General features: G+C 41.8%; 1 protein-coding gene and 2 long non-coding RNA genes across 4 annotated transcripts; 1 reads left to right on the forward strand and 2 right to left on the reverse strand.

Annotated features, from left to right (window-relative positions):
* Positions 1-490: 490 nt before the first annotated feature.
* On the reverse strand, positions 491-9,822 carry LOC118992395 (uncharacterized). Of its 2 annotated transcripts, none has more exons than XR_005067622.1 (3): positions 9,211-9,822; positions 3,929-3,956; positions 491-2,651 (listed from the first exon to the last, which is right to left on the reverse strand). It is a non-coding gene; the product is annotated as an uncharacterized LOC118992395 (long non-coding RNA). The 2 variants fall into 2 exon arrangements; XR_005067623.1 differs by lacking the exon at positions 9,211-9,822 and adding an exon at positions 6,705-7,811.
* Positions 9,823-29,862: 20,040 nt separating this feature from the next.
* Positions 29,863-47,299, reverse strand: LOC118992397 (uncharacterized). Its single transcript, XR_005067624.1, has 3 exons — positions 47,211-47,299; positions 44,978-46,680; positions 29,863-29,875 (listed from the first exon to the last, which is right to left on the reverse strand). It is a non-coding gene; the product is annotated as an uncharacterized LOC118992397 (long non-coding RNA).
* PTGDR (prostaglandin D2 receptor) lies at positions 47,061-54,975 on the forward strand. The gene is made up of 2 exons (XM_037054309.1): positions 47,061-48,057; positions 54,395-54,975. The coding sequence occupies exons 1-2, from the start codon at positions 47,212-47,214 to the stop codon at positions 54,632-54,634; spliced, it is 1,086 nt and encodes a 361-aa protein (XP_036910204.1). The 5' UTR covers positions 47,061-47,211; the 3' UTR covers positions 54,635-54,975.
* The last annotated feature ends 17,114 nt before the right edge of the window (positions 54,976-72,089 follow it).

A 72,089-nucleotide genomic window follows, 5' to 3' on the forward strand; every position in this document is an offset into this window, starting at 1 on the left:
AATCCAAGAGGACTTCAGAGACCTGGCTATTGGAACAGTTCCAGGTCTTTAACACATGATCCTGGATGGCATGAAGGAACAACTTTTCATAGTTTAAAGCTGAATTTATCTATCTTGATGAGCTTTTATAATGAGTGATTTATATATGTAATCATGTTTAACATGTTATAGCTAATTTGTTTCACTGACATTTAGACAGGAGAATGAAAGAGTTGGTCAATGACTCTCAACCTTCTTAAATAAATAGAATTTAACTAAAATCCAAACTCCTCCTGGCTGGAGTGGCTCAGTGGATGGAGCACAGGCCTGCGAACCAGAGGATCGAGGTGCAACTCCCAGTCAGGGTACATGCCTGGGTTGCAGGCCAGTTCCCATTGCAGGCCAGTTACCAGCCGGGGACGCACAAGAGGCAACCATACATTGATATTTCTCTCCCTCTCTCTTTCCCTTCCCTTCTAAAGATAAATAAATAAACTCTTGAAAAAAAACCCCCAAACTCCTGACATTGTTTATCCTTTTTCTCAACATCTCTGTAAGCATATTCAATTTTTCTCTGTCCCGTGGATTCCTGGGCTAGTCTGGGGAGAAAGGTTTTTTAACTCTACTATTGCAACAGGTGTCTAGGCTTGAAAAGAAGCTGGGAGCCAGAACCACTAGGGTCTGGGGACGGATCACACCTCTCAGTGCACCTGGCCTGGGCAGGGAGAGGCTCACAAAGCTCCTCTCTTCTCCTAGTTCCCTCCTGTTTTTCTTTCACGCAGGAAGAATGGATCATGATCTGGTTCCATCAGTTGTCGGGTACTATTTCAACCAAGTTTTCTAGTAAGTATAGTCACGGGGTTTAGAAGCCATAAGGGTAAGGCTCTCTTTCAACTCCTCTCTCCTCTGGGCTGGAGCACTACTCCAGGGTCTGTTTCCATATGGGAGGAAGTCTACTCACCCGCTCCTGTCACATGGTTGGGCAGGACTAGGCCCTCTCTGTGGCCTTGGCCAGCTCCATGCTGCCAGAAAGCACATTCATGCCATTTCTTTCTCTCTGGTGTTATCTGGCCAGGTGCTGGCAGGTACATGTCTGCCAGTCTCCAATCGGAGTGGAGACTGAAGTTAAAAGCTAACATCCAAGATGCCCAAGGGTGTTATGGGGAGTGGTGGAGGAGGAAGTTGTGGATAAAGAAAAAGAAAGAGATCCAGATTCACAGTTTCCTTGGTTTGAGGCCATATTGCCTAATAGCTTATGTAAAAGGAAAGCTCCACAAAACAGCCCAAACACTGGAAGAATGCATCAAAGGTACTGTTGTCCAACACACACCAATGCGAGTCCACTCCTCAGCCAACACTAGAAGGGGAAAAAATTCTGACTAGGCAATGACCCTCAGTTCACTGGAGTCTGAGTCAAGGTGTAGACCTGAGCATTTGGTTCTCAAGCCTGCATTCGAGTATACTAGAGAATTCTGACAAGATAAGCAATGAGCTCAACCAACTGGCAACCCCTGCATACATTTAAGCAACACACTAATTTTGGATGCATCTTATCCTTTATCTTAGAATACACACAAAAAGATTAGAATTATAGTTTATTATTTCTTTTGCTCTAGAAATTGCTGTTTTGTTGCTAAAGAATAAACAGGCATTAAGATGTTCTTTAGCATTGCCTATAATGGTGAAAAGTTGGAAAACATATCATGAAGGGAACGCCTACATAGAGCATGGTACGCTACATGACGGGATACCACACAATAGTTAAAAGGAGCAAACTTGATCAATGTATTGAACATCGTTAGAGCAAAGAAATATGTTCATTGACCAAAGCAAGTTGCCCATCAATATGCATGGTATGACATATTTACTCCACTTAAAAACACAATATATTGTATTGTTTGTGGATAAACACATGTATAGCAAAAAAAAATTTAAGTGTGGACTAGAAGAATCTACACCAAATTCATGATAGTAGACATGTGCAGGCAGGGAAGGAGATGAATGGGACTGAGGGGAGGGACATCTTTATCTGTAATACTGGAGTTTTGATTAAAAATATTGGAAGCCAATATGATGAAATATCGACATCTGTCTACTCTGAGTAGCAGAACATATATAAAGTTTTCTCCAAATAACAAAAGATACAGGTAGGAAGGATAGAAAGGGGGAAAGGGAGAAGGATGGAAAGGGGGAGAAGGGATGGCTCTCCATTTCCAGGCGGACAGGTAACTCCTTTCAGCTTTCACACGGAGCTTGGCCACGCAATTCCTCCCTGGTTCAAACTCCAGCCCAAACTCATCTGCAACAGCCTTGATTTTGAACAATTTAATTTCTTTCTGCTTTGGAGCTGCCAACTCTGTTCATCCTTGCCAATGGCTCTGCTGTTTGCTATAGAGCCTGTCATTTTCCTGGCTTCCGCCCGGATCTTCTGGACGAAATGCTGTTTTCCCCCCTGGCAGCTCTCTTTGCCACTCCTGCCCAATTCCTTCCCCACCTCCCCAGCTTACCAGGCGCCCACCCTTTTCCCACGAGACATGCTTAGCCCTGGGAGGGAGTGGGCTGCGGTCAGTCGCCCAGGAGGTGGGACTTGGGCAGGGGTTTTCTGACACTCCTCTTTGGAGCCCCCACAAACCAGTTGAGAGATGCTGGCTTTGAATTGAAAATTCCCATCGCTAAAGAAAATCCATTAAAAATGTAATTATAACATATTTGGATATGGAATGAGTTGTATCCTATTACATGCAAACAGATGAAGTTATTAAATACTCTGAAAGAGAAATTTAGAACACCAACTAATTTAGTATTTCCCTTTTTAATGAAAGTAGACCTATACTGAGGCTGATGTTAAGAGTACTGAGCAAACGAACAAGCAAACACCCCACGTAAGTTTTCCTTATATTCGTTATAATTATCTTCAGTTGAAGCGGCAACACAGGTTAAAGAGGATTTGGTGGGCTAGGTTGGGGAGTTAATCACTGTCTAAAATATTTCACCGGAATTTTATTTTTACATTTCAGAGAAGTGAATAACCAAGTAATCGTTAAACATAATGTTTAATTCCCATCCAGTGCTAGATGGGAAAATAATGAAGAAGAAAATAATGATGAAGAAAATAATACAGCATAGTTTCACTTCTCAAGAAACTTATTTCTGTAACAAAAAGGACAAAATGGAATTTTTCCCAAAATATTTTTGAAATGAGATTCTTTTCTTGCCTTGGGCGGTTTAAATGAAGACTTCCTGGATTTAAATGAATCATGTTTCTGAACAGCCAATTTGTCATGGGGGTATGAACAACAGGTCAATGAAAAACATTAAGTAAAATCCCAGCCAGAGTAACCTTTTAAAAAAGTTGTGGTTTTGCCCTGGCTGGCATAGCTCAGTGGATTGAGTGCGGGCCTGTGAACCAGAGTATCGCGGTTCAATTCCCAGCCAGGGCACATGCCTGGGTTGCAGGCCAGTTCCCAGCAGGGGACTCATGAGAGGCAACTATACATTGATATTTCTCTCCTTCTCTCCTTCCCTTCCCCTCTAAAGATAAATAAATAAAATCTTTAAAAAAAGTTGTGGTTTTCAGGCATACAAAATATAGATGGCAAATAAAATTAAAATCTAACTTAAAAGATAAAATGGATACTACTGAAGCACCTGCCACTGGTCTTTGAAACCCATTTCCTTCTTTTCATCTTTGAAAGTAAAGTGATCACCATCTAGAATTTGGTGTTCATCATCCCCATGTGCCTGTGTGCAGACATACGGTCCATATTGGCCTGCAACTTTTTTCCTCCTGCACAATCCTGTGCAATTTAGCCATGTGAATACACCCATTATACCGCTATGTACGACCATTACTGATCATGCTGGCACTGCTCCTGTTGCTGCTGCTCTTAATAGATTTTATTTTGTGCTCGATACAGACTCACTTATCCTTACAAAAATCTTTTCTTACCAGATAGGTACTATTGTGATCCTCATCACTAGGTAAAAAAACGAAGACGCAGAGGGTTAAGCTTCAGATCACATGGCCAAAAATTAGTAGGGAGACACCACCGCCATTCTGTAATCCATTCTCCTGTGAGTAGACAGCAGTAATGGGGTTGCCAGTTATTTGCCATTATAAATTATGTTGCACCAAGCATCCTGTATAGGCCTTTTTGTGCACCTGTGCAAGAGTTTCTGGGGAATATGCCTTGAAGTGGACTTCCAGCCTTATTAGGGGACACGCATTCTCAAACTTAGTGTATTTTGCCAATGGCTCTAAGTGGTAATTCTAATTCACTCTCCCCTCTCCCGCCCTGGTACTGTTGTCTTCACTCATGGAGGTGCTCGGACTTTTAAATTTTCACCAATAAGGTAGGTATGAAATGGTACCTCACTGTGATTCTTATTTCCGTTTCCTTTATTTCTCTATGAATTGGATGCCTATATCCTTTGTTATTTTTATGTTGTATAATCCAATCCTTTTTTTCTTTTTAGGAATCTTTCACATATTAAATACTAATTCATTGTCTATCACCTGAACTGTAAATAAATACTTTCTCCCAGCCTGTGGCTTATCATTTCCTCCATGATATCTTTTGTAATAGAGATTTTTAAAGAATCTAGTCAATTTACCAGTCTTTTTAATGGATTAGGCTTATTTTCTCTTTTTAAAAAAATATGTTTTCATGCCCTGACGTAAAGAAATTCTCTTAAATTTTCCTCTAATTCTGACAGAGTTAACTTTTGTGTAGGATGAGATGTGGAGCTATAGTTTTATTTTTTTCCTCCATATGGTTAACTATTTTCCTGAGGACCATCTATCACATAAGCCATCCTTTTGCTGATCCGAATTGCCATCTCTTTTATTTATTTACCAAGTTGTCTTACGTGGATGGGCCCATTCCTGAATTCTCTAATCAGTTCCATTATTCCATTTGTCCATTTCTGCACTTACATTACACTGTTATAATTTATTTATAACTTCATTATAAATTTTGATATCTGATCAGGCATATCTCCCTGCTTCTTTATCTTTAAAATTTCTCATGGTCGTTCTTGGTCTTTTGCTCTTTTATGTAAATTTTAGAATCAGCTTATTAAGTTCTCCAAAATGGTGTTTTATATTGTATTAATATTTATTAATTCAAAATTTATTGTGTTAGTATTATGGATTCATTTGGTAAAAATCAATTAACATTTTGTATTGGGTCTACCTATCCACAAAATAGGTAGTAAATTCCTATAGTAAATAGGAATCTTCCCATTTACTTAGGTTTTTTTCTAATGTCTTTTGATAAATTTTTTTTAAAGTTTCAAAGACCTCATACATATTTGGTTGGATTTATTTCTCAGTGATTTATGTTCCTTATTGCTCTTAAAAATTATGTTTTAAAAAAATACACTGACCTGACTGGGGTAAAGGACTGTGACTAAAGGACTGTTTGTAAGGACCTTTTAACAAGTAATTTTGATGAATTCCACTATTAATTCCAATAATGTGTCTGTTAATTCTCTTGGATTCTCTGTACAGAATTGTTTGATCTGCCAGTAATGCCAATAATGAAAGTTTTTTTCTATCTTTATTTCCAATTCTTATAGATTTTATTTGATCAATTGATTGATTGATTGAGTTACTGCAATGGCCAAACCTATTAGATGACAACAAATACTGATAATGTGATAATTCCTGGGTTATTTTGTTTGTTTCTTGATCCAAAAACAAAATGTGTCTAACTTTTCTCCATTTGGAAAGATGGTTACCATTAGTTTTTGGCTTAGAGACTTCATGAAATTAAGGAAGCTCTCATCTACTTCTAGTTTCCAGAGTTTATTTGTTTGTTTATTTTTTTAGGTGTTGAAATTTATCAAATACTGTTCCTACATTGATTAAAATAGTCATGTGATTTTCTTTTATTCCATTGAAGTGATGAATTACATTAATAGATTTTTCAGATATTAGACCATCCTTGCATTCTTAGCAGAACTACTTATTATTTGATCATAATATACTTTAATACATTGTTGCTTTGACTTAACAATTTTTGTGTCTATTTTAATAAACAAAAATGGGCCTGTAACTTTCTTTGCATCTCATTTTCTAATTTAATTTTGAAAACAAGGTTAGATTAGGCTCATGAGAAGAGTGGGGCATCTTGTTCTCTTTTTTCTCTTTTCTTCTGAAACAACTTACATTAAATAAGTATCATCTATTCCCTGAAAGGCTAGTGGAATTCACTATAACACTGTGTGAGCCTGGAACTTTAAGGGTGATCGGGGGAGATCACTGATGACTGCTATTTTAATTGCATTAATGATTATCAGCCTGTTCAAATTATCTTTTTGTGATAATATTAGTGTCATGTTTTCTCAGAACTTTATTTTTAGAGATTTCAAATGCATTAGTATACAGTTGTTAAGAATACTTTTGCCGTATGGATGCATTTGGCTGCAAATGAGGCTGGGTATTATGGTTTTTATTCTGGGCAGTCATGTGTCTAATTAAAAACTGGACATTTTTTTTCAGCTTAGAAAAAAAGTAAGAGTGTGGATATTAGTATACAATAAACTGTCATTTCCAGAACTGCTTTTGTTCACCACAGGCTCCAGGAGCTGAGACGTGTGCCCTCCGGGCATGTTGAAGAGACAAGTGAAGGCAGACCTCAGAGCACAGGAAGCCGCAGATGGGAACTACCGCTCCCATTATTCCTCTGCACCAGGCAGTTGGGCCCCTCAAGAAGCCCCACTTACCTCTTCTATCCCAAAGCTGTCCTATTTAAAGATATCTCCTTTCTTATACTCTCCGGGGCCTCCAGGAATGGAGGGAGAAGGGAGAGGGATATTCAGGGGTTAGATGTCTGCCTGCAGCTGAGAGGGCTTTCTGTCCTTGCCCCCAGCATGCCAGGCTCAAATTACTTTACTCAAATTTTCCCTTTATTTACTTTAGTCAACTCCATACATTTCTGTCTCCCTCTGAGGTCCCTACAGAAAAGGGTTTGGAAAGGAGGTCAACAGCCCAAGCCAGTACTTGCCCAGTTGCAGAAGTACTTTGTTTATACTTTAGTGGAGGGGGCCTAGCAGCCCCAGAGAAAGCTGTTTATGTCCCTCAGGCAAAGAGGTGCATAATAATATCAGAGCTGGTTTCCCTCCCAAAAGGAGATGAGAATTCAGCCAGTGGCTGCTGAAAAGGAAGGTAGATGTAAAAGGGCCATGAACTGAGATGCACAGTTTCTGAGAAGAGCCCGAAGCCAGGTTGCTTCCCCTTCAGGATGACCCCCACGTTGCAAGGTTAATGAGAATGTGTGATGAGTTTGGGAGACCTCCAGAGCAGAGGAGGATTGTACTTCCCTTCCACCTATGGCCTAAGGAAACTGTGAGAAGGGTCCCTGGAGAAGCTTGGCACATGGTCAAGCACAGAGGAAAGAAGCCAGTGAAGGCCAAGGCCAAGGCCAGCTGTCCAAAAGGTCAGGACACTATGTCTGCTCTTGTAGTCTCAGGCCCCATGCAGGGGAAAAGAAAAATAAAAAAGGGAGAGGGAGAACACCAGAAGAACAGAGCTATTAGACAGCAGTGATTATGTTTTAACCCAGAAGTTACTGAATTAAATTGCATTGGCAAGTTTGTTTTCTGTCATTAGCAAAGCCTGCAAATGAGCCTAGTTGTAAAGCTATTTTCTATATAGAGCTATAAAGAAAAGCCCTTCGCCCTACCTTTTTTTTTTGCACACCCGAACTGAGATAGAGAATTTCATGCCTGTGACAACCTTCACTTTCATTTTTATCTTTTTGGTTTGAATGTTTTTTTTACCATTAAACTTTCTCATCTATCTGTTTGGTTCAGGTTATCGGTCACTAAATTAGCCCCTTTGTGAGCTTTCTGCCTCATCCACTATGTCCTCTATTTTATTATTGACCCATCTTTATCTTTTTGTTAAGTGTTTATTAAAATATTATCTACTTATGTTACTTTTGAGTTATGTATACTTGCAGTGAGTTGTAAATCCTATACAGATCTGTAAGGTAATATCTTCAACCCATCAATTCAACACTTTTAAATAGAAAATAGTATAAAAATACTTAAAATAGTGTAAGATGAGCAGATGGTTCAAGCTAGAATCTTTCTAGTTTAGCTAGAAAATAAAATAGTTCTACAATTTCTTTCTTTATAACCAAACTTCAATATCCAATACAAAATTTAATGTACAAAAGTAGCACTTGATATTCAAAATTAATATATATGCAGATATGTATTGCATTTTATACACAAGAGATATTTGTTATGATTTAAAATTTATGTGAGTCATTTAAAAATTTTATTTGCAAGCTACCAGATCAGTGAGGTCACAGTCAACCAGTTAATCAACCTCCTACGGCAAACATACTTTACAACTTCAGTGATTAAATCCAGTTTTCTACAGCACACCTCCTAACAGGTATGTTTGCAAGCAACAGCAACCATCTCTCAAGAGTCCTTGAAACTATAAACACCAACTTCCAATATTAAAGGATGCTCCTTGCCCTTTTACTAAACAGACTTTAGATGAAACTAAAAATCCATGGTAAGAATCAGTAATTATAGACTTAACTTACCTTTTATGGCAAATTAAATTGTCAATATTCACTCACCATCTTTTCTCTCTATCTAAACAAAGATGAAGTGTTAATCCAGTGCTTTCAATGCTTTCAATTTACAAAAGCACTTAAATCAATGCCTTCCTAATGTTTTCCTACAATGTGCTGCTTCAAAACAACTGGCCCTCTGATATTTACTTTAAAGCAAGGCTGAATCAAAAAACATTGAGGTAGATAATAATTTCCATCCATAAATACAGTCTTCAGTTTACCAAGACTATGAATTTCACTAATTGTGTCTCTAATTCAAAGAGTAGATCACACATGATTGTGCACATTTCCCCCACTCTTGTTATTATATGTGCACAGCGCTGTGGTTAAGAGTGTTCAAACATTGATGTTGTAATTCTATCGCCTCACGTCCTTGAGAACCAGGAGTTTGGGTGTAGACAACAGGGGATACAGATGCAACAAAATGAAGGAATTAAGTAAAAAGCCTAGAGTCCTGACTCTGCATCAGAAACATCATGATGAACACATAAGGTATTTTTTTCTTCACAGTATGTACAGGATGTCCCAAAAGTCTAAGAGCAATTTTAAGGCTTAAAATTTCAAAAGTAGAAGTGTCACAGATTTACAAGCATATCATTTAAAACTCTCATGATTTCAATGTGTTTTATACTTATTCAGTTTTTTGAAGTTTTGAACAAATTGCCATGTTCCCTGAAGGGGCTCCTGATGAAAAGGCAGTACCACCTTGTCCAGGGTGGGTGGTTGGACCTGAGACAGATCGAGTCTCTGGATCCAGCTGCCAGTTTGCAAGAAACACAGAAGACAAAGGGACATGTCAGGTTCGCCGTGAGCCAACAGTCAACAAAGTCCAGACTGTGGAAAACCATGTCAAACAAGCCAGAGTCTTCGACAGGTACATGGCCAGGAATAAAACAGAGACGCTAGAGATTGTGAGACTTAAATGAACTTCATAAACAAACAAGTCCACCTTATAGTGACTAGGGATGTGCATGAGTGATGAGACTACAAGGAAAGACATGGAAAGGGCAACTGCAGAAGTCTGGATGGCAGAGACCAGTGGTGGAGGAAGAACTTGTGACTGGATGGGGCTCACGAAGGGCTTCTTGGCTGGCTTGAAAGTTCCGTCTTGACCTGCTTGTTGGTTACAAAAATACTCATCTTGTAACACTTAATTAAGTCATGTGTTTGCTTTGTGTGGCTTTATGTATCTGCAGCTTATTTTATAGTAAGATAATACAGTAAGTATTAAAATAACTTAAAAATATACTAAAAAAGAAAAGACGACCACTGTATAGCATCTGTCCTTGTATTCTTACAGGATTTTAATTGAGTTTTGCTTATTTTTTCAGCTGGCATTTGGATTTACATACAGTGAAACCTATTCTTTTCAGTTTAGAGTTCCATGAGTTTTGACAAACGCATAGAGTTTTATAACCACGGCCAGAACCAACATTCAGAACACTCTGTTACACGTCCCACCCCCAACTTCCCTTGTGTTGCACTTAATAGTAAATCCTCCCTTCCCTCGATCCCATGCAACCACTGATTTTTCTATTCCTATAGTTTTGCCTTTTCCAAAATGAAGTACTCTCTTTGGGAATAAATAGGAAAACATAGTGGATAGCTTTTAGCCTCTGGCTTCCTAGCTAGCATAATACATTTGAGATTCACCCCTGAGGTTGTATGTGTCAGTAGTCATTCCTCTTTATTTCTGAGTAGTTGTTTATTCTACTTTTATTTTATTTTAAAAAACATTTTATTTAGACTTCTGACCAAGATGGAGGCATAGGTGGAAATACTGTGCCTCCTTGCACAACCAAATTTAAGGACAACAAAGATTTAGAAACAAAAACACAACCAAAACAGACAGAAAGTTGAACTGTACAGAAGTCCAACAACAATGAACCATTCATCCAGACTGGTAAGAGGGGCGGAGTCAGCAGCTAGCAGAGAGGGGTCCCGGCAGGAAAAGGTTTTGGTTAGTGGACCTGGGCGGGTGTGGGATGAAAACCCAGTAAGGCTCGCAAGGCGGCTGGCTGACTGTGAACACACATTTGTGCACCGAGAAACCAGGCAGGTTTAAAAATGGTCAGTGAGACAAACCACACAACCCAGGGCCTCAGTGATGGGAAATTTTTTAAAAAGCCTAAAAGCACCAATTGGAAAAACTTTCAAGGGCTGAGATGCCAGGAGAGGCTCCTAGCACCACAGAAGAGTTCATTGGGGAGATCCACAGGGTCCTAGAATGAACAGAAGCCCACCCACCCACGGACCAAAAGGGTCCAATTTGCTTGTGGGAAGCAGCAGAGGGGACTGAAATCCAAGAGAGAGCAGAAAAAATGCCATTTCTCCCTCTCTGACCCTGCCCCAGTCACAACCCAGCAACTGGGCTGACCTGCCCCAGTGAACACCTAAGCTTTTGTCCCTCATACATAACAGGTGCAAACAGACCAAAACATTATGGCTCAAGAAGAAGAACAGCTCAAAGCCCCAGAGCCAATACTTCCAAGCGACCAAGAGATAGTCAACCTATTGGATGCACAGTTCAAAATACTGGTGATCAGGATGCTCACTGAACTGGTTGATTTTAGTCGCAAATTAGATGGAAGGCTACACTAAGTGAAATGAAGCAAATTGCATAGGGAACCAATAGTGATGGAAACAAATCTGGGACTAAAATCAATGGAGTGAACCAAAAGTAAGAAAGGATGACCAAACAGAAAAGAATGAAGAAGTAAGAATTTAAAAAAATGAGGAGAGGCTCAGGAACATCCAGGACATCTTTAAACATTCCAACATCCGAATTATAGGGGTACCAGAAGGGGAAGAGGAACAGCAACAAGTGGAAAACTTATTCGACCAAATAATAAAGGAGAACTTCCCCAGTCTGGCAAAGGAAATAGACTTCCAGGAAATCCAGGAAACTCAGAGAGTCCCAAAGAAGGTGGACCCAAGGAGGAACACACCAAGGCACATCATAATTATATTAGCCAAGAATAAAATGAAGGAGAGAATTCTAGAAGCAGCAAGAGATAAGGGGACAGTCACCTACAAAGGAGTTCCCATCAGACTGTCAGCAGATTTCTCAAAAGAGACCTTCCAGGCAAGAAGGGGCTGGAAAGAAGTATTCAAACTCATGAAATCCAAAGACCTACATCCAAGATTACTCTATCCAGCAAAACTTTCATTTAGAATGGAAGGGCAGATAAATTGCCTCCCAGATAAGGTCAAGTTAAAGGAGTTCATCATCACCAAGCCCTTATTATATGAACTGTTAAAGGGACTTATCTAAGAAAAAGATAAAAAACTATGTACAGTAAAATGATAACAAACTCACAACTATCAACAACTGAACCTAAAAAACAAAACCAAAAACAAACTAAGCAAACAACTAGAACAAGACAGAATCACAGAAATGGAGATCACAAGGAGGGTTATCAGCAGGGAGGGGGAGAATGGGGGAAAATGTACGGGAAGTAAGAAGCATAAATGGTAGGCACAAAATAGACAAGGGAAGGTTAAAAATAGTATAGGAAATGGAGAAGCCAAAGAACTTATATGTATGATCCATGGACATGAACTAAGGGTAAGGGGGAATGCTGGTGGGAGGGGTTGTGCAGGGCAGAGGGGAAAACGTTGCTGTGACAAACATCCACTGGTTGCCTCCCATAAGCGCCCTGATGGAGGATCAAATCCTCAGCCTAGGTATGTGCACTGACTAGGGATCACACAACCTTTTGGTGTATGGGACAATGCTCCAACAAACTAAGCCACACAGCCAGGGCTAAAGTTTATAACTCAAGTGAGGAAACACAGTTCTCTCTGGCAAACAGAATTTTCCACAGTATACATAGTACCATGATTACAAATTACAACTATTGTAATTAGAAGTTAAATATCATGGAGACTCTGCCCTTAGTAAGCAAGTAAGTAAGAGGAAATATAATTATATTCTAAAGAGACAAAGTGTATGTAGACTAAAACATAAACTTAATAATAACTTAGCCCCATCAAATTTTCATCCATTGTGCTCTTGATCCAATTTAATACAAAAATCCCTGATTAGTTATATCTTATTCACATGAGGCAAGTAACTCTGAATCTGAACTGCTTGTTTCAGCCAAATTTTTCTTTCTCCATGTTTCTTACTACATATATTTACAGTTGTGACCTATTTTTCTACTTTAATTTTAAGATGGGCTAAACTGAAATATTTTCAAGTTAATATATTTTCACAACCAGTCATTTTCTCCAGAAGATTCACAATCTCCTGTCTGGTGAGGGTGGGGATATGAGAAAGAGAAGACTATGGTAATGAGTCTGACAGAGAACCTTTGCACAGCTGAGAGAAGAAAGAGAATAAAAGAGATTTTATCACTCAGTATTTGATCTTTCACTCAATCCTCTTGATTTCACTTGTTTTTTAATTTTTCCTTAATGCCATCCTGGTGGAGTTTTGGGAGAGAGCAGAAATAAGTCTGTGTTCGATCTGACATATTTAATTGATAATCCTGATAGACCCTTTTTAAAAAATAGGAAGTACTTTTCTAATTATCCATGGAAATAAAAAACAGATTTCTGCCCTGACCGGAGTGGCTCAGTGGGTTGGACATCATCCCAGGAACCAAAAGGTTGCTAGTTCAATTCCCGGTCAGGCACATGCCTGGATTGTGGGCCAAGTCCCTAGTTGCGGGAGGCAACCAATAGTTTCTCTCTTGCACGTCAATGTTTCTCTCCCTCTCTTTCTCCCTTCCTTCCCTTCTCTTTAAAAATAGATAAATAAAATCTTTTTAAAAAAGATTTCTTGCCCAACCATTCATGCAGTCAAGAAAACTGGAACACCACAACTTGATCTAATAATCCCAAGTACAGTTCAGTCATATTGTTCTCAGGTCGATGAGTTTGTCCCATTAGTGCTATCATTCAAACATGGACTCCAGACCCATCAACCCATAAGCTGCACCTACTGGGTTTTTCTTTAGACAGTACTCACTAGCCTGTGCCTTTCAGTGACTCAATTCTTCTCCTGGAGTGTGGTTACCCACCCACACCTGCTCCCTCTTCATGTCTGATAACAGAATCTCAATTTGGTTTGAGAGGCATACTAGCTTCCTATTGCTACTGTAACGCATTATCACAAACTTAGTGACTTAAAACAACATAAAGTTATTTTCTTACAGTTCTGGAGACCAGAAGCCTAAAATGAGCCACCAGGGCTGCATTCCTTCTGGAGGATGGAGGGAGAAATCCATTTTCTTGTCTTCTCCAGCTTCTGGAAGCTGTCCGTTTATTTTATTTTTGTTTTTGTTTTTGTTGTTGTTGTTTGGTTTGTGGCCCTGGATCAGTTCAACCTCTACTTCCTTCATCTTCTTCTCTGACTTCAACCCCCTGTCTCACTCTTTTAAAGACCCTTGTGATTACATTGGGCCCACCTGATAATCCAGGATAATTTCCCCATCTCAAGATATCTAACATAATCACATTTACAGAGTAAGGTAACACATCCACAGGTTCCGGGGACCAGGTCACAGACAGATCTGGGGAGGCAGGATTGTTCTGCCTCCTACAGGAGGCAACAAACCCAGCCCCAGAGGAGGAATCACAGTCGGTTCAAAAGGAGAGAGCTCCACTTTTCTGGCCACCCCTCCCTTATCTTCTGAATGTTACTATGTGAGGATATGATACATAAAGCTGTTTCAACCACCTTGTGACCTTAAAGAAAAGGCTAAGACAATTACCGAGATGTTGACTTAACAGCCTGATGCTGTCAGGCCACCAATCTAACTCTTGCATAACGAGCCCTCAGAATTCTTATTAAATGGAATAGTGTGATGTCTTTAGTTTAAGCAACTGTTAATATATTTTATTACAGCTGAAGGCATTCCCACTCACTTGTACTTCTAAATAGAAAACTCTCCATTGAATATCACTTGTGTTCTGTTACTTGTCTGCAAGAATCCTGGCTCTTAGAAAATAACTGAATTTCCAGCAGACAGGGAAATATCCACACCAACAAAGATGGGCGTAATGGGGATTTAATCTCAGAGGAACCATGCTTGAGCTTCCAGACTCATGTAATAACAAACTATCATTTTTTAAAAGTCTTTTTTTATATTCTTCCCACCAAAGTACACACAGGTGGTTTCAGTTACACAATCTATTGGATGGTAAATTAAACAAGATAAGGGCCAGAAAGTACCTAGCACAGAGCTATATATAGTAAGACTTACTATAATAAGTGTAATAGCTTCAATAAATTGTAGCTATTATTATCGTATGTTTTGTGTGCATTTTATTTGGAGAAATCAAGTCCCATGATTAATAATAGTGTCACCAAAGCCCCACCTTGAGACAAACTGGATTAAGAAGATGCCTTCTACACACTCTGGTTCCTTCTTGAAGAATTAATAATCATACCCAATATTGAGGCATTAATTTCTGACAAAATCGCATTTATTTTTCAATTAGGGCTCAATGTTACAGATTAGTAGTGGATATTTTGCTTTATACTAATTTAGAGATGGCTATGTTCCCTAATGTTGAAGCCAGACATCTCTCCCTGGTTCTCAGATGGATCTGGGTGAGCGCTGCCCACACCCTTAGTCAAACCCTCCCTAGACTGAGGGGAGACAAGAGGGCTCTCAATTCCATAAAAATCTGTGTATCTAGTGATGTAATGCTCTTCTAAAAATAAGTCTTGACAGAGACCTTCCCAGTCTTTCACACCCACAGACTATTGACAGACTGAAATCAATATGGTCTGTCTCTCCTTAGGCAAATATGGACCTTGTCCTTGTAATTCTAGGTTGAAGAAAGCCTGGTGAGAAGAACTCATCAACCCATAATGCAACTTGGCAAGGATGTAAAACAGCACCCAGAGAAAACGCTGGTCTGTGCCAGGCATAGAAGTCTCGTTGGGTCCTGGTTTTACAGAACAGTGTGGAATACTTGGTCATTGCTCCATGAGCAGTGACAAGAAAAGAGACATCAGCCCATTGTACTGGGTGAGAGCTACATCCAAGTCACTTATGCTAAAATACTGAGTAGCTCTCACACTGCCTTGTTAGGGCCTTCAATAAAGGTAGGTCTATAAATAATATTTTAAATAAATTTCTTAAAACTTAGAGCAATGATTTGCAACTTTTCCTTTAGATGGTCAAATAAGAAAATGGCAACAAGAAACGCAATAGCCACCTGGTGTGAATGATCAAAATTATATCTATTTTTAATTTCTTATTTTTTAAACTAATTGTTGCTCAGTTACAGTTGTCTTCATTTCCCCCATTACTCCCCTCTGCCCTCTCCTCCCCCATCTTCCACATTCTCCTCCCCACCCTGTTGTCTTCGCCCACGTGTCCTTTATACATGTTCCCCGACTCTTCTCCTTCTTTCCCTGACTGTCTCCTTACCCTGTCCCCTCTGGTCACTGTCCGTTTGTTCTTTAGTTCCATGTCTCTGTTTCTACTTTGCTCGCATGTTTGTTTTGTTGATTAGGTTTCCACTTATAGGCGAGATCATATGGTGTTTGTCTTTTACCGCCTAGCTTATTTCACTTAGCATTATACTCTCCAGTTCCATCCATGCTGTTGCAAAGGGTAGGAATTCCTTCTTTCTTTCTGGAGTGTAGTATTCCACTGTGTAAATGTACCACAGTTTTTTGATCCATTCACTTACTGATGGGCATTTAGGCTGTTTCCAGCACTTGGTTATGTATATAAGACTGCTATGAACATTGGTCCGCATAATTTGCGGTCTGCATTGCTCCAAATCGCTAGAAAGCAGATGATAAAATGAGATGAAGACAGGCAAGAGGTTCCTCTTAAGAGATGAAGACAGAAATCACCAGGGGGGGAATGAAAAAAGAGGTAGGGAAGGCAGGGAAGCCTACGGAGGGCAGTGGGTTTTGACTCTTCTGAAAGAGAAAGGGAAGAGAAGGAGAGAGGAAGGGAGGGAGGGAGGGAGGTATGAAACCTCTCTGAAGTTTCTAGGAAAATTTCTGCAAGACTAATGAGGAGTCCTCAACCCAAATCACCCTTCAGAGGATCCTGTGTTTTCCATGGTTTAGAACCCCCTGTCTCACAGAGCCATGGTCAGGGAACAGTTCCTGGAAGGCATGGCCCGATACTGACCCTGTGCTGACTGACCCTCCGAGCCCAGCAGATGGGACTTTCAGTAAATTCTGCTCCCACAGGATATGTGGGAGGAGCATCTTCACATCCGCCACACAGCTGCCACCCCGTCTTTTACACAGCTTATAAAAGGCTGATGGGGAAGAAAATCAACAGTTACTCATAACACGTGGAATATTATTTCTTAGTGGCACCAGTACTGTCTCATATTTGTTTCAAGGTTTACAGCTTTCCAAGCGCTCTTAGGTGTCTCCCCTCATTTTAAACAGGGTGACTTTATCCCATTATAAGAATAGGAAGCCTGAAGCTCACTAGGACTCCCGGCCACGCGGCAGGGAGCTGAGCCTGGCTCTCACCCCCCTCACTCTTAGTCCAGGGCTCGGTCCACTAGACAAGGAAAACTGTTGAAACCCACTGCCCCAGAAATTTTTATAAGGTCCTTAAATACGAAGTAATCTTAGGCCCTGGCTGGTGTAGCTCAGTGGATTGAACGCGGGCCTGCGAACCACACGATCGGCGGTTCGATTCCCAGTCAGGGCACATGCCTGGGTTGCAGGCCAGTTCCCAGCAGGGGCCTCACTAGAGGCAACCATACAGTGATATTTCTCTCCTTCCCTTCCTCTCTAAAGATAAATAAATAAAAGATTTTTTAAAAAGTAACCTTAGGCCACTTGCTTAAAGACTGCTCCAGAATGAACTTTCCCTCTGAAGAAGGCTCATCCTGTGTTTATTCTTTCACTAGAGGCAGCATTCATAGGATGAGAACAGATTCGTCTCCAGCAGAGAAACCCAGGGAGATGGGCCACGAGATGTTGTGTTTACCAGGAAACGCCTTCTGGAGGCATCCCTGGGCTGCAGTCTCCGGTTGCCAGAGCAGCCCCCTGTGGCCTCAGGGCAGGTAGGAAAGGCCCCCTTGGAAGGGGGTGTCTCCCTACAGGTGGAGAGGACACTGCTTGGCTTTCAGACGCAGATACTGCAGAAGGTACTCCAAAAAGGTGTACCTTCCCCAACCAGTTTATATGGGATGAGATCAACAGATACTTTTCTTTAACACTAGTGGGAGATTTTGTTTTTTCCCAAAAAGAGAAAACCCAGAATGGTGAAGCAGGAATTACTCCAACTGCAGGAAAAATCCAAAGCCCTGCTCCATTCCCTGCGCTGGCACCACTCGGGAAGAAGAGAGAAAGGGCAGAATTTGTGCTGCGAGTCTCAGTATTTCACCTAAAATCAAAGGGACCAGGTAGAGGCTGCCCCGGGCTGGAGCTAGGGCATGTAAGGTGAAAGTACACATGAAAGCTTCATTGGGCATCAGAAAAACAGCAAGGAATAAAAGTCCTTTTAAACAATGAAATTGCCTCCCAGGGGACTATAATGGGAAGCATTGCCATTTCCATGGTGCACTTCTCCAAGCAACTTCCTCTCAGAGTAAGGTAGAAGCGAATTCACATGAGACCTCTTTGGACTTGCTTTTAGCAGGAGGAAATGTTCTGGGTGGAATGGCACCCCATTAAACAGCACTGGACCTGACTTCTATTTTATACCTATGAATTGCTTATTCAGAGATGGGAAATCACTTTGTTTTCTTGGGGGAAACAAAATGCCCAGGCAGCCACAGAGTAAATAGCAGGGTGGTGGGCTGAAACAGGGTCTCTGAATCCCAGCTCTGATGCCACTCTTAGCTAGGTCTTATTGGGCAGGTCACAAAACCACTCACAACCTATTAACTTGTTTATTCAATGAGTTGATTGTTTATACTGCAAAGCCTTTTTCCTCCTCCCATTGACCTAAGGGGCTTTGAAAGAATATACAGGGCCTGGCAGAAGTAAGGCCTGCTTGAGTGTGGTTGCTAGGATAATAATATGGGTGTAATAATTTATGGTTTTAAGTTGAACATTCACCTAAAATATACGGTGTGCTGGAGAGTTGTGGGGGCGACTTTGCCCTCAAGTCCTCCTGTTTGCCACAGATGAAAGTAAACACTACCAAGACATGATCTGCTTGGGGAGGAGAGGTAGCCAATTTCTCAGAGGAAAAAGGCCAGGAGCCCCTTCCTCCAGGGGCTTTTATTGGGTTGTAATACACAGGAATACAGGTGGCAAGGATCAAACAGTAGATAACATTTCAGAGAAATCTGAGGGCTTAGTCTGAGTCAGAGTCTCTCAGGAAACGGGCTTTGCAGAAACTTTGGGAAACATACTCATTTCCTGCTCGGACCCTTAACATATGAATGAAAACACTCTTAGCAAAGCAGGTTTCACAGGACTTTTAGGAATTCTTTCTTATGCCAGATTTACCCCAGATACCGCCCTAGCAAGGCAGGGAGCTGCACGGCCTCCCCATCACAGGATTTCAGGCTTAAGTGGATTAGAGCCAAGAAGTGCTTCTCCCAGAGGACACGGGGACTTGGGCTATGTCAGAACAGCTGGGGGGCAAGGGTCCATTGCTCCCTCTTTGTCCCAGCCCCCCGAGTCCTTCCATGATGGCCTCCCAAGTGATCGTGTCTGGCTCAGGTTGCCCCTGGCTATGAGGAGTCTTATCCGTCAGGGACATCGACCGTGCTTTGGGGGCAGGGGAGTAAGCTGAGGCAGCGTTTGCTACCAGAGACACAAGCTTTGTCTCTTGTGGCTCACATTCCAGAGGTCACTCACTCATCCTTGGCCTTGGGAGGTAGTTATAATTCCCAAAACCAGGCAGAGCAGTTCCCAACAGGGAGCGATATTGTTATGTTACAGAATTACATGTTTATGATTTTATAATAAAAAAGGGGCACTATTTGTGTCAGATCCTGTAGATACCTGGGACTTCCCACAGACCCACTGAATAAGAACCTCTGGGAATCTAGGGTTTTAATGCTCCCCCTATGATTCAGATGCAGTCACTCACCCGATAGACCAATATTTTAGGGATAACTAAATGTTCAAGCTCTATTCCAGTTCTAAAATGCTATGGCCATCAGGAAGCAGGAAGAGAATGTCAGGGAGAGATGGTTCTTCTATGCACCAAAGTATCAGGATCTGCATGACCTGGGAGTTTGTCAGAAATGCAGAATCTTGGTTCCTATTCCAGAAGCCTACTGAATTAGAAGCTATATTTCAACAAGATCCCCAGTGGTTCATAAGGACATGAAAGTTAGAAGGCCTGCTCTATTGCACATAATCAGGAGTGAACCTGCCTACCTATATGCCAGTGGGTCATTTTCCTACCCAGTCTCTGTGGCTTGGCCAACCAAGGTACACACTACAAGGAAAATATTCAGCTTCCACTGCTGTCTCTCACTGGCTGCCATCCTCACAGCATGGGGATTTGAGACTTTGCTACCTTTCTCTAAGTCTTCTTTCAAACTTGTCTTAAGGGTCTCTGAAAGCAAAAGGCTGAAGGGAGAGAGAACTAGGCTGTGCGTGTGTACATGTGTGGTGTTATTCTTCCAATTATTAATTGGACAACATTTCCCAGATGAATTTCCAGATGCAAGACTGATAGTCTTGAGGAGAAGGCAATTCTAACTATTTCACTGCTAGTCTTTGATGATGATAGAGAGAAATAAAATATATCGCAGTTCCCTTTCTCAGGTGTTTGCTATTCTTACTCACATCCTGTCTTGAAAGCTGGTTCCCAGAGAAACAGAAAAACACTTCTATGCAGAAAAGACTGATTTCTGCTCTTGGAGGAGCGAGCAGAGTCCAATTTACAAAATTCAGATAGAGCATGTGAAAGCCAGAATTTAAAAACCAGGGGTGGGAAATTAAGAAAAAAATCTTCCCAGACAGAAAACAATCTATTGCTATTTTTTTTTTCTTAAGAAAAAAAGTACACAGCTTCATTCTTTTATAAGCTTCCACTGAAATAAAATTCTTAAGAAACCCCAAGGCCTCTGGGTGTTTTGCTGGTGAAAGTTTCTTCCTCTGAACACAAATATTCCTTCTCCTACTTTGAAGATGTGCCATTTTTACTTTCCCTTCCAAGTTAAATGAACTTTAAAAAGGAATTTTAAAAACACATTTTGGCTTATTATTCATAGGAACTATTCCTGACATAAAGGCTATCAGAACTCCCACTTTCAGAGCACGTGGAAAAGCCATGGTACAGAGGTTTACACTTCTGCCTACCCAGGGCCAGCTCAGAGCCTCACCTGCTGGGAGGATGTCTCTCTCTGCCTTTCTGCTGACATCTCCACCTGCCAGCTTGGGGCGGCTTCCCCAGTCACTCTCGCTGCCCCTCCTTGAAATGGCAGTCCGTGTGACAGGTGGTTCTAATGGTGGCAGGCAGTAGGAAGATGGGAGGTAAATTTCTGACACTGTCTCCCTGGTCATCTTTGGCTCATCATGCACCAGAGAGGCAACTGAGTCAGAAAGCCCCTGCATTTTAGGGGGCACTGCAGTCCTCACACAAGCACCCCCGCTGAGTTACCTCCCAGTTTATGTAACATCAATGCTTTGCACAAAGCAGGAGGGGGCTGAGAAATGTATGTTGAATAAATAAATGGACGCCTCTTTTTTTCATAGTACACATAACGCCTCTGTCTGCCAAACCCTGCCAGACTGAAAATTTCATGTCTAGTCCCTTTTCAGTATATTCCCAGAACCTAACAGGTGGTTCTCAGTAAATATTTGCTGAATGATGAATGAATAATTACACATCACCTCACATGCAACATCTACTATGACACTATCTCTAGATGATATTGGGTTAATTACTGTTAATCCAAATAAAGGAAGTCACTGAGAACAGAGACATTTCTAGGAACTGCAATGCCACGAGTCTACACCTTTTCTTTGTTTCTAGCTCACTGGCCATGTTTTGCCATTGCCTCAAATGTAAAGTAGTGTCCATAATGTGCATTAGTCTGGCAGGAGATTTAATAAGATTAGTGTGAGTGTGAATTTAAAAAGTGCAGGAAAAGAAACTCAGAGTGCTGAATCATAGTGGTCAGCGAAGGATCATTTCCTGCTGCTCCCTGCCCCATGATACATTTGCAGAAAATAAACAAGGGAAAAGCCATATTTTAAGAGAGAACGTGAAAAATAAGGACTCAGTAGTATGCTTAAAATACTAGTGACAAAGAAAGAAAAATTGATTAAGACAGAGGAAATAAGTGTTTGCAAAGATGGACCTTGTATATTACTGTGCAAAACTAAGTGCTTAAATGAGACATGAGGATGGCGGTCCTTGGGCTCCTGACACGCAAGAAAACTCCGAAAAATGCAAGTGAGTGGGCACTGAAGGTTCAAGGTCATGTAATCCAAAATTAGAAAGCCCCTCAAGCAATCAGCTGTGTTATGTTTCCTTCCCCTCAGCAGGATTAGAGAAAGAAGGGGCGGGGGGAGGGAGAGAGAGTCCAGACTTTTTTTACAAAAAATACAGAGTAGTGTTTAACACATTTTTCTACATATGCTTTACTCCCTGGTCAGACTTACCCTTTCCTTTTGCTTAACTGAAACCCATGTTGCAATTTAAACCTGTTTCCTAGTTTGATTCTCAATAGCAATGAAATATAATAAGTTAATTTCCTTATCACGATATATCAGGCCAACCCAAATTACTCTAAACCACTCAAGTTTTTTCTGTGAAGTCCTTTGCCTGTAATCTTTTTATTTATTTTTAAAATATTGTATTTATCTTATTTTTAGACAGAAGGGAAGGGAGGAGAAAGAAGGAGAAAAACAATGTGTGGTTGTCTCTCACGCACCCTGCACTGGTGGCCTGGCCCACAACCCACGCATGTGCCCTGACTGGGAATCAAACCAGTGACCCTTTGGTTTGCAGGCTGGCTCTCACTCCCCTGAGCCACACCAGCCAGGGCTCTTTTTATTTTTAATTCTGGATTATGATTATGTTCTAAATACTAAATGCTAAAATACCAAAAAACATTCAAATATTTTTATAACTGATGACTTGAGAAATAGGAACAATGAAAACATTGTTATATGTGCAATTAAAAGATGTTTAAAATTATTTATAAAAAGTTAAAATCCTCTCAAGGCATTTTTTCCTATTTGATATTAAAACATTCTAACCTTCGTATACCCATGGTGGGAATGCAGATTGGTACAGCCACTGCAGAAAGCAGTGCCAAGGTTACCTCAAAAAATTAAAAATGGAACTGTCTGATGCTCTAGCAATTCCACCTCTTGGAATATACTCAAAGAAACCTGAAACACCAATTTGAAGGAATATATGCAGCTCTACATTCACTGCAGCATTATTTACAATAGCCAAGATTTGGAAACAGCTCAAGTGCCCATCAGTAGATGAGCGGGTAAAAAAAAAAAAGCTATGGTGCATTTTCACAATGGAATACTACTCAGCTGTAAGGAAAAGAAAGAAATCTTACCTTTTGCAACAGCACAGATGGACCTAGAGAGTAATGCTAAGTGAAATGAGCCACTCAGAGAAAGATAAATACCATATGATTTCACTCGTATGCAGAATCTAATGAACCAAATAAACTAACATGCGAAATAGAAACGCACTCATAGAAACAGAGAACAGACTGAGAGTTGTTGGGGCTGGAGCGGTGGTGAAAAAGGTAAAGGGATTAGACAAAGAAAACAACCTTATAGACACAGACAGTATGGTGATTACCGGAGGGAAAGGGGAATGGGAGGAGGTAGAGGAGGGTAAAGACGGGGTTAATGATGATGGAAGGAGACTTGACTTCGGGTGGTGAACACACAATACAATACAGAGATGATGTATTTATAGAACTGTACTCCTGAAACCTATATAATTCTGTTAATCAATGTCGCCCCAATAAATTCAATAATTTTTTAAATAAATAAATAAAAATAAAACATTCTATCAAACCTCAAGCAATTAAAGCAATATGGTCCTGGGATGGGTATAGATGAACAGCTCAACAGAATAGAACACAGTCCCCCCAAATCCATGAATTCTGTTACTCCTACTAAGTCATAATCATACCCAGCACAATGATATTAGTAAATGCTGCTTCAGTGCCCATGCCACACGTAAGCTGCCTCCAAGAATCCTGACAACAGCAGGGAAGAGGCAGGGCTGGCATTCATCACACACACCAAGACCACTCTGACTCCCCTGACGGAAGCATGCCAGGGCCTTTGTTTCAAATCAATAATACTTAAAGTTGGAAGAGGGCCATTAGAGCAATTGGCTAAAAATGGGATAAAAATTAATTACTTACATCATTAAAAAAACGTATAAGTGAAATAAAATGTGAAAAATACAGTAAAACATACTGTATTAAATATAGAACTGCCTTATGATCTTAGAGTGAAGAAAGCCATCCTTGGAATGGCACCAAGGTCAGAAGCTGAAAAGGCAGAGTTGACGACTGAATATTGGTGTTTGCCGGGTCTGCAGGGATGGACAGCTAGGAGCCTGGAGAGGAGAGAAGCAGATTTCATATGCTGTCATGAGAAGCCTGGATTTTATTCTTAAGGTAACTGTAAACCACTAAAGAGTTAAAGGGTAGGGAAGAAACCTACTTAGATCTGCCCTTGAGAAAAATCGCTGTAGGAGACTCTTAATTTGCAGTAAGATAGGAGCCTGGGGTAGCCAGAAAACAATCCAGGCACAAAAATGAGAAACAGGTAAAAGTTATGAAATTAGTTTAAATCACAGAAAGTGAGGCAAAATCCCTAGATACCAAATACAAAGAGGGGACTGAAAATCAGTGGTGAGTGTCTGAGCTGATGCAGCACCCTGTGTGGAGGGTGGGAGTTTGTGCCATTTCAGGCACTTGCATTTAACTGACCGCAGGTGAGCTCGGGCCTGGGAGTAGCAGAGAGTTGGAGCAGGGACTCTTCAAAGAGCTTCTCACCCAGTAACCTCATCCTTTATCACCTCCTCAACAACATCATTCCAGTGGTGCCTCACTCTGCTCACATCATCCATTCCTTACCTTTACTGGATCATTCCTTTCAGCACAGCAATATGCTGTTACCTCTCCCATCTTAACAATCCTTTCTTTGATCTCAGTTTCCCTGCCAGCTCCTGCCCCATTTCTCAGCTCTACTTTGCAACAAATCTCCCCCCCAAAGTTGCCTGCACTCAGCATCTCCAGTTCCTGTTCTCCCATTGTCTCTTAAACATGCCAGTCAGGTGTCATCTGCATCTGTTACTGAAACTGCTCTTGTGAGGTCACCAATGAGCTTCAGCTTGTTAAATCCTGTGATCCTCAGCTCACATGGCCTGGCAGCATCGGTGACATGGTCAAGCATTCCTTTTCTTGGGTACACCTTTTTTCCTTGGTTTCAAGGACACCAAATTCTCTTGGTTTTCCTCCTACTTCACCAGCCAGCCCTGGTCAGTCTCTTGTTAATTCTGTCTCTCTCTTTCACTCTGAATGTTGGAGAATTCTGGAGCTCAGTTTGCTTCTAATTTCCATCTGCACTCACAACCTTGACAATGCCACTCTGTCTTATGGCTTTAAATATCAGATGTTGGTTACAGTCCTCCAAGAAGTAGATGCCAAGATAGGACTGGATAGGCCAGAGCTTTATACATTATGAAGCAAAAGGAAGAAGGAGCAGGCTGAGAGATCACAAGGACACCTATGAAGAGAGAGGATGAAGGAAGGAGGTTTGGGTGAGAAGAGGCTCAAATGGCAGCACAGTTCTATGAAAGTTTGGCCAAGTTAATGGGGAGCCCTGGAGCCAAAGTTTCCCATTAGAGTTATTCCATGGGACCTGCAGGAATGGTTTACACTAGTACCCCAGCTGCACTCAGCTACAGCTGAAACAGCCCAGGGGAATCGAGGTTTCCGCGTGAACATGGCGGTGGAGCTAGAGGGGTTGTCAGTCAATTACACTCCCCTCAGCAGGAGACTTGAGCAGTTCATTTCCATGGCAGCCAGGGGCCACCCCTTAAGGAACATAGATGCCTGTCTCCATGTAGGTTTGGGGAACAGCCCTTCCATGGTTCTCATGGCCTCTAGACTTAAGGGGAAAGTTGGAGAAGGGAGCATTGTTGGATTTGCTACCACGACATAGCTGGTACTCCCCATCTCCCTCCCATTATCCATTCTGAATTTTTCTCACCTTCAGCTATCACCTCAACAGGTCTTGGTGGCTTCCCTGGTGGTATGACACAAAGCCTCATTTCTCAGGCAACTTCTCAGGTTGCAGTTGCTACTCATGTCCACTTACAGTTAGAAGGGACCAGGCAGCACCAAGAGGCTCCCAAGTAGGTTATCTGTTTCCTGCCCTTTTTGTGTAAGAGCAGCTCTGCCTCCCACCACCATAGTGACACCTTTGGTTGCCTGCATGGCCCAGGGTACAAGGTATCCAAAGGACTTTCACAGTGGCTATAGTTTGCAGTTCAATAAGCACCCAGATGAGGATGCTGTCCGGGTTCCACACTGTGAGCAGGAAAGGTAAGGCACGCCCAGAATAACCACCTATCACTATGAAAACCACATGCTGCTCCTTCCAGGAAGTAAGAAGCCTTGCCATATTCCGAGGCTTGGAGTTGGTCTCTATTGCTCACAAGTCAGACATTAAAGGCAATAGTCGCTAGATCTTATCAGGAAACTCCATCCTGATCACTTTGGCCACTCCTGTCATGCGCCCATCATGCCAGTGCTGGGTGGCTGATGATCAAGGCCAGCTAATGTCAACTGGCTGAATCAGCTTGTCAGCGTGTACACGTAGTTGTCCAGAGCCTCTTTTATGGTGAATGCTTTCTGGTCAGCCTCACGTGTGACATAAAGATCATCCCGCTCATGCTCACCCCCAGAGATCCATCCCTACACCAGTCTTCATTGCCTCTGATATTCCAGTACATTTCCTGTCCAGACAACCAGGCCATTGGCCACTGCCCAGAAATCATATGCATCCTCACCTAAGGCCACTTCTTCAACACAACGTAGATGACCAGTGCACCTCTCACAGTTCTACCCATTGGGAAGACTTTTATTTTCCTCTCTCAAGGTCACTCCTGAATGCAGTCATTGTTCATTTTCAGCTTATGTAACATACTAAGCCAACTCATCTGTAAACCAAGCTTGGGCTTATTATGCCTCTTCCTTCAGCTGGTCACAGGGTTCTCTCCGTAGGGCTGTAAGTGTGAGCTGGGGCAGAGGCACTGATGTAATTGTGGAAGAGACCTGGGGTGTGGTTACCTGTCCAAATAGCTTAAGTGTGCCCTCTGGTGCTACTTGGGCTTGATCCCAGATGTGCCATTTCCCTCTTCCCATGGACTGCTGCTGGACTGATCTGGCTTTAAACTTGGTGGATTTGATGACAAGAATCTTGATCGGTTTTGTTCACTGATTTATTTCAAGTGCCTAGAATAGTGCCGGAAATATAATAAGAGATCAGCAAATATTTATTGAGAAAATAAAGATAGAAGTGAATGTAATAGAAAACAAAAAAAAAGGAAAAGAATTTTTAAAAAGCTAGTTTGCTAAAAGGACTAATACAATTAATAAAACTTCAGCAATATTTTTCAATTTAAAAAAGAAGATTATAGAACTAAACAATATCAGGAGTCAAAAAACGAGACATACCCTGGCTGGGTGCTTCAGCTGGTTGAAGCGTTGTCCCATTCAGCAAAAGGCTGCGGGTCCAGTTCCCAGTCAGGGAGCATTCATAGACTGTGCGTTCAGGTCCCCAGTTGGGGCAGATACAGAAGGCAGCCGATCAGTGTTTCTCTCTCATATTGACGATTTTCTCTCTCTCTCTCTCAAATCAATAAATATATCCTTGGGTGATGAAAAGTAGAGAGACAGAGATACAACAAATTAATAAACTACCGTTCATCTTTATGGCCACCATCTTCACTCTCCCCACCCACTTTTTGTGAACTTGTACTTGCTCTCCTTGTGTACGGTCTGCCCCCCGCCCCCGCATCTGCTTTCTGCACAGCCCCCAGAACGGTCTCTTTCTTAAACTTTGCACTCTAAACTAATTTTAGACTTCCAGAAAAGTTGCAAAAATAATAGAACCATTCCTGTATACCCTTCACACAGCTTCTCCTCATATTCCATAACCATCATATGATGATCAAAACTGAGAAATTAACCCTGGTACAACGTTCTTTAACTGAACAGGAGACCTCATTCAAATCTCAACTGATTTTCCACTAATGTTCTTCTTCTGTTCCGGGATCCTATCCAGAGCCCCACAATGCATTTAGTTGTTTTCCTTGGTCCTTGGATCCTCTCCTGTCTGTCACAGTTCCTTAGTCCTCACTTGCCTTTTAATCTTTTCCTAAATTTTATTTTTAATCACCGCTTGCATTCAAAGTCCAGAGGACTAACCATTACATGATGGGTCCAAAAAATTACAGCTTGCATTCAATATTATTTTGTATCAGTTTCAGGTGGACTTATTTTTGTGTGTGTGACCTAGCACTAAGCAGTTAAAGAAGTAAATTATGTACACACAGAGAAAGAGAGAGACAGAGAGAGAGAAAGACTGAGGGGAGAACTTGGATTCAGGAACAATTCAAATAAAATAAACACTTAGGTCTAGTCAGTTTTATAGGTGAGTTCTAGCAAACGTTGAAAACCATGTAATTTTAATCTTTTACAAACTGTCCCAGTGAGGAATGAAAAGAGGGGGTACGTTCCTCCCCTCATGGTATAAAGCAAGCAAATACTTGACACTGAACCTAGACAAGTGCAAGATGAGAAAAGAAAGACATAGAACACTTTCCCAAGTGACTAGGGAAGAGGGTATATCTTTCTGATTTATGTGGGTCAAGAAGTATAATCATCTCAAGAAAAACACTTGATAAAAGAGGACACAGATGTATGACATTTAAAAAAATGTCTCAGCAGGGTAGAAATACATGAGAACTTAACTTGATAAAGAATATCTGCCAAAAACAAAAAAACAAAAAAAAACCCTAAAACTAGAGTAAACATTCTACTTAATGATGAATGATCAATTAAAAAACATTTCCTTCCAAGAAGGAAACAAGACAGAGATGCCTGTGGTCACTATTTCCACTCAGCATTTTCCTGGAGGTCTAAGGAAAATATAAAAAGGTGTAGGGATTACAAGAAAAGAAGCAAAACTGTGATTATGCCCAGGTGACCCCATTCTCTGCAGAACAGTTCGAGAGAATCTATGGATGAATTATTTGAAATATGAAAGTTCACTAATTTTAGAAATTAAGAAGCAGGTTGGAGCAGATAATATCCGGTGTTCTGGCTTGGGAAAATATATGATGAGGCACCATGTCCTCAGATAGCTAATTCTGCAGGAAAGCGAGGCTAGAGTTAGTGCAGAGCTATAGTGGGTGGGTAGCTCCCTGGAGAACGTATCTATCTGGAGCCTTAAACATCCCTGGAAATATAAGAAGACGGACAAAACCATCCTCAGAATTTCTGTGGAAGAGATTACTCCATGAGTTGTAAGGAACTCTTGACAGGCCACCTCAGAGGGGGTAAAACTCCTCTCCCACCAAAGCAAACTTTGAGTAAAGGTGGCCGCTCCCTTGACTGAATCCTGAGGAAGGGGGTTCTGAGCCATGTGAGTTTTATTTTTCTGAATAAAATATCCAAGTATAAGGCCACGCTGATTTGGTCAGGAAAACAAAAGAGAAGTGAAGTTTTGGAAACAGCACCAATTCATTCTCTCCCGCTCCTCTCAAAATCTCTTTGCCCCTATTCTAAATGGAGGTGGAAAAGGCGGAGTGGCGCAGCAGATTAGTAGCTAGCTCAGGGGTCCGTGCTGGGTTGTAGAAGTCGGTACATGCTCAGTGCAACATAAAGATTTCAAGTAGTTGGCTGGATATGGGTGTCTGGAGCCTGGAAATGCATATCTGAGAGTTACCAGCATGTGAAGGGGAGTTGAAACTATGGGCAAGGTGCATAGATGAAGTAGAAAGAGTATAGGGAGCAAAATGAGGAAAGACTTGCTCCAAGCATAGGATGCTGAGGAAGAGAACCTGAGAATGGGTGACAAGAGAACGAGGGAGAAAACTAGGGCAGTATCTTTAAAAAAAACAGGAAGAGATAATATAGTGGGAAAAATGTGCATCAATGACAAATATTAGCTGAGTGAAAAGTGCACATTGTCAAATGTGCAAATTATTTGCACACAGGCAAATTATTCATGTTCCGTCTACTCTTGTTGAATATGAGAATCTCAAAGCACTAAGATTCTACCCTGACAAAGGCACTTAATTTATTGTTCATTCATATATACTGAAGACCCACTGTGTACAAGATCTGTCCCAATCTCTCTCTCTCTCTCTCTTCTCTTCTCTTGAGCCAAATTCAAACTCTCTTGGTTATTTCCTGAGCTTCTGAGAACAGGCATGGACTCAACATACAAGTTTTTTCTATTTACTTGATTAGTTCCTAAACACTTTCAACTCAGCATTTCATTCCTGTGTATGTTCAAATCAAATATGTTTTCTTTGGTTACAGCCTTCAGTTTCTTGTATATTCCCCCCACTGTTTCCCATTCATTAAAAAGAAATGAAGACTTCGGGTGTTCGTCCATTTTTTGATGGTGGTAAAATTGGTCTGCAAAATCATATACATTTCAGACATACAGCATTGTAATTTGGTATTTGTATACACTACATACTGATCAGTAAGTCTAGTTACCGTCCAGCACTGTACAATTGATCCCAGTCACCCATTTCACCCGCCCCGACCCCTTTTCCCTCGGGTAACCACCAATCTGTTCTCTGTAGATATCTAAGTATTTGTTTTTGTTTTGTTTGTTTCTTTGGCTTTCGGGGCAGTTTTTTTAATATTCCACATAAAGTGAGGTCATGTCACATTTCTATTTTCTCTCTCTGGCTTATTTTACCTTATGCCACTCTTTTTCCCATGGAATCTCATTTTAGAATCCTTTATGTGAATTCTGTCCAAGTTTCCTCTTGAGATCATTCATGTTCTTTGTAAGACATTTCCACTGAACGTAATGCAATGATTTCCTCCCTGGATTAGCACGCGTAGTGCCATAGGAATTCATTCAAGACCATGGAGTATTCACATTTAGTAAATGTGTTTTGCCTTCAAAGAGCCGAAAATCTCAGAAGGAAGAGAAGTCGTAGAATTCAATAATTATAATACAAGGCAAACTAGGTCAGAAAGATGAGCAAAAGACTTCCCTGGAGGAGAAATCAGCTTTGGCTTCAGTGAGCTGGGAGGGCTTCACAGAAAGGTGAGGCGAGGCGCAGTCTTCAGGAAGCAGAAGGATTTCAGTAAGTGAAGGTAGCAGGGGTGCCTTCCAGAGAGAGCCAAGGGTGTGAGTAAAATCAACAGGGCAGGAAGCACAGAGGTAGTCCAACAAATTATGGATAGGTACGCTTTGTTGAATAAAGTGTCGGATAAGAGGAGAGAGAGAGAAAAATGCTGACAACTAACTCTGAACACTTAGGATAAGCTATGTAGCCTGCAAACTGCTTTACGTTCATCCTGCCACTGAACCCTTACACAGCCCAAAGGGACAGGTACATTTCCTATTTCCATTTAACAGATGAGGAAACCAAGGTACAGCAGGATCCAGTGACTCACCTGGCACTGCACAGAAAAGAAGTAGCTGAGCCAGGATTGGAGCTCAGTAAGTGAGCAGCGGGGCAGAGCTCCAGAGAGCACTGGGTCAAGGATATGAACAGAAGAAAGAGGGTCAAGAAGAGAAGAGTCATTAAAGTCATAAATCTCTCGGAGAAGCCATAGCCCCAGACTAGACAAAGCCCTTATGAGGGTGACTAGTTGGCCCCAGGAGATTTCAGGAACACATGTTTCATACAGCAGCATCCAAGAAGCCAAACACAGAAGATTAAATAGGAATAGGGTGGTGGGGCTGGGAGGCAGTGGCCATCAACCACTTTCTCTATGATTTTGGTGCCTACGGTGCAGAGAAAGAGAACAGTACTTGAAAAGGGGTAATCAGTTTGTGATTTTGTTTCGTAAGCTAACTATATTTGCGCTTATTCATGGTGGAAAGTGTCAGAGAAGACGAGAAGTACAAAATAGTTTGGGGTGCATGGAGGCAGAAAACACATGAGGGACACAAGGGAAGACTTAGAGAACTGGAGAAGAGGAAAAATAACTTTTTTCTGAGACAGGAGGAAGGAAAGACAGGAAGTGTGAGGATGTATTCTGAGCTGCTGGGGGAGAGACTGAGCGAGTATATGCCTGGCAACCTCACCCCCCTGGGGAGGCAGGAGGCCAGGTCCAAGGCTGAAAGGCATAGTCGGGCTGAGCGGAGAGACGTTAAGTATTGCAGTAATGATTTGCAACAGCGTGTTGCAGCTAGTCTGCCGTAATTAACCTAGCAGGCCAGCACCTCTCTTTAGCCTGCCCTGACGCCAACCTCTGGAAGAGCTCGCCTGTAACAATCTCACTCCCTTTGTGCCCTCCTTTCTGAACCAGCCACCTCCACCACTCCAGCCCTCCACTCTTCTTACTCTAACTCCTTTACTGATTCCTCTAACAGCCTTAGATGCAGCCCCTACTCCACCTCCCCCCTTGAGTTCCTTGCTTTGTAGCTAATCACCTTGCTCAGTCCAACCTGAGCCCTGGAACCTTTGATAGCACATTCTCAAGAGACATGCTCCATGAAAGGACTAGCATTAAAGGGCTGCAAAGCATCGTGAGGGCCCTCTTCCGAGAGCCTCTCCGCTGGCTAGTCTGCCTGGCCCCCATAGTCACTATGCGTGGTTTTTGACCAGCTCCATGCCCAGAAGGCTGAACACTATGAATAGTATCAAACAGTTTCCCTCGCCCACTGATTCCCACTTGGATGAGGCCAGTGGAAAGGCCTGGGAAGGGTTTAGGGGTAGGTAGAAAAGAGAGGGCAGGGAATTTATTCCTGCAGCTCCCTCCCGAGTGGCCGCAGGCTGGCAGTGGCCGCGTCCCTCCACCAAAGACACAACTCCCCCAGCAGCTTCTCCTACAGCTATTGCCACAACCACAGCTCCCCTCGTGAATTCCAGTAACCACCCCTTTTGCCCGCTCAGGGCTAAGAAAAGTACTGCTAGTCCCAGAGCGCTTTGACCTCCTCGTTATTTTCCCTTAACCTCTTTGTGAATAGTCCATTCACCCCTCTTCCATTTCCCCACTTAAATGAAGTATCTCTTTCCTGCCACAACCTAACTGATACTGTTCCAACCTTGAATGGGTCCAATTCATGTCATGACAAGACATGTGCAGCAAGACTGGGAATCCAGGAGTATCAGGGATAACTTGGGACACGTGATGAAGCATCTTCACTGATTGTCCCACTGATGTTGTCAAATTTGATGTATCTAAAATTGCAGTCATTATTGCCTTTCCCCTATCCAAATCTGCTCCTCCCCCAGACTCCCCTACTTTTTCCATTCATTCCTTGATTTATTTAAGCGTTCACTATTTACAGATTGCTTCCTACTATGCTAGGGTTAGGGATTCAAAGTTGCTCAGAACAATGTTCCATCTCTCTATAGTCTCACTCTAGTAGGGGGGAGGTCCATAGTTGACCATAAAATGACATAATGCATGCCTTTTTTTTCTTTTTACAATAGGAACTAAATGCTGGGCAAGCCAATAGAGAGGACTCAGGAAGTAACAGCAAGGCCAGAAGGCCTCCCAAGGAAGCAATGTAGGAACCGAGCCTTAAAGAATGAGTTTTCAGCAGCAAAGAGAGCTTGAGGGTGGGAGAACATTCCGGGCAGAGACAGCATGAGCAGAGAATGCAGACGTGAAAGTGCATGGCCTGTTCAGGAGATGAAAAGCTGTCCCCTAATTGGGATGATCACTTCATAAGTTATATGATTAGACACTACGAAGCGTCTAACCACTATGTTGTACACCTGAAACTAATAAAACATTGTATGTCAACTGTAATTAAAAATTAAAAAATTAATTTAATTATAAAAGAAAGAAAAGAGGTCTTATCCAGCTGGACTGCAGGATAAACAATGCGTGGGCAGGCAGGCTGCAGTGGGCATATAGGGTGAGGGAAGGAAGGGAATAAGTGATAAGCCTTAAAAAAGAAAATGTCGGCTTGGCCAGATTATGAAGGGTGGTAGTTATAAAAATGCGTGCCATTGTTATGATACCTAGTGCGCTGAGGCAGTCTCCTGGAGTCTTGTACCTCGTGGCCATTCCCCAGAACAAACAAAAAGGGGCTTTTACCCGTTCCTGAGGGAAGGCATGCAACAGTATGCGTCAGAAAGAGTAAGAAAGTAAGGCCTGGCTTTTGAGATTCTAACAGGATTTTGAAACTCATGTTAGAGTCTGTAGTTCTGAGGAAAAAAAGCAGGAGGGGGTGCGCTTCTGAATTTCTAGAACCTGGGGGCCTAAAGGATTAAGGGTGCAGTTTATGCCATAACTCCCATTTGGATGCAACAGTTGGAGAGTCACACTGGCCAGCCTTGGAGCTCTGCCTTTTTCATTTTGGAGGTCAGGTGCACAGGCCACGGCTGGGAACCGGGAAGAAGAGCAGAAGAGGCCTCATGTGAAGGAACATACTCTTCCCGGCTGGCAGTGACTTTACACAGCAGGGGACTATCCCGATGAATGGGGCAGGGCGAGAGCAAGGCTTCTGGATGGGATATAGACCATGCACTACGGAAGAACGGGAAATCATGAGAGAGACTTTTTCACGGGCTCCTTTCTTTCATATTTAGGTATATCTAACTGGAAAGTTACTTTAAGTTGACGTGAACTTTAATAAATGTGCATCTTAGATACTAACAATAAATGGCTCCTAAAAAATAAATAGTGGGAAAATACAGTATAGAGTTTAGCACCTTTCTCTTTTTGTTTCATAGCATTTACACTAACTTCCTAATTCACAGAAAATATTACAGGATAGCAACATTGTTTCGTTCAAATCATGTTGTGCTTCTTTTAGTCAAAACTTACTGAAGGCATTACTTTTCAATAATGTTTTCACTGTTTTGGCGCCCAAATGCCTAAAAATAAAGTGATTTGAATAAACAAAAAAAGTATTTTAAACAAATCTATGTCCACTGTGGGTCAGGATTTACTACATCAGATGAGGCAGATGATTTCTGGCTTTAGCAGGGGATTACTTTTCAATAATGTTTTCACTGTTTTGGAGCCCAAATGCCTAAAAATAAAGTGATTTGAATAAACAAAAAAAGTATTTTAAACAAGTCTATGTCCACTGTGGGTCAGGATTTACTACATCAGATGAGGCAGATGATTTCTGGCTTTAGCAGGGGTTCTAATTATTTGCCAGGTCTTCTACTCAGTTTGCTCCCATCATCTTGAAACCAACAAGGTTTATAAACGTTCACTGAATATGGTGCGTGGGATTTGGAGGAAGCCTGCGTGAGTCACTCTTAGATAGCATCTATTCTCTATCTGGCCGTTTTCTCTTGATACTTACCACTCAGACCTGCTCATTAATTAGACACCTAAACATCTTATATTTTATTTTGGGTTTTTATTTTTACACAGTGATTATTGCCCTGGCTGGTATGGCTCAGTGGATTGAATGCTTGCCTGTGAACCAAAAGGTCGCCGGTTTGATTCCCAGTCGGGGCACATGCCTGGGTTGTGGGTTGGTTGCCCAGTGTGGGGTGGTTGAGAGGGGTGTGTTCAAGAGGTAACCAATCTATGTGCCTCTCTCACATGGATGTTTCTCTCCTTCTCTTTCTCCCTCCCTTCCCCTCTCTCTAAAAATAAATAAATAAAATCTTTTTTGTAAGTACTATTAAATATAGAAAATTCATCATTATGCCACTTTGTCATGTTTTTGTTAATGGATTGGTCCTGCTCTCCTCAGTTACATTGCCTTATAGGCTTCCTGAAATTTCAGAAATACACATTCCGGAAGGCCATAGCCATAACTGAGGTTTCCATAAGAGACCTACCCATTTTCATTCCCATTTTCTCTGAAAACAACAGTAATGGGGAGAGTTGAAATCAGGCAACTTTTAGCCCACATTTATACCTTTGTGCAAATTGAAAAGAACATCTTTCAAAAGCCACAGCAATGATCATAGCTTAGGGAGCAGAGTTATAGTCTGGATTTTAGCCCCCACTCACTCCCTCAGCCAAGGTAGCTTGCAAAAGACCACAACCCAGCTTCTAGTCAGCTCAGTCTATGAATGGATTAAGGTCATTATCCCTCACTCTAGTTATCCGCTAAGATAAGTTAACTCTCTCGAGACAGATAATTCCATCAAAGTCTCTGCAGTATCTTTATACAATGTCCAGCATTTAATAAAAAATTGTAAGTCAAGACACATAAAAAAACCAGATAATAAAAACATGTCTACAGATGACTCAGCTATTAGAACAATCTGCTATAGACTTTAAAGTAACTGCGATTAAAATGTTCAATAAATACACAAAATAGGCCCTGGCTGGTGTGGTTCAGTGGATTGAGTACTGGCCTTCAAACCAAAGTGTTGTCGGTTCAATTCCCAGTCAGGGCACATGCCTGGGTTGGAGGCTAGGTGCCCAGTAGGGGGTGTGCAAGAGGCAACCACACACTGATGTTTCCCCTCTCTTTCTCCCTTCCTTCTCCTCTCTCTAAAAATAAATAAAATCTTTAAAAGAGATTTTTTAAAAAAATACATGCTAGGATAGAGAATTTCACAAAAGGACTGGAATATATAAAAGACCCAAACATAAATTCTAGAACTCTAAAATTTTAGACCACATACTTGTAGGTTGCTAGTTAGTGAGGACTAACAGAGACGCTGTTGAGAGAAAAGGGAGGTAAAGCATATGACAGGCTATAGGAAGAGGCCTTTGGCATATAGCCATGAGAAAGGAAAAGGATCAGAAGCAAAGTCTTTCCCGGTTCTGGCATCTGCATTCCTGACACCACAGTGTGGGGACTGGTGAGATGCTTGAGCAGCTGATGTACCCTGGAGGAAAGTTTTCAGGGGAGTGCCAACTTTTTAAAATCCTATGTACAAGGAAAGAAGTTTGAAGCTATACCTGGGTACAGAAAGAGAACCATTAAATAAAGCATCCCAAACCAAATCCCTCAGGCCATGGTGGGACCCAGGAATAAGGTGTGAACAATTCCAGCCATAACATCCAAATGAAACTGAACTTTTGAGTAAATGGCCAGACACAGACAGAGAAAGCATCTCTACCTCAAAAGCAATCAACTTCTACTTCAATTCATCTACTAAATTGTGTTTGTTTGAAACTCACGCTTTTAATTTTAGAAAATCTTTTTTGAGCTTTATTTAAATCTCCTTAAGTACTTTTATTATTATTATTTTTGTTCAAGTTCTCACCATTCCCTTTATGTGCCCTGGCCTGTTCCTCTCCACTAATGTTTAGATATTCTGCTTAGTTGTTATTTCTCTTGGAGCTTCTCTTAGGGACTCAGTTTTATTTGCTAGCCCCAAGCAATCTGCTGCTATGTTATAGAAGGCAGCTTCCAAGGGGTAACCTTTTTGTTCCTTGGTTTCCTCTTATCTCTCAGGGTTGGTGAGGTCTCACACTTCTCCACCTCCTGAAGATCCAAAATGTGTAGGATGCTCCCACCAGCTGATGTTGGTGTTCCCTTCAGCATCAAGATACCCTAGGCATGAGTCAAGATGGTCCAGTCACGAATACTTGTAGTTGATTGGTTGGGAATTCTCCTTCAGTTGTCCCCAAGCTCTCATTTCAGCCATAGAGAAGGGAGCCCGGTCACAGTTCTCTAAAACTTGGTTTTGAAGGTGATGAATCATTATCATCCTTATGTGTCATTATTTTTCCTTTTTATAATGCACTTATTTTAAACCATAGATCTATTGTTTTAATGGCTCAATTTTTGTGTACCCCAAAGTACAAATGTAACAAATAAGTCTCTATGGAGTTTTTACTACATTTACTGCTAATAAACTTTGCAAAGACGGTATGCAAGACCTACAAAAGGCATCTACTCAAAATATGGATATGGAATTAACCATTGCCTTGAAGTTTCTGTGGGGCCCTCAGGGCTTACATCACCGTGTGCCATGTGGTAAAGCAATTCTTCCACAAGTTTTCTTTGTTAGAAAAAGTGTGATTCATTTCTTCTCACACCGTGCCATGAAATCGTAAGGCCTTGGCACCGCTGTGGTGATGAACAGGAACATGTGGGAACAGCACTGGGTCACACTGACCATATAAGCCAGAATAGATTTATGTAAATTCTTAAAAGTCCTTAAATAAGAGCATAAAACTAAAAGTTTTTATGGAACTTGTTACTCCTTGGAAGTCCAAGCCTGAGAAACTTCAGGGAAAGATTGCCTGTAAGTGGTCTCTGTCTAGCCACATGTCTGAGAGGCTGTACTCCAGTCCCTCGCTAATGTTCACGAAATTGATGGGCTACTATCGAGTTTCACTTCTCTTTTCAATATCCTTTAAATATCAATTACCCATCCCTATTCAAATATTTGCACCAGCTTTCAAAAGACCTCCAGAAGTAAATTTTTTTAAAGAGTTGCCAGTCCTGTCCCTTTTTTGGTTTGGTTCCCTCCCATTCACTTTATCGCCTCACCGCTTGTTGATGTTTCAAAACTCGGGAGACCTCTTTGGAAAGACAGGGGGCAGAAGAGATGTCTGATTTATCTGCTGTTTCCAAAAAGTATGTTACTATTAACTTCATTGTAAATGACACATGAAATAAATTCCTACTTTTCTTCGTTTCACAGTGCCTACTGGGTGCCGTGTGCTTTTACTCAGTGAGAAGCAGCTCGATTTTTTTCCAATTAAAAATGAGTCATTATTTTTGTCCTTTTCCATTTAATATTACTGACAATATATTTGGATTTACATCCACCATTTCACTATTTGTTTTTTTATTGGTCCTACCTGTTTTGTATTTTTCTTCTTTTTTCCTTCTTTTGAATTAATTGAATATTTTATGGTATTGTACTTTTTCTTTACTAACTAAATATACTTTACTATTATTTAGTAGTTACTCTAGAGATTATAAGATGCACTCTTGGCTTATTATTTTGTTGTATTTATTAATACTTTTACTACACCCTATATAATGTTAACCCTTTAAAAGTTTAACTCCATTCTCCCCCACCCCTCCATACCGTGCATCGGGGCTATGGTTGTCATGCGTTTAGTTCTATAAATATTTAAACTACCCAAGGTTTTATTATTATTGTTTTGTATAATGCATGTTTATTTGGATTTACTCACGTGCTTAGTCTTTCTTTCCTGCATTTCTGTTTTTCTTTTCTTTTTTTTATTTTTATTTAACTCTTGTTCAAGTACAGTTTTCTTTCTTGTATTCCCAGCCCTGCCCCCCACAGTGCTCCCCACCTCCCTTCCATGCATTTCTGTTTTTCTGCATGAAATCATTTTCCTTATGCCTGAAGAATTCTCATTATTTCTTCTAGGGTGAATCTTCTGGTAACAAATTCTCTTAGCTCTCCTTTGTTGAGAAATGTCTTTGTTTTGCCTATGATTTGAAGAATATTTTCAGTAGGTATAGAATTCCAGGTTGGCACCCAGTTACATTTTTCAAACTCCTTTCCCTGTTCCTAGGATTTCAAAACCTTGGCACTGACCTGAAAACTCCCCTCCAGCATGTATCAGCGCCCCACTGCTCAGGCAGCTGGGCTGTGTCCCGTCGGGTGTCGGGAATTCAGGCAAGAGACTCTGGGAGACCGCGCTTCAGGTCCTATTCCTTTCTGGTGGCTGCATCCCAGAGGCCTCTCTTCCCAATGAGCTGTCCTATACTTCACCCCCTTTTTCTTTTAGCAATGTCTCTATTAACCTTCAATGGTGGTGACTTGAAACCCACAAACACAGTATTTGAATTTTCATCATTGTAGGAAAGATACTGAGAAGTAATGTAAGAATTAGTATCTACTAAAATATGTATAAAGAAATCTGAAATTGGAAAGGGCTTGCTGTACTTCAGACTAGATAACTACATGATTATTAAGTAAGCCTACTTCCCATCTGATTAATAAATTGATTAGTCAAGAGAAGAAATGCCTGCTGGATGTTACAACAAATAAATCTCAGAATCTCAGGCTTACACAACAGTTTACTTTGTGCAAGTCTATGTAGAACTATGAACTATGAACTATGAACTATGTAGAGTTCAGTTGGGTTTGCAGCAGGCTGCTTTCCATATGGAATTCAGGAACCACTGTCTCCTTGAATCCCTTGGGGTCCTCTGCTGGGTGGTTGCAGAAGGAGAAAGAAGTAACCAGATGATCATAAATGGCTGGTTTTCATAGGCTGAGTCTGCAATTGGCACACTTCACTTCTACCTTCACGCCATGGGCCAGAACTCAGTCAACAGCCACAGCCAGATTTAATGTTATCTAGCTGTGAGCCCGGGAAAAAAAAGAGGAAGCTGGGTTAGTGAGAAGTTAGTCTCTAACATAGTAACGACGGGAATTCAATTTAAAATCGTTAACTTTTTCCAAACCAAGCTCAAGAAATTAAGAATTCCCTAATGTACATTCCTTCATACTCAAATTAACTCACATAAGATAAAAATTAATGTTCACTAAATACTAAAGTGTGGTTTATTCCTATTAGTGTTTTTTTCCTCTTTAACTAACAAAAATAATAACACTGCTGGCTTTTAAACAGTCTATTGCATTGAATGTTCACTTATTTGGATTTTTTCAAAATTTACTACATTTAACATTAGAGACTATTCTCCCTGGATTGACTCAAGTGCTTTCTTTCATTCCCGCCTCGAAATTGCACTGTCTTTCAATTTCTGCTTTGGGGCCCCAGAGTGTGGATGCTGAGAGAGCAGCGAACTACGCTGAGGGACCCACTGTGAGTTCACGCCAACTCCAGCTGTGCTCTCACTGTCTGCAGACCGGCAGCACCACTGCCCCCCATCCCATCCTGGGGGAGCCTTAGGCCCTTCCCCACACTGGCTGCTCCTTTCTTCTAATTCTTCATCCCCCTGACATCCCTTACTTTCAAGACAAATTAATCACTTAGCTATTCTTGCTGAATTTTAATTGTGTGCTCAATGATCCTATCTCCCCATTCTATGAAGGCAGGAAGCATATCTTTCGTGTTCACAGCTCTGTCTCCAGGGATATTGGGTGAATGAATGCCAGTGAGGCTATTTGGGGTCAGCTCTATCATATTCCTGACTTTTCACCTCGAAATATCGCTGTGTCTATATACAATACCTTTAGGTTCTTAACTCCTGTCATGGGAGAAGATCTTTTTTTTTTCTATGGTTCATTTCTATTTCACCACTATGTCCCATCCCAATATATATTTTTAACCCTCACCCGAGGATATGGTTATTGAATTTAGAGAGAGAGAAAGGAAGAGAGAAACATTGATGTGAAAGAGAAACATCAATCAGTTGCCTCTGGTATCGCCCATACCAGGGTTCAAATACACAATGCAAGTATGTGCCCTGACCAGGGATCAAACCCACAACCTTTTGGTGTACTAGATGATGCTATAACCAACTGAACTACCCAGCCAGGTTCCAGGTTCCAACCCAATATCTTTGAGTCTTCTTCCTTCAGTCATCTCATCTTTCTCCAGCACCTTTACTCCCTCTTTTTTCAATAGTATTTCTTTGTCACCACTCAAAATATGAATAATTTTTCCCAAGTTTGAAAATGTCTTTGTTGCACCCCTCTCCCCCTTCAAATTTTTAATTTTTCCTCTCCTTTCACAGCCAAAGTGATTGCTGGTTCCAAAGACTCATGTCCCACACACTCCATCCTCTGCAATCTGATAATCTCTCTACTCTGAGCTCTCAAAGGTCATCAGTGGCTTCCTAGTTACCAAATTCAATGTTCCTTTATCAGCCCTCATTTCCTTGATCACTTTACAATATCCGTACTATTATAGACTATGAAGGAGAGACTTCTTACCAACACAACTCCAATTTTATTTCAAGTGGCAGTGTGTCCAATTAAGTGACAATGTTTCCCAGCCTTTCTTGCAGTAGAGATGGCCTTAGGAAATGTAGACTGACATGCTTGTCTTCTTAAGGTTAATGACAACTACTTTAACAGGTAAACTCTAAATTCCCATCAGTTTAGACAATTGTTTATTTCCCCCCAACATAACATCTAAAATGTTTGTTCCAAGCCTCCTACATGGTCATTCTGAGACCCAGGTTCCTTCCATATATTGGTTCCTCCTCTTCTAGAACCGCAAAGTCCTCTGCACTGAGCTGGCAGATGGGAAAAGGCTGGGGAAGAGAGCATGTGGGAGGCTAGAACTGAGCTATATGTTGACACATAACTGCAGGGGAGGCAGAAAAATGTGGTGTATATGACTGCCCAAGAGGAGGAAATAGGTTTGGCAGGCAAATAGCCAGCCTGTCCCCCAGCTAAGCCATTCACTAATGAATTCTGGCCTGGCCAAACCAGCAGGCCTGCCTAGAACAGGCTGTGGTCATGGCTCCCCAACGGGGTTCATTCTAGGGCAGCATATCTCATTTAGTCAGCCCTTAAGGCAGGAACCAGCATTTCTCCTTCACTCTCTGCCATAAGAAATTTATTGCTCAAAACATTTTTCTTCTTCTTCTTGTCCTAAACCATGAGCTAATTTGCATTCTGCCATTATAAGAATCATTACCGATCACAATCAGACTTACAAGTTTTTACAGCTGTGAAAAGTGATATTTAAAAAATACTAAGAAAAATAAATAGATGAGGTAAGTTGTAACATGAATTTGTATTTTAAATCCCCAAAGACAACCAAACTTGCAAAATTTGAGTCACATTGGTTGTTGTCAACATATTATTTTTTGCCAAGCACAGCAAAAAGTACAGATGAGGTTTGAAGACATACAGAAATCAGTGTCCCACTGCTCAGATCGACAACCCTCCCATTAGTTTAATTCACTCTGTAGACCCAAAATCAAAGGCCTTCCCAGCATTCCTATACCATGAACACCGATGTTTACTGCCTACATCCAGTGGTTAAAAGTGGCATGCCTATGAATTGCCCTTCATGCAGCTCAGATTACTCTCTAATAGAAAGACATTTATCTGTATTTATATTCAAAGTAATCACAATGTGAATCAAATAGTTTCTCCTCCTCTTTCTCCAATATTATTAATAGTAATAATAATAGTTCATTTGAGGGCACCCAAGAAAGAGAGTGGGTTATTTAGGTTTGGGGATGAGGGTGAGCAACTTCTGGGAAGAATCTGTTAAGTGAGCAGAGATGAAATAAAAATCCAAGACTACGCTGCGAAAAGCTATGTCAAAAATGGTATGAATAAAAAAAAAGAGGATTGGAAAGCTGTGACCTAGACATTGGCCTACTTGCCTGGAGTCAGCAGAAAGGCGTTTGGGAAGGCTCCTTTAAACCTGAGGTGAGCAAGTACAAGTGAAACTGCAGGGCTCACTGCTCTGGGTCTCAGATGAGATGCCCACCAGCACTGTCCTGGTAGTGGGCACTGCACTGCACCACCCAGATCCCTTTTACGACTGAGGAACTTGACCGCTCCAGCTGCCCGCACAGGGGCCTTCACTGTCAGCCCCTCCAAGTACTGCCTTCGTTCAAAAGAATTCCTGCACCCAAAGTCATGTGCCCTCTCCTGTTCCTCACCCCCCAAGTCTGGCCCACCCAAGGGTGTAAAGGTCATCACACCCCACCCAGGACAACTGTGAGGGCCTCTTTCAGCTTCTGAGCTTCTAGTCAGACTAGCCAAGGCCTTTGAATAAAACTGTGTCATAGCCCGACTTCTTCCTCTCCCCAGTCCTGCTTCCGTCCCTTCCTTTTCACAGGTGTTAATCCCCCAAAAGCACTGCATAATAAATATCCCTCGGACTAATCCCCATCTCAGAGTCTGCTTCCCAGAGGGCAAATTGGCCAACCCTGCCTACAACTTCTCTGAGAACCACAAGCAAACTGCTAGATAATCTGTCATCAGTGAACAGTCCCAACCTATAAATTGGATTAACCAATGTATCACTCTGCCATTTATTTACTCTCCAGTCACCTCCCATACACACACACTCCCCTAAAATATATATAAATATATATAAAACATATATGGTCTATCCAGAAGGTATCCAGCCATGTAATAGGAAAAATACAGACATTTATTGAAGATACAAGACACAAGAAACACTGTACATAGGACAATGATGGCAAATATACAAATGTTTATTTGCCATCATTGGTACAAACATTTGATGGCAAATATACAGGGTCTGGCACAAATAACATCCCTTTTTATAAGATGGTAATCGATACCAAATATTTTATTACAAAATCATACACATGTAATTCTGTAACAGAACAATAACATGCTCAAGCACAGCATATGACATTTTGGGTGAAATTTTCAAATTGCTGTCCATCTTGTGGGACACATTCATGTACCCTACCAACCACACTCAATGGTGTTATTTCTGCCGGGCCTTGTATACAATAAAATATTACTCAGCCATAAAAGAGTGAAATCTTATCATTTGCAACAATGTAGATGGGCTTAGAGGGTATGATGCTAAATGATAGCATCAGACAGAGAGACAAATACCATATGATTTCATTCATATGTGGAATCTAAAAGACAATGAACAACTAAACAAAACAAACAAACCCACAGCTACAGAGAACAACCTGATGGAAAAGGGTTAGGGGCTGAGAGGAAAAGGTAAAGAGATTAAGAAATACAAGTTGGCAGTTATAAAATAATCATGAGGCTATAAAGTACAGCACAGGGAATAATTACCTAGTAACAACGAGCTACAGTGGCAGATGGATGCTAGACTTCTCAGGGGAAACTGCCTCATAAGTTATGTAACATTCTAACCACTGCTGTACACCTGAAACTAATACAATATTGAATATCAACTGTAATGCTAAAAAAATTTTAAAGAAAAATATAGAGGAAATGGGGAAATATTAATCGAGATCTTTTGCCATCTCAATTTTTAAAAAATATTTCCCTCTTAGAAAAAACTTAGCCTTGTTACTCTGAAAGCTGATAAAAATTTGTAACCATGTAGAAGTCGTGTAGCTTTTGCCTTCCCTTGTTTGCTGTATACTCCTCGGTGCCTACACGCCTCACCCCACGCCTGGCCCAAAGTAAGAGCTCAAAACATACTTGAACAAATGATGCATTTCTTGGCTGAACAGTGAAGTTGTAAAATAACATTTCTTAGGAGGAGGGACAGAAGACTCCAAACTTAAGCCTGAAAATAGGACATGGTGAAGAAGAGCAAAGCAGGCAGCAAAGTAGCCGGAAACCCGTGGTAAAAGCCAGCTACAAGGACCAGGAGGAAACATGCGGTTTCCTGAATTGTACCCATTCAAAGCCATTGACATGTATGTATATATACATGTGTGTATATGTATGTGCGTATATATGTGAATGGATGAATATATATTCATTCATATATATATATGGGATATATATATTCATATATCATACATATCATTCCCTGATATATATATTCACATATATATATATTCATATATATATATATCAGGGACCCACAACTGTCCCTTCAGTCACTCTTTGGAGTGATTTTGAAAAGGTTATTTACAGTCCTGGGCTCCTCTCTCCCTGTGCATTGCTCTTGGAAGGAGTGTGAGGGAGGAGAAAGCTGTAACAGAAAACGAAGGCTGCAGAGAACTGGAGTGGGTACACTTCAGAGAACACCACTTACAATATCCTTAGAGGAAGATTCTTACTCTAGAGTCATTGGGCCTCCTCTGGGCACCATGGTGGAATTTCAGGGAACTCCGAACACCCTGTGGTTGGTTTAAGCTATGAGTATATGTACATCTGGTGAGGAGACCTCAGATTGTATCAGATTCTTGTGTCTTTTGGTTATAGGACCTTCTCCTTATTTTACTTCATCAACTCAAGTAAGGCTCTTCTAAACCCATATTATTCCTTAGGGGCTGGAGGGAGCAGTGAGAGATGGGGATGGGGGAGAGAAGATGGAAGACAAGGGCACTAACTGTGTGGAAGGCTCTCCATTAATTGAGTGAATAGGTGAGAAAGGATTAGAGAGTACCCAGCATATAGAAGGGCCCATAAACATTCACTCTTATTGTTATTATTATGACTATGCCAAGTGCTTTGCGCTTTCTGAACTTCACAGTGACAAGAAGAGGTCCACTTAAGGGGAAACAAACAGAGGGATTGAGTAAACTAACCCAGGGTCACACTTAACCCAGTGGTCAAGTTCAGAACCATCTAAATTCAAAGCTTGGACTCTTCATCTCCCCCCCAGGGCCAGAGTTCCTGGCCAGGCTTTCGGTCTGGAGGCAGCCTCCCTGACCACCCTTATGGCTTTTGCCTCCAAGGTTCAAGGGCCTTGCTCTCCCATGAGTCTGTCCTCTCCAAACAGGCACCGAGCCTCAGAATTAGCTTCTTCAAGCCAAGGCACCACCTACTCGATCAAGTACTACACAGCCCAGTGATGCCACTCAAATTCCACACACGGAGATAGTTTCTTCCCCAGAATATCAAGTGACAATTGACGAAATAAAGGACCCTTATCCCAATAAACGCCCTTGCCTCCATGCTGCAGCCAAGTCGAAGGCCGAAAGGGAAGAAAGGGTTTCTAGTGGTCACAAACCAGAGTGAGGAAGCTCTGTCTCGAGTCTCCTATTTTCTGGTTTCAAAAATCCAAGCTAAAAACTTCAGTTAAGTATCAGCTCCTAAAACAGCCTGGCTAAAACATCCTCACAATTGCATTGTGCCAAGCGACTCTTACCTGTCTGCACTTTCCCTGTTATCCCTATGCCACAAAGGAGCCACGCAGGCTGGCTAGATAGTACTTCTAGAGGGGTTAAATCCCTCGGGGTCACATAGGCAGTGAGCAGCAGAAGCAGGACTCGAACCCGCGTCTATCTGATGACAGCATTAATGCTCTTAATCGTACTCCTCCCACCTGGTCTACACAACCGCTGCGATGCCCGGTACCCAGGGCCAACATCTCCCTTGGTATTCCCTGCAGCCGCTTCCCCGAAGTCTGGCCAGACTCCTGGGAGGAGAAGCCAAGACGGATGAACTCTTTCAGTAACAGATCAGTGTTCTGGGTCTAGCTTTGCCGCTTACCGCTTGGTTACCTTGGGCGGATGACTTTACCTTCCAAAGACTGTTTCCTCAGGTATGCAAGGAAGACCAGCGTTCACTGGGACACGAATCTAGAAGAGAATTCGAGCTAAGGCTTAAGTGTCATGCAACTGTTTTGCACCCCTTCTTGACCCACCAATTCAAACACGAAGTGGTAGCCCCTTCTCAGCCTCTCCCTTGCCTTCATCTTCGGCGTTCTTCTGGGCCGCCGCCGCCCACGTCCCTCCTCCCTAGTAGCTGCTGCTTAATTTCCCCTCCGTTGTCGCCATCCTCCTGCCTTGCTGAAAGAATTGACCGGGGTACTCGGTCAGGACCTCGAGAGTCCAGGCCGGGCTCTTCACTTGGCTGCGGCTGCTCCGCGCTCCGCACCGCCAGCGCGGGATGCACAGCTGGCCACCCGTCCCGCCCCTCGGGGAGGGTGTGACCCGAGAGTTTGATAGGAGGTGCCTGCATTCGGGAAACCGGGTGGCCCGCGCAGCTTCCTCTGTGGCGCAGCCTCTCCTCCCGAGACGCACCCGGAGCGGCCGGGGTCTCCTCGGCACCGGGACGCCGGAGCCCTGGCCCTCCCACAGCCCCGACTCTAGCCCGCAGTGCTGCCCACCATGAAGCCGATGTTCTACCGGTGCCTAAACACCACCTCGGTGGAGAAAGATCACTCGGCGACGATGGGCTGGGTGCTCTTCAGCGCGGGCCTCTTGGGCAACCTGCTGGCCCTGGGGCTGCTGGCGCGCTCGGGGCTGGGGTCGTGCCCGCTGCGCTCGCCGCGCCAGGCGCCTTCGGTCTTCTATGTGCTTGTGTGTGGCCTGACCATCACCGATTTACTGGGCAAGTGCCTCTTGAGCCCCGTGGTGCTGGCAGCCTACGCGCAGAACCGGAGCCTGTGGGGGCTGGTGTCCACGCCGGGCAGCTCTCTGTGCCAAGCCTTCGCCTTTAGTATGTCTTTCTTCGGCCTCGCCTCCACGCTGCAGCTCCTGGCCATGGCCCTGGAGTGCTGGCTGTCCCTCGGACACCCCTTCTTCTACCAACAGTACATCACCCTCCGCCGGGGCGCGCTGGTAGCGCCCGTCGTGAGCGCCTTCTCCTTGGCTTTCTGCGCGCTGCCCTTCGCAGGCTTCGGGAAGTTCGTGCAGTACTGCCCCGGCACTTGGTGCTTCATCCAGATGGCCCACGAGGAGCGCTCACCGTCGGTGCTGGGCTACTCAGTGCTCTACGCCAGCATCCTGGCGCTGCTGGTCCTCGCCATTGTGCTGTGCAACCTGAGCGCCATGCGCAACCTCTACGCGATGCACCGGCGGCTGCGGCAGCGCCGGCGCTCCGTCCCCAGGGACCGCGTGGAACTCAGCGCCGGTGAAGGGGAGGCGTCCCCGCCGCCCCTGGAGGAACTGGATCACCTCCTGCTGCTGGCCCTCATGACCGTGCTCTTCACCATGTGCTCCCTGCCTTTAACTGTGAGTCTCTCCCTGCCAAGGCTGCGGGGGACTGGACCGCGTCTCGCCGCGGGTGCGGGGCAGGAAGGGTGGAGCGTTTTGGACGTGGTGCAAGAGACGCTGCGCCCTGGGCCAGGAGGGCTTGGTGCTGCGCTCCGCACAACGGGTTTCCTCCCTCCTCAGCCCCAGGACGTATCACCCAATTTGTTGAGCAAGAAGAGGGAAAGTCACAGAAAGCAAGGGAAAAACCGAGTCCGACAGCATACCAGTAGCCCCGCGAAACCTGTCCAGTTGGCACAGCCCCCTCCTCTCTGCTTCCCTCTGGGAAATAGGAGTTACTTTTGCGATTCAGAACCTTCAGGAACAGAACTTGGTTTCTCCTTGGCAAAAAGAGTCCTCTCCTACTTCTCGATGATTAGTTAATGTTTTATTTTAGTGACATCAGAAATAGTCGGATGGAGTCTGAGAGTTCTCCCACATTTTGGCATGGAAGGGGAATGGGAGAAGGTGTAGTCCTGCCAGAAGTGGTTTGCAGGGGTGAGCGACTAAAAGCATAGGTTTAGTTTTTCCAAACTCCTACGTGAATTGTGAGGAGTCTGGATGCTGTTTCTGATGCTGCTGCCGAGGACAGTAGTGGCGACAGAGGCGGAGAGGCTGTGTGGACAGACAGGTGTGGAAGTACGTTGCAGCCACAGGTGTTTTGATAACCTGTCTCGACAGGTTGGTTTTGTTTCTGACTTGGCAAGTGAGGTGACGTGGAAGCCTTTATCTAGGGTTTCAATTTACTAATAAGGATGGCTGTGGAGATTGAATTACCTCATCCTTTGGAAAGTATTTCCTCCCGCAGTCCCCATCAAGACACCTAGCAGTGTGGCTGAGGCTTGAGAAAACTTTTTCAATATCACACCTCTCCCTCCCCCACCCTGTACTTGTTCAACATGGACAAGTAAATTAAACAAAAGCATTGCCAATTCAAGGTCTTTGGGGTCTTGAGACTTCTGTGAATAGGAAAGTGAAGTTTCTTATGGCAACGAAGCAATTTTGGATGTTATTTTCAAGGGTGGATGCAAGTGAAATATAATGTGGCTTTCTATTGAATGAAAGCTTTAATGTGGTGGGGGGGGAGGTTGTCTGTATCTTCATCACACAGAGTTAGCATCAAAGCTCCCCAAAATAAAGAAGTAAATCTGTATCTGTGTAAATAGATGTGGATATAGGTAGAGCTATTTAGTAGTGGTCCTCAAATTTTACTACACTCAGAATCATCAGCAGGATTTGTAGAAACCCAGATGGCTGCACCCCATTCCCCAGAGGTTCTGATTCAGATGGCTTTTGAAGAATTGTCATTCTTAACAAGTCCCCAGGTGAGGGGGAAGCTGCTGATCCAGGGATCCCATCTGGAGAACCACACTCTGGAGCAGGAGCTGGCCAGCTGCAGCCCACGGTCCAAGCCCATCCTGCCTGCTGTTTCTGTACAGCCATGGAGTTAAGAACAGTTTTTACAAACGAGCATTTGCATTCAATTGGATAACAGGACACACAAACTACGAACCCCAATTAAGCCAAATATTATTCCAAGGGAAAAAAGTTTTATTCTTCTCCTTAGTACACATGTATTACAAAAGAACTTATTATTATTACATTTTTAATTTGATCAATACAAGTTGTGGAAATGTGTTTTTCTCCTCATCTAAGTACTCACCAAACATTCACTTTTTGCTTCCTAGCTAATAACATGGGGAGCATTCACTGCCCAGGCCTTTCCGGAGCGTGTTTGCAGACCCCAGCTCTGAAGCAACAGCCTGATTTACTTGTGCTGGGACAGGAGCAGACAGTGGCCAACCGCAGGGATACTGTGTCCTGAGTTTGAATGTTTTAGGAAGAACAATGCAGAAAGCAGCGTAATACAGTAGAAAGAATGTTGCGTTTGGACACATCTTTAAGGGGAGTTAAATGATTCAGATGGGACTGTGAGGACTGGAGGAAGTAATGAGTTTAAAAATGATTTCCTAATAACCATGGAAAGTTCCAAGGATGTGGAATGTAGGCAGCATTCTCCACAGAAACTCATTTACTAGAAAGTATAAGGGAGTCAGCATCAGGCAGGGTTTCGACTCACGCTACATCACTTACCAGCTCTGATTGCAGCTTATTTACCTTTTGTAACCACAATTTCCCTCAAATGAGGATAATCATACTTGCTCTGTAAGATAGTTGTAAAGATCTGAATGAAAAAATATATATGTATGTAAGTATATATATATATATGTAATCTCCTAGCCAGGTACCTGACCTAAAAAATTAGTGTCACTATTATCACTGATCATTATTTCCATGTATCATTATTGTCTGTTGGACATGGAAAATGAAGAAACATGGTGTCCTCAGAAGATAGCATTTTTTAATATTCTAAGGAAGTGGTTCTCAAACTTGTTTTAGTCTAAGGACCGCTTTTTACTCTTAAAAATTATTAAGGACCCAAAGAGCTTTAGTTTATGTAGATTATGTGTATCAGTATTTATCATAATAGAAGTTAAAAATAAGGAAAAAGTTAAAATATTATTGCAACACAAGTTGCAACCAAATATACTTCTTGTATTTTTGCAAAGGTGTCAGGAAAACTCTGGGATTTCAAAAATATTAAATGAATGATAATAAAGTACAGAGAGTATATAGCAGGTAAAACAGAAGGAAGACATGCTTAGGGCACAGAAGTACTGAGAACAGTCTCTGAAAATGCACATATATATTTCCTAAACCACTACCTTGGGAAGGTATAGAAAACACAAGAATGCACAAGCACGCATTTCATTCGCCGTGGCAGTGACAGTTTCATCACACATCAGGTAACCTCTGTCGAACTCTGTGCACCTACGAGAGGGTGAAATGAAAGTTAAAGAGGCAGAGAATGTCTTTCTATGAAGGTAATTTTGACCCTGTTGACACACTGAGAGGGTATTGGAGACCTCCACACTTTCAAACTCACCCTTCAAGGAATGGGTTTAATGAGGGGGCAAAAAACTTTTTTAAAAAACCTTATCCATAGCATGAATATTGTATTTCATTATGCTGGTGAAAAGTTTTTGGGAGTATGATTTTTTTAAATTAACTTTGCTGTTATGCTGAATTAGAGCACAGTACTTAACTCGATTGAATTTTCAAATTTCCAATTTGATACAGTAGGAAGAAAGTGTAGTGAATATGGGATGAGTGCTACAGGAAGGTTGCAGTGCATTCTTCCGTGTGGATAACATATTTTCATCAAAATTACTTTTGCCATAGAAAACCACAATGTATTGCAGGTTGGTAAAGAGCAGGGGTGGATGAGAGAGAACATCTATTTATAGTTTAGTTGAATCTATTGAATCTGTACATCTCTTCGTGTATAGAAGAGATGAGCGGTCTAGAAGGCAGGAGAAGATAAGGAATTGTGTAGAGCAAAGTCCATGGAGTCAGGGAAGTGTTGAGATAACTCTGTGCACGTATGTGTGTGTTCATTTTGATGCAGAAAGAACGGGTGGGATACTCCTTCCAAAGGAGGTTGTTAGAGGCACGCAAGGAATGGGAGGCAAAAGATGGGCCCAGGGAAATGGGTCAGAAGTGGATTTAAAGGGCTAGAGCAGAGGACAGAGTATTGCGATGGCTGGGCTGGGTACACGAGGACTTAAGGATTGAGGGAGCTCTCCAAAACCGGAATATTGCGACCAGAGAGGGCTCCAGAGTGGGCAACAGCAACATTTTCTCGAGGACTCCTAATTCCAACAGAGGGCGCTCTGCTCACGCTGATTCTCTGTGTAAATCCACCTACCTAAAAAATGCCAGGTGCGTATTCTGAGCTTATTCATTATCTTAGCCTCTCCTATAGAAGCAGTTTATAAAGTATATTCTAGAGAATACTATCGGTGAACAGAATTTTTTTCAAAAGTCTAAATTGTGTTCAATTTTTTAAAGAATTAATAGAATATGTACTTTAATCACTGTCATAAATGAATGTCGTATTTTTAGTAAACTCAAAATAGAAAAACAAATAAATTACATTAAATTAAAAGTCCAGGTGTAGATCAATATATTTCTGTTACAAACCAGGTAACTTGAAAATACAATTAACCCAATAATATACAATAGGGTTGGCTTGGACAAAAAACTGCTTAAAAATAAAATTATTTGTCTTCATTATATAAGTACCATTAAATTATCCAGATCCCAGCTAATCAGGCATTTTAAAATAGTTGGAATTACATTTTGCTGCACTGAACTTTGAAGAGAAAGGAGCAAATGTAAAGACAAACTCATATTTGCTTTTTCAATCAACTGAAGCACATAGCTTATTGTCGTCCATTTATATCCATACAACACATATCTATTACCTACCACATTCAAAACACTGTGAATCACTGTGGAGATAGAAAATGAAAAAAACACACATCTTGCCACATAAGCAATAATATTGGGGTGGGAGGGAATGATTAGGCCCATAAGGGAGTTTAGAGAAGGAAAGGAGTCACTCCTAATTGATAAAATAATAATAGCTAATTATTGAGTTGTCATTATATGCTAGAACCTATTGTAAAGGTTTTACTCACATTATCTTATTGACATTTCATAACAATCCTGGAAGGTAAGTACAATTATACCAATTATATAGATGAGGAAATGGAATAAAGTGCCTGGAGTTGCACAGCCAACGAGAGGACTCTGTGGAACCCAGAGAGGCAGAATCTGAAGCTGATGTGCTCAGTCTCTGCTTTACTGCGGTTTCCTGGGGGGTGGGGGTAATGTTTCAGGTTGACCCTGAAAGGAGGTAGGAGTGGGGCATGCAATCACATCCCACATTTGTCGAGTGGAGACAATGGTTGTACTTCCTTCATGGGATTTTTGTGAGGATGAAATGAAGTTTCCAGCCCTGGCTGGTGTGGTTCAGTGAATTGAGTGCTGGCCTGCGAACCAAGGGGTCGCAGGTTCGGTTCCCAGTCAGGGCACACACCTGGGTTGCAGGCCAGGTCCCCAGTAGGGGGATCGAGAGAGGCAACCACACACTGATGTCTCTCTCCTTCTCTCCCACCCTTCCTCTCTGTCTAAAAATAAATAACATCTTTTTTAAAAAATCTCTTTAAAAAAAAGAGATGAAGTTTCTGAAGTAAAATTCTTAGAACAGGGCCTGGGAACATGGGCATTAGATTATTATTATTATTACTATTAGTATTATCAAGTAATGGCAATGGGAGAGGGCTTCCAGTTAAGGTACGTCTTCCTAAGTGCACTAGATGGGAGTATTTGCGCGTGCTGGAGTGCTCTGTGGGAAAGAGTAAAAAAGGTAGGGAAACAATTACTATGGGAAAACACATTTCCAGCAGATATCTCTTGATTGCTCTAAGTGCGTTTGGTCTGTGCACTTATTCATATCCCCTCCCACTAATGTCAAGTCTGCATATTTTCTGTCCCATCACAGTCCATTTTGTCCCATTATGGATTTAGACTCTCCGCAGGTGCAGGGAGTATAATTGCATCAGGAGAAAGTGCCTGGCCTCCAGCGGAGTAGGAGGCAGTGGTAGTGCTGGGCTGGGCAGAAGTGGTGGCTGCGTGGCAGGAAAAGCCACGGGATGAGGCAGTTCCCAGGGCTCTGGGGTGGGGGGGGCAGAGACCTCAGGGGGGATCAAGACAAGAGGAGTGACTGGGCGTAGGTAAGTAGGCTTATATTTCCACGCATGTTTTCCCCTAGCCTGGAAAAAGGGTGCCGACCACTGAAAGGTAACCACCTATGGGGAGAAGTAATTTACATGAGTTGAACCAAGTCCTTTAGAAAGTCTCCTGTCTTTTCATTGGAGTATTTCCTGTCTCTTCACATCCACGAAAAGCTGCTGTTTCATTGATGTCTCCGTACATGGGACTTATTCCTGGGCTAACTGATAAGAGAGGATAGGAAGCAGATAGAAGAAAAAAGGAGAACTGAAAAGAATATGGAAAGATGATCTCTGTATTTATGGAAGTGTGGTGACCCTGTTTGTAAAGGATTCAGTGGGCGGAACGGGTCCCTCCTCAGCTCTTCCTCTGCAAGGCCAGAAGGGACCCGGAAGCTCCAGTGCCCACAGCAGGTAGAACAGCCTCCAGGGACTTTGATGGGGGTTCCCAGGAGTCCCCCACTTCCACTGAGCCTCCCAGCTCGGGTCTGCCCCTTCCAAACCCCTCACTTGCACCCAACTGCTGCCGCAGCCTTAGCTGCTGCTATACGAAAAATGAATATTCTAACTTGAGCTGCCATGTTCTTACAGAAAAGTAATGTGCCCTAAGTGAAGTAAGAGGATGTATTGTTTCCATCAACCTTTCAGTATGATAATGATTTCTTTTTTCTTTAAAATAGTATCGTGCTTACCATGGAGCATTTGAAGCCGTCCCCAAGGAAAACGGAGCCTCTGAAGATGTCGCAGACCTCCGCGCCTTGCGTTTTATATCTGTGATCTCAATTGTGGACCCTTGGATTTTCATCATTTTCAGAACATCAGTATTTCGGATGTCTTTTCACAAGATTTTCATCAGGCCTCTTCGGTATAGAAACTGTCATAGCAATTCCTGCCAAACTAACATGGAATCCAGTCTGTGACAGTGCTGTACGGTCTGGGGCCAGCTGAGGCGTGTATCACACCTTCTCTCAAAGAACCAGGATTTCCAAACATTTTTTAAAAACCCTTACAATTTAAATCCTTAAAAGGTATCTCCCATAACAAAACATCTAAATGCATTTTCAAAAGTATTTGATATCTTAACAAGGTATTGTCATTCTATATTCACGAACCACTTAGGTACACTTTTTTTTCATATCAAGGTATTAAAAACAACTAAAATTTCATATCTTTTGAACGCTGTTAAAAAGTCTTAAAGCGATGATACTAATTTGGTGATTTTACAATCTTTTTCATCTCATGACACACACAAACTAATTACTAAAATTCTGCAGCACACCAAAAAATGTATTTTTCCCCATCTGACAAAAAGCAGGGATAATTTTGATTCATTCACACTGAACAGCTATTGTTGTGTTGGCTGTTGTCTTTTTAACAATCTAAACGAAAAGAAGTCAGTGCCCCTGACTCAATAGTCGGGTACGGCCTGTCTTAAAAATCCTCGCAGCCCAGCCCTGTGCCTCCTGCAGCACGCTGGTTGAAAATCACTGTCGTAATTGTTCCAACGTTTGTGCTTGGTGTCCCTAATGTTTTAGAGAGAGGTCTTGAGACTTCTGGGTCTTTTTAAAAATCCAGTAGAAACATGACTGTTTACAATGATATGATGAGTGTTCTTAAAATTCCTTGTCTTATTCATTTCTAGTGAAAGCTGATTTGTTTATGTTTTACCAGAATTTACTTTTCTTTGCCAAATGGTCTGAGCATGCCTGAAGTATAAATGCTCCTCAGAGAAGTGAGGTGTGAAATACAGCCAAGTCAGGGGTGTGGAAGGGCCTCCCCCGCCCCTGTCAGGAGGTATCACTGAGTTGCATGGAGAGGCAAAGCTATAAATCAGCAGACGTAAGGCATGATGTGACTATGCCCACCACCCAGAGAAGAAAATAAATTTTTCTGAAGTCCAAGTTCCTGTGTATTGAGGCAAAGATATCAGTAGGTATCAAAATTTGGGAGTGTTTATAAAATATTGTTTCAATTTTTGGCACCTGCATTTTATAGGTTTACCAGATTAATGGATTTGGGGGAAGAAGGATTTATGCTTCCTGGAAGACAGTGATATGAGACTTACCCAGAGAGCCGTGTTTACTGCCCGTGGCTGTATGAAGCAGCAGGGAATTCAGCACAGGGAAAAGCCACCCCCAGGACTCAGTCAGCCTCTGTTGAGGGTAATGGCAATGACCTTCACATCTTTCTATTAACAGCCACCTTCTGCCCTTTATGGAGACAGTGAGATCTTACTGAGGTTCCAGAGAGCTCTGCATGTTTAAAACTGGAGCAGGATGGGCTCAGGTGAAGCACAACTGAGCACTTTAAGTGTACATTTAAATGTTTACAAAGGTTGGCAACACTATGACAAAAAGGAAAAAGTGGGGAAAACACAGCTGCAGCTGTTAAACCAAACCAGAGACCCAGCATGCAGGTAAAAACGTTCACCTTTGGTGAAAGAACAGACGGGGACCATTGGTGGGGTTGCAGCACCCCCAGAGTCCCTTCGCACCCTGACACTAGCGGACTCTGGGAGGGAAAGCAGACATTTGAGCGGACCTGAGACCCCATCCAGCCATCCCTCCCAAAGACAAGTGTATCTGCCTGTTGCCAGCTCAGCAGCCTCATCTTCACCTTAGGTTTACATCAGTGATGGCGTTGACCTGGATGCGCGCACATGTGTGTGTGTGTGTGTGTGTGTGTGTTGTTTTTCTTTAATTATATATATATATTTAGCCACTATTTCTTAAAATTTATTAAGGTATGTGCATTTGTATAGCAACACTGTGAAGTAGCCAAATTAAGAATATATGAGTTATAATTTGAGAGTATGATGTGATGAAAAATGTAGTCATTTTTAAAGTTTAATTTTCATTTGTATATTTAATGAGTAAGTAAATATTGTCAGAGGGAGTATATTTTTTGTGTTCTCCTTTTGGAAGGTGTGTTATGATAATTGTCAAGGTAATTTGAAAAGGTCCCAGACAAATCAATAAACAGAACTTTATAATATTTTGCAGAGGTAATTATTTTTCTTCAAAAAATGGGTTTAGTTTTCTTTTTTGAATAAACAGTTCCAGCAGTATTTCATTCCCTGGTAGTTTAATAGGCTGTTTTACAAGCATTTGTATTACTTCAATCAAGTCAGCATGGGTTTATCCAAACACTTAATTTAGGTCCTTTCTCTTTAACACAAAATATAGATAGGCTATCCTGACGAAATTTGTGGTTAAGTTAAAAACTCAGCTATTCACTGATCTTCACTGCTTTATTCATTAGCTCATTAAGTAAGTGTAAATGACATGCACGTTGTGCCCGGCAGTGGGTTAGGTGCCGAGGGAAGGAAGACACGCGAGTCGGAGCTGGCCCGTGCGCAGTGGGGGAGACAGGCTCATAAAGGGCTATGGTGCAGGATAGAAGCCCCAGCAGCGAACCTGCACACAGTCCTGTTATAGGAGGAGAGACCTCCACTGGGGTGAGTGGGGTACTGGCAGGGTTTCTCAGGGAGAAAATTCTTAAGTATTTAAAATGAGTAGGAATTTTGACTTCAGTCGACAACTGGACAAAGGATACAAAGATAGGATTTACATAAGAGGAAATACATACGGTTAATAAATGTAGAAAAATTCCCTGCCTAATCAGAAAAATGCAAAATTAAAATCAAATGCTCAGAGACCAAACAAAAAAGAGAAGGTACAACTCTCAAAAACTGAGGCCGTTATCAAGTTAGAGCAGCATGAATACTCCCCTGGTGAGTGTCTGAATGTGTCCACCCTTTCTTGAAAGCAACCTGACAGTGTAGAGCGAGAGCCTAAAAGTGTTCTTGTCTACCATTTCAGTAACCCCACTTTGGAATTCTTTCCCAGAAAATAATCACAGGGGCTGACATAGTGATGCACAAAACTCTTCTTTGCAGCATTATATATAATAGCACAAAAAATTGAGAAGGAAACCACCTAAATGTTGAAAACAAGAATGAAACAAATTCTTTGGATATATACATATACACACCCCAAAATAAATGAAAATTATGCAGCCATTAAAATGTTTTCAATTGCTTCTTGACCTTTTGGCTAAGATCAAGTGTAAAATGTTTTCAAATAATGTATTAAAAATACAAAGAAAGCGTTCAGTATAACAGTAGGTGGGAAAAGCATGATGCAAACTGAATATGATCCATAAATATATGTGCACAGGAAATGCCTTGAAAAACTATGTCAAAATGTGAACCACAGTTACTTTTTTATGGGTATTTTTTACATAATTCTTTGCATTTTTCAAGTTTTAAAATATTAAGTCCATATTTTTTTAAGATTTTATTTATTTATTTTCAGAGGGGGAAGGGATGGAGAAAGAGAAGGGGAGAAACTTCAATGTATGGTTGCCTCTCACATGCCCCCTACTGGGGACCTAGCCTGCAACCCAGGCATGTGTCCCATACTGGGCATTGAACCAGCAGCCCTTTGGTTCACAGGCCAGCACTAAATTCACTGAGCCACACCAACCAGGGTTTAAATCCATATTTCTTTTACATGAAATTATTTTTTTTATCCTCCCCCTTCCTACCTTCTCCCTACAATGATTTTTTAAAAGAATGGATGGACCAAGCAAACAAAGGGGGAAAGGCATGGAGGAAATCTTTCTGGTCTAAAGAACGGTGTGTGCCAAGCCACACACGCGTAAAGGAATGGGGCGTGTCTGGGTTCTGTTAGTGGCTCCCTTGTGAGAACTTTGAGAATTATGAGCAAAGGTGGCTGGAAAAGAAGCTGAAAATAGAGGCACGTTTCATAGGACAAAGGGTGTTGGGTGCAGGGGTAAAGGGCCTCTATGAGGCCTGTATACTCAGTGGAGACTTTGAAGCCAGGGTGCTATCAGAACAGAGTTCGAGGAAGATTATCCTGGTGGCATGGATTGTGGATGGGGCAGATGGGGCACCAGATGGGTGAACATGGGTGTGCTGGGCCCCATGCAGCTGTGCACCGAGAGCACTAGACCAGGGTGCCGGCTAAACAAGTGAGTGGGGACTCAAGTACAGCCCCAGCCCTGCTTTCCTGGCAGAGGACAGGGCCCCTTCTTATGATCTTTATGTTTTTAGGGGCACAAAGACACCCTATATGCAGGACCAGGAATGCCCTCCTGCAAGGGAGGGAAAGAGGTGAGGAGATGCTGAATTCAAGCAGTGGAGAGGGAGGGAGAGATGGATTGCACAGCTTTTTAATAGGTGGGCTGATGAGAAGGAATCCAACTTAGCATGACTCAGTCATGCCTTTTGGTAGCCCAGTTGCATATATTTGACCATTTTCTGCTTCTTAGTTTCAGAGTTTCAATATATTCAAGAATGAGTTAAGCAAAGGAAAAATTCTGAAAAACTCTTTTTCTTTTTCTTTTCTTTCTCTCTCTCTCTTTCTTTCTTTCTTTTTAACCTTGGAGTATATCTGGACAAAAGATTGCAGCACAGAATCCACTGAAGTTTCTGGGTTATATCTAGGTTTTAATTATATACTTCCCAGCCAAGTTCACGGAGGGCCAAATGTTAGGACCGTCCTTTTTGTTCATAAATCCATCAAGGGCTGACTGTGCCAGGTATTCATGAAACTTTAGGGCAGAGAAGGAATTCCATCAACAGAAATATAAATTTTCTGGCCCCACCCAGAACTATTGGACCAGAGTCTCTGGGGTGGGCCTGGCAAGCTGTGCTTTAACAAGTCTACCAGGTGACTTTCATACATGGTTAAAATGTGAGAATCACTGATATATGCAAAAAAAGACAGAGAAAGGAAGAAAGAAAAGAAAAAGAAAGGAAAGGTAAAAGAGACCAGAAAATAAAATAATGCAATAGACTCCATTCATAACGTTTCTCTGCGCCCTGGTTCTCAGATCTAGTCACTCACACCTGACTCCCAAAAGCGTTTTACCTGTAATGTTCTTAAGGCAGTTCCAGCCTTTACACAGGGCAGTCGCCCCTGATTCTTTCCCATGCTCAGAGCACTGATGGTAGGGACAAGCCCTGGGCCCATGGAAGGAAAGCAGCTCCCTGAGCTGGGCTCCTTCTTCAGCCTCCCCTGAATGCTGATTGGGCCTCAGCCTGACAGCTATTCTGTTGTCAAAGAAAACCAACTAAAGGGCATTATCAAAAATTATCACAAAAACATTATCAAAGATTCCATTAGGGATTTAATAATATTTTTAAGCTCTCAGTGGAATAGAAATCTCCATTAATATATGTAAAGCTGTTTTTAAGTTTTTGTTATTTGAACTTTTTGCATATTTTTAGAGATACATTATATCTTTTCACCTTCCTTTCCAAGCTTTAAAAGACTTGAGGGCCAGATATTCAACTGGTTTTCTCCTTTTTTCACAAACAAGTAGCATGTACTGCCAAAGGACTATAAGCATGTTATAAGCGTATATTGAATAAAAGGTTTTCTCTTTCATAATCTCCCCCCAAAAGTAAGTATCTTCAGTAAGAGGCTGCGATGACCCGGTCAGAGCGTCCTCTGTACCTGATGAGGAATGCTCTCACTCTAGCATACGAGGATTTCTTTCTTAGGCCATCCAAAGGTGAAAATAATACATGCAGGAGAAAATATTTTTGTCCCCTATTTACCCCTACTGTCATAGAAATTATGGAAATTAACTTGTTTCAATTTTGTCCAGGAAATAGCAATTCATAATGAACAAAATGAACAATTTGGAAAGTTCATTTACTAGGCAGTTTTGACATTGTGAAAACAACCTTGTCTTACTGGCACAGAGTGTTTCATGCCCTCTCTTGTAATTCCTCTCCTGAGTGAGACTAGAATTGCTGGTCTGGGTATTTCCAGTGGGGCTTCCAGGCAGAGGAAAGCTGAGCTTTCGGGTAAGGGGTGGAACTGTAATTAGGGCTTTTGCTCTCCCTGCCTTTCCCTACAATTGTGTAACTCATTGAAATGAATCAACAGATCTCACCTGACCTCAGTGAGGTGAAAATTTCAACCTTCCAGACAATTTTTAAAAAACCGTGTGTACTCAGAAGGTATTTAGAATCCATCTTGCTCTGGTTACATATACTCTGTATATGAGAGAAGAAGGAATTAACTTTTTTTTCTTTTTGCTACCTAAATGCTAAAACCAGTAAAGAACAATAAAGCATATTCTAACCAAGTCTAACAAGAAAGTATACTTTTAAGTTAAGTTCATAGGGCCTTGCATTGATTCTTAATTCATGGAAAATGTTTAGAATCCAACTGGAAACACAGGACTAATTAGTAGTTAAAAATAATATGAAGCAATGCAAATGTTACCGAGTGCATCAGTATGGACCCTAGATTTTAACATAGCAAAGCTAAAAATAAAAAATTGATGTTTAAGATTAATCTAATAAAAAAGATTAATTTAAGTGCATTGTATAGACGCCTGGGCAAACAATGAAGTTGCTTGCCAACATCAATTTCTTACGGGTACAAAATAGTATATACAAACACTAAGCGCCATGCAACACAATTCATGATGAATTGGGAAAGACTTCTTTAATTCCCTCAAATTAAAAATGACCCAGACTGAAACTTAATTATCACTTAAGTTTAAAAAAACCAAGTGCAATGACTTGCTCGTCATGCCTGGCACATCCAAAATAAAATGATCCTCCTCAAAAGCTACAACAGAACCAAAATTCTATCCTTCACATGTGAACAAAAAGTACTATCATGCAGCCTAGGCCAGGGAGCTCAGGTGGAGTGTCCTTCCGATACACCAGGGTTGTGGGTTTGGTCCCTGGTCAGGGCACATGCAGGAATCAACCAGTAAGAACACAGATGGGTGGAGCGACAAATCGATGTTTCCATCTCTCTCTCCCTCTCTCTCCCTCTCTCTCTCTTTCTTTCTCCCTCTCTGTCTTCTTTTTCCTCTCTAAAAAATTATATATATATATGTATATCAATAATCAAGAAATAAAAATTAAAAAATACTTTAGAGACTTTTAATTATGTGAAATGTAATTTTTAAAGTAATATCAGACAAAGTAGAACTTAAGGCGATAAGTTTTAAGCAGTTAAAAAGTCAGTCTGTGGCTATAAGATAAAATCAGCAGTGAATACCTTACAGCATGGACTTATTTTGACCAAACAATATGACAATTAAAGTACAAAGGAAAAAAAGCACTAAAACCATGAGAAATAAAAGAATTCCCCATTGTGTTGGATGATTTCCATGCCCCACCATCAATCAAAGGTAGATCAAATAGACAATAAGACATTTGTTTAAATATATTTCCATTTCTGATGGTCAGTTTTTAGGCATAGCCTATGATACAGGCATACGATTCACTTGGAGGGCCTCAGAGGCACCTCAGAAAACACATGCACTGGACCCCAGAGAAGCTCAAATGGGTGTTCAACAAGAGGTTTTAGCAGCTGCGAAAGATACCTCCCATATGTAACATGGTATTGTGGCTAGAAAAAAGTGAACAATTTTTTTAAATACAAGCTCCAAAGTCATAACAACCACCTCTGGCTGTTAGATGTTGGTTTGTGGTCCAACTGCTTTTGTACATGCAAAACTCTATATTGAGGGTGAGTGTCAGTGAAGATTTTATTTATTTAACAACGATTCTCCAAAGCAACAAAGGAGAAGCCAGCTGGAGAGCTCTATCAGTGCAGCAGGCAGCTTCTAATAGAGTTGCCAAACTGCCTTGTCTCCCGGTCTTCATGCCTTTGTGTAATCTCTTCCTTTCAATTCATGTGAGCTAGACCTAGAGACTTGCTCCTAATGAGTGGAATATAGCAAAACACACTTGGGAGCCTATACTCTAGTTTAAGTCCTGAAAGGACACTGGCTTCTGCCTTCTCACCCGTTCCTATGGAAGCCAACTGCGATGCTGTGAGAGGCTTACATGGCAAAACACTGGAGGAGGCCACCCACCAACAGGCAGCAAGGAGCTGGCCCTTCGTGCAACAAATGAGTGACAAGGAACTGAATCCTCCACCACCACGTGAGAGTTCTTGCAGGTGGAGTCTTCCGAGTCCAGCCTTGAGGTGGCTGCAACCCCAGCCAGCACCTGGACTGCATCCGCGTGAGACACCCACAGGACCCAGGTAGGCTGCACCCAAGTTCCTGACCCACAGGAAATGTGACATAAGAAAGGTCGTTTGTTTGTTTAACTTTTCATTTTAATTAAATATTCAGAATAAATTTTGATTAAATACATTTGTAATTAATAGTTAATCAATTAGAAACAACTAATGTACTAAGTAAGTTTTACTTTTTTAGTTGTGCAGATGATATAAATATTTAAGAGTATATTGGTTGATAGTAAAAGAATGTTAACTGCCCAATAAATATAAAAGATGGATGACCATGACCTTAAACAGAGTGTACTTAGTTGTGGATGATCTTCCCCCAAAACAGAAACGTCCTTAACATTAAAGAGTTCATTCACTGACTGGCTGAGGGGCTACCCATTTCCTGACTCCTTGGCCAACAACCCTAAAAGGGTTAGCTCTCTATCACGGCAGCAAAGACCTTCAGGACACACAGTGATGGCTCCCAGCTGGAAATCCTCCCTGGGGAATACGGTCAATCTACGCTGGCGCAGCCTGGCCAGCGCGGCTGTCCTCCCTCTGGCTGCGTCCATACAGAGCATTGCAGCACTTGCAGAAGGTTGTCATTAGCTCGTCTGCAGAGCAGGTCTGGAGCTGCATGAAGTAGACACAAGGATGTTCGCGTGTGGGACAAATCTCTGCAGAGTCAGCAGTCACCCAGGCAGCTTCTCCATCAAGCACATCACCCACTTGTTTCAGCTTCAAATACTTCCCATTTGTTACCTTGCTGGAGATGCGCACACAAGGGCAGAGGTCGCAGGCTAGACGGTGGCAGCACTGTCCCTCCTCCTCGACCTGCCCACCTCCGCAGCCCAGGCAGAGGTGCAGCGCGACAGCAGACTCCGCCCACAAGCTCCGAAGCCCCTGCAGCCGCTCAGGCCGAAAAGTGTTTTAAGCTACTAAATTTGGGGATAATTTTTCCTGCAGCCATAGAAAACATACTACTATTAAATTATTGGATATAGAAATTACATATAGATCCAGCATATTTTATTGACAAATATGATACATGAAATAGTTAGAAGCCTTGATTGAATATTAAGATACAAGGAAAATCTCAACACATACAAGCAAGCAGAAACCGAACAGTTCATCTTCTCTGATTAGGAAATACATGTTTATTGAAGTTGAAAACTAAAAAGGAACTTTAATTACTTGGAAATTTTTCCTTTTGTGTATATAACACACACTAAATAGTGCATAAAACATGCACATGCAATAAATAATAATTGTAAAGTAAACATTTATGTAGATACAGGGCAGGTCAAGAAAGAGAACGTGGCCAGGACCAGAAGCTCCACATGTCTTCCCTGATGGCAGCTCGTGGGGCAAACACCATCCTGACTTTCAAACAGTCTTCGTTTTTCTTTGTTTGCTACATCTGTGTACCGTAATACATGGACTCTTTCGTACTTTTATTTCCAGCTTAGCAATATGTCTCCAGTTGGATTACTCACATGCAGAGGCAAGGACAGGGAGGCAGGTCCACATCAGGAAAAAGGTGGTGAGGGACACAGGACAGGACAGGGCCAGGAGCTAGGCAACGATGAGTTCTCACTTCAACCTGACACCCAAGGGAGCTCTGGAATAGGAATACCATCACAGCGTTAGTCCTACTGAGATACTGTGACGGCATGTCACTAAGAAGTCTTGGCCAGGGTGTGCTGAAGGGTAGGCACCCCTTGGGCTAAGGGCAGTTTTCTGGAGCAGTGGCCAATTGTGAGCCATTATCAGTCAATACGTGCAGGAGCTAAGGGGTGGGTACACTGGCCTGGCAAAGGGGATCTGGACAGGCCAGTGCATTCACTACCTGCTATGTTTGAAATTCAGCCTCACTGTATGTGAACTGCCATTCACACATTTTCATTGCCAAATAGTATTCTATTGTAGAGATAAATCCTATGCTACTGATGACCATTTGGGTTGTTTCCAGATTCGCTTGTTACAAATAATGCTGCTTTGACTATTCTTACCATATATTGTACGGACATGCAAAAGAGTATGTTTAAGGCATATGCCCAGGAGTGCAATTGCTGAATTGCAGGGTATGTGCATCTTCGACTTTATTGTATTATAAAAATTGTTTTCCTATTTACTCGACCACCAGCATTGTTTGATAGCTCCCATTGCTCCCTATCTTCGTCACTTCTTATTTTCTCCATTCTGATAAGACCGTAATGGTATATCATTGAGATCTTAATGTGTTTTCCTTGCTAATAAGAGTGATGTTGCACACCTTTCCATACATTTATTGGCTGTTTGGAAATTGTCTTTTGATAAAATTTCTGTTCAAGTCCTTTGCCTAGGTTTCTCCTGGCCACCTCTTCTCACCGATCTGCAGATGTCCTGTCTGCTGTTACTTTGTCTGTTCTGTGTGTTGGGAAGACCTTTTCCAATTCTATAGTCTCTCTTCTCAGTCTTTCTGTGGTGACATCCAATGAATGGAAGTTTTTTGTTTTATTAGAATTTAATTTACTAAGCTTTTCTTTTATGGTTAAGCTTTTTTATGTCTTGAGAAAATGTTTCCTAACCTGGAGTCATGAAATGTTTTCTACATTATTTTATAAAAGCTTTCTAGTTTTGCCTTTCACTTCCGGGTTTTCATCCACCTGTAATTTATTTTGTGTATGGTGTGGTATAGAGATCCAAGTTTGTACTTTTCTGTGTAAATAACCAGTTGTCTCCAATTGAACTTTTTATTGAAACATTTATCCTTTCCCCATAGGTATTAAGTATCATCTGTCACATGTCAAGTGTCCAAATTTGAATGTCTATTTCTAGTCTGTCTATGCTATTCCATTGGCCTGCTATCTTAGTTACTGGCACAATAAGTATTTATCTGGCACACTAAGTATTTCCAGCCAGTGCTTTTGCAAGTGGGCTCTGCTGATCTTAGTGCTTTGTGTTTCTGTATACATGCATTTTGAAACAAGCTTGCCAAGTTCTACCAGAAAAAAACAAAAAACCTGCTGGGATATTGGTACTTCCTGGATCTGTTGATCACTTCAGTATATTCCAATTTACTTAGGTCTTCTTCAGTGTCTCTTTGTAAAGGCTTCAGTTTTTATTAAAGTATAATGTATATACAGAAAATTATACAAATTATAAGTAGACAGGGGAATTAATTTCACAAAGTAAACACCTAAGTAACCAGCACTCATATCAAGAAACAGAATACCACCAGCCCACCCCCTCCCAAATTCCCTTTTATCTACTAACCTCACCCACAAAAGGTAGCCACTTTCCTGATGTATATTAATCGTGTCTGCTTTGGGGCTTTATATAAATAGAATTACACAGTATATACTACTTGGCTTTTTTCATTCAGTATTATGCTCATGAAATTATCCATATTGTTCCAACAGTTATGTTTTATTTATTCTCATTGTTGTAGTGTGTTGCATTCCACTGTATGAATTTACTATAATAGATTCATTTATACTGTTGTTGATAGGCATTTGAGTTATTTCTAATAGGGACTATTATAAATAGTAATAAACATTGTCATACACATCTTTTGTGAACATGAGCATGCATTGCTATCAGGGATGTAACTGTGAATGTAAATGCTGGTCCGTAAGCTTTGTCCCTAGTACAGACTGCCAAGCTGCCTTCCAAAATGGACCATACTGATTTCTACAGCAGTGCATGACGGTTCTAGTCAATCTGCATGCTCGCCAATACCTCATACTGCTGTCCTATTTCAGTTTAACCTTTCCGAGACTGTAGGGTAGTAACACATTGTTGTTTCAATTTGCGTACCCCTGAGATGCACCTTTTCTCATGTTTATTGGTCTTTGGATATCCGTGTCTGGGAGGGATCTGTTTGTGAAGCCTTTTCCTGTTTATAAAAGGTTGTCTGCCTTTCACTTATTGAGTTTCATCACCTGAATCTATTAGGTTCTTGAGTTTGGGGCTTTGGGCAGTGTGTGGCAAAATTTTGCAGTGTGGAAATTCGAGGAAATCCAAACCTACTTGGTTCCTGGAATTCAATATGAGACTTTAGATAATGAAAGATACCTGAAGCCCTTGCAGGTGTGTTTCTGCTGATTCTGGCACATGGCGTCCCGTTTCCTGGTAAGCTTGATATGCTAACTGCTCCTGTTTCTGAGATTTTCTGATGCCTAGGATAGTGGCGCCTTCATTGGAGGAGATTTGCCTTCATCAGGACCTGCGTCAGTCCAGGCCTGCTTTACGCCAGTTCAGGGCAGGAGACTTTTTGGACCGTCAGGTGAGGTGTTACAAACTCACAGGGACCCCAGCAGGTGGTTGTAACTTCCTAGAGACAGGGGTTTTCTGTCATCTTTTCTCCATCTGTCCTGTCCAACATCACAGAATTTTATTTTTCCTACAGTTTTCTAGAGGTGGGGTTAGAGTGAAAGAATTTTACTTCTGATTCACTCTCGACCTGAAGACGTAGTCCTTTGGGGACCCTAACCTTATGGAGAAAGATTTCCTATCACAGTTGCCATCTTTACCAGAACTTAGATTTAAATTTCTGAACTCTCGGGCCTTGAGCAAGCATAAAAAATAAAAAACAAGTTTCCTTAGTTGGCAGATGTCTTCAGAGGCAAAAGCAACGTCAATGTCCTGTTTCCCCTTTAGATTCCCATTTTTGTTTAGATTTTGGCCTGACAAATCTTTAATATCTTATCTTTTTCATGCTTTTCAGGCTTTTGAAATAGAAAGTACAATGAGAGGAAAAAAGCAGGATGCAGCATTTTCTGTGTATTGTATAGCAGACAAATCTGGAAGGACATATTTCAAATTAGAAACAGGAATCATATTAAAATGGCATGATTGTGGAGAATTACTACTTTTGTAACATAAAAATTAGCCCTGTTAATTAGCCCTGACTCCTGTGGCTCAGTGGATTGAGCGTCGGCCTGTGAAAAAGTGCCTGATTTGATTCCCAGTCAGGGCATGTGCCTGGATTGCTGACCAGGTCAGGTACCCAGTAGGGGGTGCACAAGAGGCAACCACATGATGTTTCTTTCCCTCTGTCCCTCCCTTCCCCTCTGTCCGAAATAAATAAATTTAAAAAAATTATAGTTACTTAAAACTCTTGCTCTTTTAAATGACACCAAAATTTAAGTTCAACACAATTTTTTTTGGTGGGGGTGGGTGCTATGGTGAGTGATTCCTCACTGGACAATGTTATTTTAAGATTTTGTATTTTTTTCAATACCCTTTATCCTCCTTGTAGCCCCTCCCCCCTGCAGTCACCACCCTGTTGTTCTTGTCCATAGTGAGTCCTTTTTCCTTTTTGCTCCATTCTTTCATTTCCTATCAGTAACTTCAAAACTTTTGACAAAAGCCTCCAGCCCTGATATTCCAACACCCTCCTCTAGAGGGAGCACGAGTGCTTAAAATACATCATCTGCTACAACCACAGGAGTCAAGAATTTTTGAGCTACAAGGGACTTCAAAGATCATCAATCTAGTGTGTTTTCTTTAGTCTTAGGAATACAGAAAACAATCTCTAGCTATAAATAATTTTGTTTCTATTACTAGTGCTGCTTTTAAGTGACAGATTTTCTTGGGTTGAGTATTTGGATTTCTTTCCGATTAAAATTCACAATGGAGAGGAAGACGGTAAAAGAAAACCAGGGTGCAAATTATTCTCTGAGCCCTAATAGTTCTGCCATTGAATTACAATTTAATTACTCTCCTCTAAAATTCCAAAGAATAGTGCTATGGGCCCAGGTAATGCTTCTGTTGGGGGGGTGGTGATTTTTTTTATATATTCTGTTAAAGTTAGAAACCACAGAGCACCAAGATAAGGAAGGAATTTGCGGCTTTGATGTGTGGTTAATTTGACTAGGGGTCTCTCCAGCCCAAAAAACAAAACAAAGAACCACATTCTCCGGAAGCGTTTTTTTCTCCCTCCTTGTTTATAACCTAGACAGCAACAGCAGATGGGGGTGGTAGGAGCCAGAGAACTCTTTCTCTGGTACTAGACCTGAACAATGAAAATCTCAGATAATATAACAAGTCCGAGTAGCTTTGTGGTCTCCCAGAGGAGGAGCAGGTAGGACTACTTCTCATGGAATCCATGAGAAGGTGGAGATGGTCCATAAAACTCGGCTATGTGGGATGGCTGGCTCAGGAATCATTCCCTCCACTGGGTGAGTCCGGTGGATGAATTAAAAGGCCAGGATTCTGGACTTCCATCCCAGAGGTCGAACGTTGTCCCCAAATGGAGGGGCTGTACTTTACTGCCTCCCCCAGAGGCCTCCTCAGTCATCTTCTCTGCACTTTCAGTCACCACCTCCTTCTACTATTATTATTAAAAAGCATGTGTGCACTGTAGAAAGTTACGAAAAACTTGAGGAGACTGAAATAACACACCATATACCCACCACCAACAAATTACCATTATTAACAACTGAGTGTATGTCCCTCAAGACATTTATGTGCGTGCATGTGTTACTGAAATGAGACACGTTATGTTGCTTTATCTGCTTATTTTATTAAGATTCTTCATCTTTCCATGTCAATTCATTTTCTCCTGTGTGATACCTGACTGATATTCCAATTCCACGATTTGTTCCCAGAACGCCCTCTACATCTCATTTGTTTGAACCGCACCTCCATCTGCGACCACGCCTCGCATCTGATCCTGGTGTCCCGTAAGTCTCCTGATCTGGCACACTCCTTCTTTGTTTCTCTTTAATGAACATCACTGGTTGAAGACCCAGTCAGCTGCCCCACCGTCTGACTTTGTCTGCTTACCACCTTGTCATGCCATTCAACTTGTTCTTCAACTCTGAAAGTAGAATCTGAAAGTTAAAACTAAAAACTTGATGCATTCAAGTTTATTTTTGTTTTAGCTAGGATATATCATAGATGATGTTGTATTGCACTTCATGTCGCATTTTCGTCATATCAGAGAAGATACATATTAACTGGTTGTTAAAATTCATCCCTGGGTTAATGTTATAGCCTGAGCTTTTTATTTATTTATTTTAAAGACTTTAATTATTTATTTTTAGAGAGGGGGGAAAGAGAAGGAAAGAAAGGGAGAGAAACATTAATGTGTGGTTGCCTCTCGCACACCCCTCCCACCAGAAACCTGTCCCACAACCCAGCATGTGCTGTGACTGGGAATCGAACCGCCAACACTTTGTTTAGCAGGCTGGCACTCAATCCACTGAGCCACACCAGCCAGGGCAGCCTTTTATTGAACAATTAATACCCCTTACACCCAATGAGAAAGTGATCTCTGTGGTATTACTTTGTAGTCTTATAAGAATGTCTACTTCTCATCAATTATGGATTTAAATATTTTAATAGCAATTGAATACCCTAAATCTATTATTTTAGTAGAGGTGACAGGATGATAATTTTCTAATTCTATCATTTCTTCTACATTCTTGGCTACCATTCTTCTGTAAAATAGAATTTCCCCTCATCTGTTGGGGCTATTTGATTAAGACATATTTCTCACAGGAAAAAGAAAACATGAAAACTCAGAAGAAGGGGTAATGGGAATTTGGTATTTCTTTGTTTGTGATACGTCAGATGGCTCCTGAGGGCAGGTAACAAAAACGGAGAAATGGAAGCGGCTCAACCTCCAAGGCATAAACTCATTTTTCATCCTTTGTAAAAATTATGTCAAGTAATAGCTACTTTCTGACAGTGAAAAATCAATCAGGAGTTCAAAGTATGAAAGCATGGTCAAAAAGTGGAATTTTCTATGAGTGATACTTTTCTTTTTAATCGTAAATAAAATAGAGGTGTTATGTTAAACCTCGTCATTATAATAAGTATAGATTTCATAGTGAAAGTGGCAGACTGTTTACAAAGCAGCTGCAATAATACCTCCATCCCACATGCACGCTTCACTCATTGGGAGACAGGGCCTATCTCCCAGCCCCTTGAATCCAGGCTGGCCGTGGGACTGACTTTGACTGATAGAGTGTAGTGACATGGTGCTGTGAAACTTCCAAGTCTCGGCCTTACAGTTTCCAGTTCCACCCTGCTAGACACCATGCCACTGGAGGAGCCAACTCAGGTCAACCTGCTGGAAACCGAGACAAGCCCTACCAACTGAAGCCTCGCAGACCAACCGCTCCCCCGTGGAGCCACCAGAGGACTTCAGCCAGTAGGACGATCTCATTCAGACCAGCCCAGAACCACCTAGCTGAGTCCAGCCCAACATCACTGAACCACTAATCATGAGAAGATAAAATGACTGCTTTAAACCCTTAAGCTCTGGAGTGATTTGTTAACAGAAATGGATAACTGATACAGTTATCTATTAAATGTTAATACAGATATATTATTTATAAATTATTAAGGTGGTAACAACTTTTTAAAATTAGTTATTGATCTTTGGCTTATTAAAGCCAAATTTTAACACGTTTGATTGGGGGGGAGAGTTAAACTTTTTTTAATTTTTTATTTATTATTTTTTAAAATTTTTATTTAATTCTTGTTCAAGTACAGTTTTCTGTCTTGTATTCCCAGCCCTGCCCCCCCCCAGTGCTTCCCACCTCCCTCCCATCTCCGCCCCCCACCTTAGTTGTTGTCCATGTGTCCTTTATTCTTGTTCATGTGAGTCCTTCCCCTTTTCCCCTGTGAATCTCTCCCCTCTCCCCTCTGGACCCTGTCAGCACATTCTCTATTTCAGTGTCTTTGGTTACATTTTGCTTGCTTGTTTGTTTTGTTGTTTAGATTCCTGTTAAAGGTGAGATCATATGGTATTTGTCTTTCACCACCTGGCTTATTTTGCTCAGCATAATGCTTTCCAGTTCCATCCATGATGTTGCAAAGGGTAGGAGCTCCTTCTTCCTTTCTGCAGCATAGAATTCCATTGTGTAAATGTACCATAGTTTTTTGATCCAGTCATTGACCGATGGGCATCTAGGTTGCTTCCAACTCTTGGCTATCGTAAATTGTGCTGCTATGAACATTGGGGTGCATAGATTCTTTTGGATTGATGCTTCAGGGTTCTTAGGATATACTCCTAACAGTGGAATTGCTGGGTCGAAAGGCACGGTCCATTTTTAGTTTTCTTAGAAAATTCCATACTGTTTTCCATAGTGGTTGTACCAGTCTGCAATCCCACCAACAGTGAACTAGAGTCCCCTTTTCCCCACAACCTCTCCAACACTTGTTGTTTGTTTCTTTGTTTATGGTAGCCATTCTGACTGGTAACACACTTGATATTTACAAAGAAAAGTTGACATTGGGGAGTATATAATGGAACCTATTCTTGATGGAAAGTTCACCAGTCATATATTTCAGTAAGTGTTTATTTTTACAGAAATTTGCCCCGGCTGGTGTAGCTCAGTGGATTGAGTGCGGGCCT

This window comes from Sturnira hondurensis, unplaced genomic scaffold (genome assembly GCF_014824575.4).
Source record: "Sturnira hondurensis isolate 20B ecotype Veracruz unplaced genomic scaffold, ASM1482457v3 Scaffold0008196, whole genome shotgun sequence".
In the NCBI taxonomy this organism is placed as follows: domain Eukaryota; kingdom Metazoa; phylum Chordata; class Mammalia; order Chiroptera; family Phyllostomidae; genus Sturnira; species Sturnira hondurensis.

Coding starts and splice junctions, on each gene's coding strand:
- PTGDR (XM_037054309.1), top strand. CDS start 47,212: ATGAAGCCGATGTTCTACCGGTGCCTAAACACCACCTCGGTGGAGAAA. Junction 48,058..54,394: donor TGTGCTCCCTGCCTTTAACT/GTGAGTCTCTCC, acceptor TCTTTAAAATAG/TATCGTGCTTACCATGGAGC.